This window comes from Capricornis sumatraensis, chromosome 23, assembly GCF_032405125.1.
Source record: "Capricornis sumatraensis isolate serow.1 chromosome 23, serow.2, whole genome shotgun sequence".
NCBI lineage: Eukaryota > Metazoa > Chordata > Mammalia > Artiodactyla > Bovidae > Capricornis > Capricornis sumatraensis.
Window position 1 is genome coordinate 751,925 of NC_091091.1, and position 72,089 is coordinate 824,013.

Sequence of the window (72,089 nt, forward strand, 5' to 3'; positions counted from 1 at the left end):
GACTGCCGTTCACCGCCTGTTCATCACGCATCTGCGGGCACTTACCTCTTTCTGCGCTTCCACTGCAACCACAACAATGCGGCTCTGCACAAGCTAGGTCCACTTTTTTTTCCCCCATTGGCCCAGGAGAAGCCAAGAACGCCTAGAGTCTTCGGAAAACGCAAAACCAGTGTTGCGACTGCGCCCTCTTCTAGGATATGCAGAAGCTTCTCAAGAGAGTGGGGTAAAACCCAGGACGCTGTGAAGCCACCACTGTCATGGAGAAAAACCTGAACTGGGCCCTTCTGGATCTGTCTGCCCTGGTTCTCGCGAGCAGACTTGCACCTCCGTGATTTCCTGGGGAGACCCGTCCTGGAGGAGCAGGTGAAACTCATATCAAGGCCTGTCTCCTCAGGCTCGCGGCCCCCCAGGCTGGGCTAGGTGAGTCTCTCTCTCAAAGGCTCACCCTCAAGCTCTACCAGGAGCCTCCAAAGCCCAGAGGCCTTTGAGGAGCCCCTCTGGCGTCAGGGCTTCTCCCTGAAGCCCCTTTTCGGAGCCACAAGGCAGCTGTTTAACCACTCTGGAGCCCTCTTTTCACGCCTTGAACCAAATGGAAACAGAAAAGCTTTTTGCAGTGGGGGGTGGGGCGGGGGGAAGCATGTTTGAAACTCAAACAGTATAATGAGATATAAAGAATAGATATATGAATTAATGTCCTTTTTACATATTTATTGCTCTCACTGTATCTGCATGAAATAAGTTTGTCCCCCTATTGGACTGGTTCTCAAACTTTGCTGCTTTTGTTTGAATTACCTAAAGAGCTTAAAAACAAAACAAAACAAAACTAGTGTCTGCGTCCCAGCCCCAGAGATTTTGATTTAATAGGTCTAGGAGGAGCCTGGGCACAGAGAGCTAAGTAGAGTTCCCCAGGTGATTCTAATGTGCAGCAAATTTGTGAACTGCCTCTTGGCTTCAGTCCAGCTAGTGATCAGCTATTAAATCTAAGACACATGGGCTATTGCGTGAGCTCTGTTGCTCTGTGTATTCCATTTTCTTCCTCCTGGAATATCTGTACCAGGGAAAAGGATGGACAGTTGTGTAACTTTGATGAAATGGACTGACATTTTCAATTAGCTTGAAGGCAGGGCGGGGGTAAATGCAATAATGCATATAGCCCTAGGTGAGTGGCTAGAAGCTTTTTCAATTGAGTCCACTCTACTGTTCATGCTAATGGTAATACTTCTCTTAATGCAGCTGTAAACTTTATAAGCCCACAGGTAGAGCGCATCACAAAATATTCACCCCTCCCCATTGGCCCACTCTCAAGCTCCATTCCCTTCCCCAATACACCAAGGTACATCAGTGTGCTTGAGAGCAAAATAAACATATTGATCTTCAATTCCTCTCCTTTGCAGCTTCTCTCTTATCAGGAGATGTCAGCATTTAGTGCAAGGACAAATGCTTGCCTCTTGGGAAGTAATGCAGACCAAGCCTCCAAGAGACAAATGGCCTTTAGGGAGTGGGGGGAAATAGTCTTTCAAAAAGGTTGATGGCCTTTTCCAGTCATCTCATCTTAGAGATCAAATATCCAAGATAAAAATGGTTAAAAAGAAAAAGAAGAAGAAAGGAAAGAAAGAAAATATAACTTTCTTATTACATTATAAGAAGGCAATTTTCCTTTAAATAAAACACCTTAAATTCTCTTTCCGAAATAAAATTTGCTATCCCATCTTTAGACTATCCCTCTTACTTCCTATATTATTCATGATGCTTAATTCCCCAAATAGCACATGGCTGAAAACAGAAGCTAACCTCTTGTTAAGCATGAACTAAATCTTTTCCTAGAGCCCACATTCAAGGTACAAATTGGGGTTGGCCAATACAAATATTTTATCTGAAATAAGTTGCAGTATTATGCCTCTTCAATATATTGTTAACACAATATAATTAATATAGTTACTATAATCAATATAGTTAATATAAGTGCAAGACATGGTATGATGCCACTTTGGTGATTTCCTTCATCCATGTAATTTTGAAATTTGACTGTATATATTTTTTTGTATTCTAATGAGCTTAATAATACCTTTCCAGGGATACAAAAATAAAATAAATCTGTAATATTCATGTGTGGTTTGCCCCTGGGGTGGATTATCATAATGGCGGGTGAGATATTTGAGCCTTTTCCCAAGTCATTAAGAAACCTCTGGCAAGCAGCCCCTGGTCCTCTCCAGGGGGTGGGAGGAAAGGATCTTTAATCATAATAATCCTGGGGGGGAAAATCTCGGAAATAAGACATCTGCTTCTGTGCCTGTTGTTTTGTAGAATAGCAACGATTGCTTTAGCACCTTCCATTGCCATATGTGTACAATAAGTAAATGAACATAAAATTGAACGAACACATAGAAGAAGGATAAACCCACCCAGCTTAACAAATCCAGTCTCTCACCTGATGTGCCCTGAAACATGAAAAAAAGAATCCCTGGATCATAAGGATTAATAAAATAACAGTCTCTGTTAACAATACTGACAGGCGGTACAGGATCATTTGTCTGATGTGGGGACTGACAGCTTAGCTGCTTAATTCTTAAGCCTGCCCTCTTTTATCACTTTTCTCCTAATTAGGCAATAAACATCACCTATACATTTGCCTTAGAAAAAATTAAAAGTTTGTAGTCCAGACATTCCATTTTGTTTTCTGTCCAGCTGGAAATGGAATACATGACTGAGTTTTCTCCATCATTCAGACAGTCAGTGTGGAAAACATCAGGGCTGTGAATCTCAGCGCAGTAAGACCAGAAACTTTTATATTGGTCTTTCCAAACCACTAACAATTAACCAGTACTTTGTATAATGCTAAAATCTTAGACTTTATCTGATATTTTACAAGTTCTGAAAACATTAGCAATTTTTCATAATCACATTTCTCATGCCTCAAACCTAGGTATTATTGAAAGTCCTTAATAATTCTTGATGAATAAATGTTTGTGAATTCTCACTGCTGCAGCAAAGTCATACTACTGATAAAAGAAATTTTATTTTAGATTTAGTAGCACAGGACAGAAGTAGGAGATTTTTGTGTGCTAACAATGGTAATAATTAAATGTGTAAAAGAAGTTTCACATATTGTTGTTGGTCATTCTAAAATGTAATTAATACCCTCAGTTTCACAAGCATTTATCACAAAGAAAGCATATCATGTGTTTCCATTCAAAGTGCTACAAGCTCAGGCAATAAATTCAAGAAGACCCAGGTTCAAGTTAATGGTTACCACTTACTGTCTATGTGACCTTGGGCAAGTTATTTAACCAAGCTAGGCCTTTATTTCCTCCTTTATAAGATAATGCTCGCTTCCCTGGTGGTGCAGAGGTTAAAGCGTCTGCCTGCAATGTGGGAGACCTGGGTTCGATCCCTGGGTTGGGAAGATCCCCTGGAGGAGGAAATGGCAACCCATTCCAGTATTCTTGCCTGGAGAATCCCATAGATAGAGGAGCCTGGCAGGCTACAGTCCATGGGGCCGCAAGAGTCGGACACGATTCAGCGACTAAACCACCACCACCACCACAGTTGCTGAGGAGAAGCTTCAGGGTTCTTGAGCCACCAGGAAGATAGTTGCGGTAAAGTGAAGTGAAGTCGCTCAGTCGTGTCCGACTCTTTGCGACCCCATGGACCGTAGCCTACCAGGCTCCTCAGTCCACAGAATTTCCCAAGCAAGAGTACTGGAGTGGGTTGTCATTTCTCCAGGGGATCTTCCCAACCCAGGGATCAAACCCAGGTCTCCTGCATTGCCAGCAGGCGCTTTACCGTCTGAGCCACCAGGGAAGCCTCAGTTGCGGTACAAGGGAGTCTAAAATGATGTTGTACCTGGAGGGCTATTTGCAAGATGAAAGGTTACCAGGGCAGTTCTTACAGTAAAGGGGATGATCCAGCAGAGGGAGAAACTCAGGATCGGGAAACCCTCAGCCTAAACTGGAGTAGGGAGAGGGCTGTGATGAAGACTGCATGTGGAGACACTGCCATCGGCAGGAGCAAGGCCCTTCATCCCAGTGATAACGGGGAAGGAAGGGAGGGTGAGCCCACGGAAAGACATGAGCTCTGTTATGGTGGCCAAGAGGGGAGGGTTTTATATGAGTTGCTTCTGTTCTGTCAGTGTAATGTGAGGCTGGGTGGTCTACCACGGGCAGAGTGTGGAAGGCCAGTGGTTGGCGTGTGCGCCAGGACTTTGAAATGAGAGAAGAAGTAAATAGTAACAGTCATTTTGAGGAATTGGGACACCAACACAGGATTTCAGAGAAGTGACTAAGATGACCAGGCTGATTAGAGGGCCCATTTGAGATTTGTGTTTATGAATTTAGTGTGCGGGAAATTCCCTGGAGGTCCAGTGGTTAGGGCTCCAAGCTTTCACTGTGGAGGATGCAGGTTCAATCCCTGGTCAGAGCACTAAGATCCCACAAACCTAGTAGCACCGCTAAAAAAATTTAAAAATAGAGATCTGTCAGCATGCTTATGTATTTTTCTTCAGCAATATTTAGCTATTTTTGGGTTTTGTAAGAACTTTCTTTTTAAGATGATATATACCCTATCTCTTTATGATTAAATCCATTGAGGAAAAAAAATGTTACTTAATGTGAATGTGCATTCTATGATTCAAAAGAATATACACACAGAAAAAAATCTAGCTGTTTCGGTACAGGTGAGGATGTAGGAAATACTAAGTGTCAGATAATCTTTTTCTCAAATATATATGTATGTATTTTTTCAGAGACACTAAATGACTTAACAAAGAAAGACGAAGTATAAATTGCAAAGCTTTTACTGAAAATGTACTTTTTATAGCATTCATGATTTCACACCTGTGATTAACTAGCAATGATTTCAATACTTACAAACTCTTCTGCCTCTGAATTTGTCATAATGCATGAAACTAAGCTTATAACATTAAGAAAAAACAACAGCTCATCTAATCCATCTTTATATCCTTCATGACAGCAAGATGCACAATTGAGTTCTTTAAAAGGGCTAAAAGTGATTGACATAAATTCTGAGCTTATTTTTAAAGCTGTGTAAATGCAACATTTTTAAGACAACATTTAAAACAAAGGTCACACTTTATGAAAACAAAATTCTTAAGTCAGGCTTTCTTCATTCTTAGTCATTTGGCATTCTGCTCCATTTAACATTTTATATTGCCCAACAAAGAGTGATTATCTTTCACTGTTTTTGGAGATGACTGAACAGATGACGGTGTTACGTGCCTACTACACAGGTGGGATCTTGCCTAAGATCAGTTTGCTTAAAGATATTATTTTGCTATATTTTTGTTGAATATTGGGGAGTACTTGTATGATTCAAGATGAAGTCTGTGCTATTTCTTTAAGAACTGAATGCTCTGGATATATATTTGATAATTAAGATTTTAGACAAATATTCACCAGCATTAGGTCTATTAAACTGAAATACACTGTGGGCCTAATATCAAATAATAAATACATGAAGTAAACATTAAGTATCTTAAAAGAAAGACCACATGATCCTTCTTCTGTAAAAAAAACATTATTTGTTTGAAAGTATGACCTTTCCCTCAACTATTACTTCCTGAATATGAAAAAGAGACAAAATGGGTTGAAGTAAAAACTCCAGCGTTACACTCCACAACCCTGAATGTAACTGGTGAGATCTTGGTTTTGACAATGACTTCTCCATGCCACCCTGTAGAGAAAGATGAAACAAATGGTAATAAGGTTGAAACATAGCTTCACTGTATTACATATATTTCAAGTCCTTTGGGAAAACAACATAGTTTATCAATACATGAAATAAAAGCTACAGACAGATCCAAGTATTGCTATTTATTACCTGGAGATATGTATACCAAGGACTTCACATCTCCCCCAAACCTTCGCTGGGGCACAGAACATCTGAGTACAAATGTTGAGTCCTGTGTAGTTCACAGCACAAATGCAAAGTGCATTCCATATTTACTTAATGACAAAAATAATGTCAAGATATGACAAGGAATTAGTATAAGGTGGAGAATCTTAAAACCTCTAGAAATTCCCAAAAATAAATTGAGGAGTAAAAGAATAAGATTTTGAATCCGTTAAAGTAGATTGTTTCTATGTTATACACCATTTAGCATGAATCCAAAGCTGCAATTTTCAGTTCTCAGTACCATACTTTGCTCTTTGGAAATATTCTCTCACCTCTTTCATAACAATAGGATAAAACAGCTCTCTCCTTTAATACTTAACACATACCACACTCTGTAATGGGAACTAACATAGTGTTGTACATCCATTATATTTCAAACACAAACAAACAAAGCAATAAAGTCCTAGAAAAAGAGGTCAAATTTGTGGTTAGGTAGAGTGAGGGAAGGGGAATTGGATGAAGGCAGTCAAAGGTACTACAAACTTCCAGTTATAAGATAAATAAATACTAGGGATATAATGTGCAGCATGGGGCTTCCCTGGTGGCTCAGCAGTAAAGAATTTGCCTGCAATGCAGGAGATACAAATTCAGTCCCTGGGTTAGGAAGATCTCCTGGAGGAGGGAAGGGCAACCTGCCTCAGTATTCTTGCCTGGAATCATCCCATGGACAGAGGAACCTGGCAGGTAACAGTTTATTGATCACAAAAGTCAGACAGGACTTAGTGACTAAAGAGCAAAAACAAATATAAAGCATGATAAATATAATTAACACTGCTATATTTTATATATGAAAAGTGTTAAAAAGAGAGTAAATCCTAAGAATTTTCACCACACACAAAATTTTTTTTATTTCTTTAATTTTGTATCCATGTGAGATAATGGATGTTCACTAAATTTATTGTGATACTGTTTCCTGATGTAAGTCAAATCATTATGCTATACACCTTGAACTTACATAGTGCTTTATGTCAATTACATCTCAATAAACTGAAAGGGGAAAAAAAACCACATACCATGCTCTAATGCCTTGTGGATCACTGACAACCCTCTTGGCACATGCTACAGCTTGAGTGATGTCATCTTGCAGCAAAGCTGAAAAAGAGGTGGTGAGAAGTGAAAATAACATTCATAGAAATGTTAAGTTTAGGCTCAGTCAGCTTTATTCTGTTAGGCTGAGGAAAGAACAACTAAAATAATTTTTAAGGGTCTGTTTATCTGTTGATGTTGGGGGAAACTCTTCATTCCATCCCATTTGGCATCTGTTTCTCATTTACCAAAGTCATTGGAAGCGCTGGAATTATTAATTAGCATGATAGAAGGTTTTCTTTTTACTAGGAACTATTGGAAAAAAAAGAAAAAGACAAACAAGCAGAAACTGGTCTAGCAGGTTTTTGCTCAGCAATTCAACGCTGGAAATTGATTCTAAAGAAATAATAAGAGATGTACTGAAAGACATGTATACAAACTGTTTCATAGCAATTAATAGAGGGCATAAATGGAACTAGCCTAAATGTTTAACAGTAAGAGTTAGGTTGATACATTATAGAGCATTTATATTGTGAAAATCTATTCATTTTTAAAAAACAATAAGGATTGGTATTTGTTGACAAAAATAATTTTGTGTAATAAAGACAAAATTGTAAAGCAGTGACTATAGTACAATTTCACTTTTGTTATGTGGGTACAAATGTGTATAATATAGCTTTACATTCATGTCCGGGATTGTTGTGTATTCCAAAAGAACATGTGGATACCAAAATTTCTCTATGGTCATACATGTCTGGGTAGTAAGAATTTTTATTCAATGACAACAGGTTATTCCATAATACAAAATTTTTTAAATAAATTAACTGGATACAAAAGTATATTCTTAGACTCATCTTCACTATTAGGATTTGTAATATTTAAAAATTTAGCAGTATCAATTTTGCTATATTTCTCCAATATTTCAGGCACTAAAGATTCTACATGCTTTGGGAGGTTCAAAAAAAATGTAGGGGATATATGTGTACCAATGGCTGATTCACACTGAGGTTTGACAAAAAAGAACAAAATTCTGTAAAGCAATTATCCTTCAATTAAAAAATAAATAAATTAAAAAAATTTTTTTTAAAGATTCCACATGCTTTCTCTATTTTAAAAGGAAATCAATAGAATACTTGTTTCACCTCAATTAAGCAAATTTAGAAATTAACTTGTTAGAATGACAATTTTTATATAGGAGCTGTGTTTTTGGAGATTCGTTCTAAAGAATTTATAAATGAAATGTCATAATGTTTCTAATTCACCTTAAAATCACTCAACAAAAAGAAGTTTATATACATATATATATATATATACACATAAGTAAATATGCCAAAATGTTAACAACTGTTAAAGTACGTGATGAGCATATTGATGCTTATTATACTAATGTTTCTAATTGTCCATATATTTAAAATATTTTATCATAAAAAGTAAAAACAATTTTTTAAAAATACCACGTATATTCCTCCACTTTGATTAACTAGTAATTCTTTTGTTTTCCAATAAAGGAGGGTAGATTTTTAAAAACAGACCACCCAACAAAATTATCGCTAATCCTCCCCAAACAAGGAAAGTAGAAGGAATGGCATTGTTTTCCAAAGTATCAATATGTCCAGTTATGATAAAGTGATAGGTCATTCCAGCAACTCCTGTATGTTAGCAAACAGCAAACTTTTATGATTAGAAACTGAAGAAATTAGGAGGAGGAGAATAGAGTTTCTAGATATTAAAATGGAGTTTTTATAGGTCCCTGATGAACCCTTCAAGATTTTTTTATTTCTATTGAATCTTGACCTATAGGATTGTTCCAATTTCCCCATAAGATGTTTATGGAAAAACCTGAACGAACTTTTTGGATAACTCAATAGGCATAACCAGGTGAGTCCTGTGCCATCACTCCACATTATCTTGTCTTACCGCTGCAGGGTATATGACAGGCATTAACTGCTCCTGGGGTTTTGCCATCATTACACCACCAGTGGCTATTGATTTGAAATATCCCATAATCAGTGCTTCTGTCTCCTCTATTGTAGTTTGTAGCTTGTGTGTTATAACTGCTTTCCCATCTGGCCAAACACATCCCTGAAAAAAACATATTTTGAGTAATAAAGAGTGAATCATGTGACTTACAGTTCATAGCATAATCAGTTCTACTTAACTAGTTCTATTTTACTAACGACTTACTTTACAAGTATAAAGATGCATTTTACTTGTAAAGTGTTTTAACACTTTGGTGTTAAAGGTCCCTTCAGAAAATTCTTTTATTAGCAAATGATTTGGTAATACAAATGAAAAAGATAACATATTTTTAAAAATATCTTCCATTGCTATTACACTTTCCTTACTACTAACACCCAGGTAGGATTAAGCCTAGAACAGAAAAATCAACAGAGTTGTTGACTGGGTTTGGTCATTAGCAGCAGATGCATATGTTAATGGAAAAATGCTTTTTATCAGAAAAAAATAAGGATTTTCTGGGAGAAAGAAAATTTATGATACCAAAGGCGAATTTGGGTATCAAATTATAATGCAGGCAAGAATCATAGAATAGGAAAGGCTGGGTCATCCATCCATCCATCTAGCAATTGGCTAACTCATTCAAAAATATTTATGGAGGAGAAATGTCTGAATTCAGTACGAAAACTACAGTGATGACATTGACAAATATGGACTAAAATACAAAGGAAATTTTCCTTATGGCACATCTTAAATTCTGTGGAAGAAAATGAAAAATAATTAATGAACTAGAGTCAGAATAATAAAATGTCATTTCATGCTGCATTTCAGGGATCCTTATATAGATATTGATTGAGGGGAGATAGTTCTACTGTCCCTGTTTTAAGAGTTCAATGGAATTTTTAAAAAACCTTGATGTTAAAAGTGCAACATCATGTTAGGGGGATTAAAAATGAGAAAAATACTGCCTTATTCAGAACCCAAGATCCAAATTAGAAATGGCTAGAGTCAAACAACAAGGGCTTGACAGACATGTTCCAGGTGCTAAAATGTATCTTATAGTCAGTCTACATGCGCCAGTTGTCAAATTTAGTAGCACTAGAGGAGTACATGGGAACCTTGCATGCTTAGAATGATGTAGAATTTGACCCACCATGCCTCATTCCTTCACCTGGCACATCTGATTCTAAAAGAACAAGTGGATACTTTTAACCATTGTAAGTGTATAAGCTTTTGAACTGTGGTGTTGGAGAAGACTCTTGAGAGTCCCTTGGAGTGCAAGGAGATCCAACCAGTCCATCCTAAAAGAGATCAGTCCTGGGTGTTCTTTGGAAGGACTGATGCTGAAGCTGAAACTCCAATCTTTTGGCCACCTGATGTGAAGAGTTGGCTCATTGGAAAAGACCCTGATGCTGGGAAAGATTGAAGGCAGGAGGAGAAGGGGACGACAGAGGATGAGATGCTTGGATGGCATCACCAACTCAGTGGACATGGGTTTGGGTGGACTCCGGAAGTTGGTGATGGACAGGGAGGCCTGGTGTGCTGTGGTTCATGAGGTCGCAGAGTCGGACACGACTGAGCGACTGAACTGAACTGAACTGAAGTGTGTAAACCCTCCAAGAAAGAAAAAAACATTCACTCAAAGACCCTTTCTTTTGGTTCATCCTCTATTAGTATCTGTTCTACACCTAGCTAACTATTTGAAAGGATGAAAGAGTTAACTTACAGTTTGCCAGGCTGATTCCCCTAAAGCCATCCATTCCAAATCTTTTCAGAGTTCTGGCAAGCTCACATCTCTCAAAGACCTTGCCTTGGACAGCGACCGAAAGGAGGAGAAGCCCCAGAATAAGGAGAGCCTTCATGTTGACTGAGAAGCCAGACCTCCAGGCTGACCAGGGGAGCTGGCCCTGCTTTTTAACATCTTTTCACTTCCTTCTTATGCGACTGGTTTGGGAGCTCCACCCTCTGAGACGTGGAAAACAGGAAATGTTGATTGGTTCACTAACTTTAAATTTTTCTTTCTTATGTTTGAAGAGGGACATTCTGACGTCCTAAGAATTAATCTGCAAGAAAATAGTGAAATGACATTACTTAAAGACATTGCTCAGGACTAATTGGGATTAGCACTATTGCCAAAAGCAGAACTTTTTCCTATTTTATTATGAATTTGAGCAAGTATAAAAAAAACCTGAATGAACATTTGACTCAACTGAAAATGAATTCCAATCTTTCATTACATTTTTCTTCATTAAGTTGCTTTATGTGCCTTCTGTATGTTGCCTTCATCTTTTTCCTTTAAGATTATTTTATATACACTTTCCACAAAAGAACATTGCCTGTTGTTCAGATAGGTATATAGTACAACACTATGTTGTTCGGCCAAATTCCATTCCTAACTTCTTGGTTACTCTTGTAAATTCTTAATTTATAAATCAATGTTTCGCTATTAGAAGTAAGCCTCGTGCAAATAACATTCTTAACTCCATGAACTGTGAACTTCCAGATGTTCAAGCTGGTTTTAGAAAAGGCAGAGGAACCAGAGATCAAATTGCCAACATCCACTGGATCATGGAAAAAGCAAGAGAGTTCCAGAAAAACATCTAGTTCTGCTTTATTGACTATGCCAAAGCCTTTGACTGTGTGGATCACAACAAACTGTGGAGAATTCTTCAAGAGATGGGCATACCAGACCACCTAACCTGCCTCTTGAGAAACCTGTGTGCAGGTCAGGAAGCAACAGTTAGAACTGGACAGGGAACAACAGACTGGCTCCAAATAGGAAAAGGAGTATGTCAAGGCTGTATATTGTCACCCTGCTTATTTAATTTATATGCAGAGCACATCATGAGAAACGCTGGGCTGGAGGAAGCACAAGCTGGAATCAAGATTGCCGGGAGAAATATCAATAACCTCAGATATGCAGATAACACCACCCTTATGGCAGAAAGTGAAGAGGAACGAAAAAGCCTCTTGATGTAAGTAAAAGAGGAGAGTGAAAAAGTTGGCTTAAAGTTCAACATTCAGAAAATGAAGATCATGGCATCCAGTCCCATCACTTCATGGCAAATGGATGGGGAAACAGTGGAAACAGTGTCAGAATTTATTTTTGGGGCCCCAAAATCACTGCAGATGGTGACTGCAGCCATGATATTAAAAGATGCTTACTCCTTGGAAGAAAAGTTATGACCAACCAACATAGCATATTCAAAAGCAGAGACATTACTTTGCCAACAAAAGTCCATCTAGTCAAGGCTATGGTTTTTCCAGTGGTCATGTATGGATGTGAGAGTTGGACTGTGAAGAAAGCTGAGCACTGAAGAATTGATGCTTTTGAACTGTGGTGTTGGAGAAGACTTTTGAGAGTCCCTTGGACTTCAAGGAGATCCAACCAGTTCACTCTAAAGGAGATCAGCCCTGGGTGTTCTTTGGAAGGAATGATGCTAAAGCTGAAACTCCAGTACTTTGGCCACCTCATGAGAAGAGTTGACTCATTGGAAAAGACTCTGATGCTGGGAGGGATTGGGAGCAGGAGGAGAAGGGGACGACAGAGGATGAGATGGCTGGATGGCATCACTGACTCGATGGACATGAGTTTGAGTGAACTCTGGGAGTTGGTGATGGACAAGGAGCCCTGGAGTGCGATTCATGGTGTCGCGAAGAGTCGGACATGACTGAGCAACTGAATTGAACTGAACTGAATTCCTTTCTGACAAAGCCTTACTTCACGTTTTCATGTTAGAGCATAAAGAGTCATTGTAAAGCAAGGGAATTTTACAGCAAAAAAAACCCAAAAAAACAGAATATGCCACCCCAAGAATCTTCCCCTTTGACACAAGAAAAATTTTGAGCTGAAGGCAATGCAGAAGAAGAAGATCCAAGAAAAGTTCTCTGTTCTCCCCCTATTTTCCTGAAAGCAGCACATAAATGTGTGCAAGAATTAATCATCAACATCCCTAGACACATATTAGGCCCAAGTCAGGACTAGAGGACTCTGGAAAACAACCTATACTGACTAGCTATTATTTTCCATTAGTTTCTGATGTATTTATTGTACCACTATTTGCTGCCCTTGGAAGCCCAGTACTCTTTGCCTCTGTCTTTAGTTCCCCTAAAAATATATTGTTCTTTGGTTAAGATGATCTGTAAGTCCAAGTCCTAGACACCTCTTTGAGTTACTCACCACTTTCATTTCTCATAAGTATATATGAGATGTACATGTTAATATACTCATTTCCTTTTCTCTTGTTAAGCTGTCTTTTTGTTACAGAGTCCCAGCCAAAAACCTAAAATAGTGAAAGGAAACAAACATTTCCCCCTGTACAGTTTCTGGTGAGGAGGATGGGACCGTGAAAGGCTAGAACACTCCATTCTCCCTGGCGACTGCAATTGAAATATGGGATAACAGACAGCAGACCAGCAGAAGGTACAGATTCTTACCATGTCAGTCTCCCAGCTCTTTCTCTGTAGTGCACAGACAAGAGAGGAGGATAAAACTTTCTCCTTTTCCCTTCCTTTCCAAATTCACAGTGGCAGAAGAAAAACACTTGTGAAAACAGACCTTGAATTGTGATTCTCGTGAATCTGTTTTTGTTAATCAGCCCCTATGGTTACTGACTCTTAGCCTCGCAGGAAGAGTTACGTTTTCCTTTGTCGTCTGTCATAAGGACGAAAAACCATAAGATGAGAATCTCCATTTGTTTTGTTTTCTCTTCTGAGAACTTGGCTTTGTCACCAGTGAGAATACTCCCTTTGTGGGGTTGGCGGGGTGCAGGTTGTCAGGCTTGCATCAGCAGTTAGCCAGCCAGCCAGGTAGCAGCCGAAGACATGAAGGGACAGGCAATATTCTCTTTGTCCAACCATGCTGGCTGTCAGGGAAATTTGTCTTAATGAAGTGTCTCAGGTCATAAGAGGCCTTTAGGGCCTCTACCTTTGCTGCCTGGTTTGTGAAGGAAAAATTCTCCTCTCAGTATCACCTTTCTGGTAGCATAGGTTAGGAGGTCAGTTATGTAAGGTGTCCCACTTTGCAGGACATAGAGCTTTCTTTGTCACCTGAGACAAGGAAGGTCTTTGTTTCTTAGGCTTTCTCTGGAGTGGCTCTGCATCTTGAGAGGCCTACGTTTCTTAAGGGACAGCTCTTGCGTCCTAATAGTATAAGCTCTAATATTGGTTTTAAGCTCTTGTAAGCCCTAATATTGGTTTTAAGCCATGAAAAAGGCTCACTGGCTCAGACTCACAGTTGGAATAGATCTATTGAAGACTTGAACTTTTACACCTAAAAGGACTTTTAAGATAGCTCTCATCTTAAACAAGTGTCCTACAGGTACCAATGGGAAGATCAAATTGAGAAAAAAAAAAAAAAAAAGGAAAGAAAGAGAGAAAAGATAGAAATAGATACAGAAGGTACAGGGTTTTCCTGATGGCTCAATGGTAAAAAATCTGCCTGCCAATGAGGGGGACCCTGGGTCAGGAAGATCCCTTAGAGAAGGAAATGGCTACTCACTCCAGTATTTATGCCTGGAAAATCCCATGGACACAAGAGGAGCCTCGTGGGTTACAGTCCACAGGATTGCAAAGTCAGACATGACTGAGCGACTGTGTGAAAGAAAAACAAAACACTTCCTTAACTTTCTCAACAAGGTTAGGAGGGGAACATCAGAGGACTGTCAAGAGCTACAGCTGGCACTCAAGCAGGTATAAAACTTACAGAAATATTGATAGCCAGGAAATAGCTTTGACAAAGGTCCAGAAAAGGCACATGAAGGTTTGATTTATTGTCCTTTACTTTGTAAAGCCAACCCCACCAGGTCCAGACATCCCATATTTTGGGCCTGCACTACCAAAAAAATGTCAACATTGTTGAGTTATCCTATCCTCCTGTTAAACAAAGGAAAAATGTAATAATGATGATCTTAGGTTTCTGAAAAGGGCAAATATACCCTTGAGTTCCATCTCATATAAGACCTACAGTCCCTTCTCTGACCCTTGGAAATATTGATCTTACTGTATCTTTGAAATGTAAGCACCCAAAGAGATCCTTGTTGCTAAAGCAATTCAGTTCAATTCAGTTACTCAGTTGTGTCTGACTCTGCCGCCCCATGAACCACAGCACTCCAGGCCTCCCTGTCCATCACCAACTCCCGGAGTCCACCCAAACCCATGTCCATTGAGTTGGTGATGCCATCCAACCATCTCATCCTCTGTTGTCCCCTTCTCCTCCTGCCCCCAATCCCTCCCAGCATCAGGGTCTTTTCAAATGAGTCAGCTCTTCGCATCAGGTGGCCAAAGTATTGGAGTTTCAGCCTCAACATCAGTCTTTCCAATGAACACTCAGGACTGACCTCCTTTAGGATGGACTGCTTGGATCTCCTTGCAGTCCAAGGGACTCTCAAGAGTCTTCTCCAGCACCACAGTTCAAAAGCATCAATTCTTCAGCACTCAGCCTTCTTCACAGTCCAACAATCACATCCATACATGACCACTGAAAAACCATAGCCTTGACTAGACAGATCTTTGTTGGCAAAGTAATGTCTCTGCTTTTGAATATGCTGTCTAGGTTGGTCATAACTTTCTTTCCAAGGAGTAAGCATCTTTTAATTTCATGGCTGCAGTCACCATCTGCAGTGATTTTGGAGCCCAGAAAAATAAAATCAGCCACGGTTTCCACTGTTTCCCCGTCTATTTGCCATGAAGCGATGGGACCAGATGCCATGATCTTCGTTTTCTGAATGTTGAGCTTTAAGAAAACTTTTTCACTCTCCTCTTTCACTTTCCTCAAGAGACTCTTTAGTTCTTCACTTTCTGCCATAAGGGTGGTTTCTTCTGCATATCTGATGTTATTGATATTTCTCCCGGCAATCTTGATTCCAGCTTGTGCTTCCTCCAGCCCAGCGTTTCTCATGATGTGCTCTGCATATAAGTTAAATAAGCAGGGTGACAATATACAGCCTTGATGTACTTCTTTTTCCTATTTAGAACCAGTCTGTTGTTCCCTGTCCAGTTCTAACTGTTGCTTCCTGACCTGCACACAGGTTTCTCAAGAGGCAGGTTAGGTGGTCTGGTATGCCCATCTCTTGAAGAATTCTCCACAGTTTATTGTGATCCACACAGTCAAAGGCTTTGGCATAGTCAATAAAGCACAAATAGATGTTTTTCTGGAACTCTCTTGCTTTTTCCATGATCCAGCAGATGTTGGCAATTTGATCTCTGGTTCCTCTGCCTTTTCTAAAACCAGCTTGAACATCTGGAAGTTCATGGTTCACATATTGCTGAAGCAATTACAGGACCGGAAACAAACAAATATGAGAGATAGTTTTTTAAGAAAACAAACCGTTTGATATTTTCATAAGCTCCCTTGCCCCAAATTTTGTCCATAGCCTCCACAAGATTATTCATTCAAGACAAGTAAAATTCTTAATAGTCTTTTCCACAAATATTGGCAAAAGGCTTTAGCCACCTGAGTGGGTAAATTTAACTTGTTCTATCTGCCAAAAATCCCATTTAGGTCTTCTATAAGCTAGAAAGTTTTTGTACTACTGTACTGGATATGTGGCTAAAATTTTTAAATGAAAGCTATGAGATCACAGTTTGCATCAGTCTCTATCTATATATCCATGTATATCTATGTATGTATGTTATGTATGTGTGATATTTTTATTCCTCTGGATAGTATTTGTAAAAACTTGTGAAAGACCTCTATTTAACTGGCTTAAAGACAATACAAGCACTTATTTAAACTAAGACTAGTCAAATAAGTTTATGTTGTCTCTACTTTATGCTTGAAATTATAAAATTATAAATTCTACTCAAGAACTAAATTTACAATAGAAATTATTTCCTTAATGTATGTCAATATGGTAGAGAAAAAAGTCATCTTTAAATTATTAGATTCTTTACTTCTGTAAGTTTTGCTACTTGCCTAGTTTGTCAACAAGAAAAATAACATAAAATGATGGTTAATTTTTAATATCATTAAATTTTCATGGCGACTCAAGCATAATTGTTAAGTACACATGAATTAAATAGATATAAGTGGTAGAAATGTTCGTAAATGAATTTTGCAGGTATCATTCATAAAATGTGTCTGCTTAAAAATAGTTTTCAAAATCTTTTTGTAACATTAACTTTAAATGATATTCATTGATATCTAGTTCATTTCCAAATAAAATAGTGAAATATTAATTGCCAAACACATGTTTAAGTTTATATGCTTTTCACCTCTTATTACAGACAAACTAAAGGTATTTGGGTTTGTTAATAACATGTTGTTTTTACCACTTAAAAAAAAATTCTACTATGAAAAGGCATATGTCTTTAAAAATCACGAAGTGATATATTCCTTGAAATTCCCTGGTAGTCCTATGGATAGGACTTGGCGCTTTCACTGTTGTGGTCTGGGTTCAATTCCTGGTTGGAGAACTAAGATCCTGTGGCGTCCACACAGCACAGCCAATAAATAAAGATATAAAATTTTAAAAGAGCAAATAAGATAAAAGATAAGGGTTCTAGTAAACAGGATTTTAATACAGGAGAAAGGAGAAGGGAAGTTATTGAGATGAAGGGAACAGTAACCCTAAGGACTCCCTGGGGGAAAGCCAAGTTAAAGAAGTCCTGGAAGGCTTCCCTAGGGGTGCAGGGGATAACAATCCTCCTGTCAACAGCGGGCATGCGGGTTCGATCTCCAACTGGGAAGATTCCACATGCCGGAGCAACTCAGCCCGGGCGCCACTACTCCTGAGCCTGCCAGCGGCAACTACCGAAGCCCAGGTACCTAGAGCCTGTACTCTGCAACAGAAGCCAGCACAGTGAGAAGCCCAGGCACCACAATAAAGAGTAGCTCCCCACCCACTGCAACTAGAGGAAGTCCACGTGCAGCAGCAAAGACCCAGCACAACAAAAAATAAACGTTGACTAATTTTTAAAAACCCTACTACAAATGTGTGTAATAGACAAGCTTAAAAAAAAAATGTCCTGGAATGTTTGAAACTATTGAAAGGAGTTTGACAACTCTGACTGAGATCTAGGGCGATGAATTAATACATGAATAAGTAAATGGAAGACTATGCAAACAAAGAGTAAGGCAATTGTCAATTCCAAGAAAACTAAAACACAAGAAAAGAAGATATACAACCAAATTATACGATCATAGTATACTCATCTGTGAGAGTTTGTACATGCTTGTAAAGGGGAACAAGACATGGGGAGTCCAGAGAGCTAAATCTTCATCTTCCTTGGCGGAAATCAGTAGAAAATACCCATGATTGAAAATAAAAAATGAATAGAATAATCATACTCTTGACATATATGGCCATAATAATAAAATAGAACTAAAGAAGCTAAAAATACCTAAGAAGTTGAAAGACATTGCCTCTAGTGTTGGGAATTGGATAAGAACGTTTAGGGCTATCTTTCAGCATTTAACTTATAACACCTCATTTGACTTTAAAAAATGTGCGTATGTATTTTATGATTAAAAAAACTTTAAAACGTCTTATGTAAGAAAAAGGACTAAAAGATACACACCAGAATGTTTATACTGACACTCTTCAGAATTTTATTCAACTTGTATATTTTGGCATTTTCCAAGTTTTGTTCTTTCAGCATATATTACTTTTATAATTAGCAAAATAATAAATAATTACACATACAGAGAGGAGTGTGCAGAATCACTAAAAAAAGAATGATTTTTTTGAAGTCCTCAACATTCCTCTGTGTATATGAATTCACCCATATTGGTAGAAATAGTCTGCCAATTAACTTTAAATTTATCCTTCTTTCATGCAGCTCATCTGTACCCAGATCAGTGGTCTCTTAAGCTTCAATAGAAAGGAGTTAAATATTAATTTTCAATGAACTTCATGAGATGCATTAAAATGGCATATAAGCTATAGAAAAAGAAACATGAGAGAATATGTCAGAACAATCCTGTTTTGTTTAGGATCATTTTTATTGTATCATTAACTTCCTTAAAAGACTGAAAAATACTCTTATAAGAATAGAATTTATATTTCTTGGAATAAGAGATAAGTTGCCAAGCTCCTGGAACACTGTCCCATCCAGGCCTTCATTTGGGAGATTATATTATTGAAGGAGGATAAAGCAGGAAGAAACATTTCCTGAGGCCTGGGTACTTGAGGAGGCAAATTTGGCCAGATCTGAGATGATAGTGGTAACAGGCTTGAGAAGTGGCAGGGCCCTGCATCCCACTCCGTGGGGGTCCCAGAGCAGTGGTAAGAGGTCTCTTGGATGGCATGCAGCTGCTGGGAAAGTGAACATGAATTGCTCTCCCTTGGGAATCAATAAAGCTTTTTTAAAAAATATTTATTTATTTGGTTGTGCTGGGTCTCAGCTGCAGCAATGTGAACTCTTAGTTGCAGCATGTAGGATCTAGTTCATTGACCAGGGATTGAACCCAGGCCCCCTGCATTGGGAGCACAGAGTCTTAGCCACTGGACCACCAGACAAGTCCCTCAACGAAGCTTCGAGAAAGAGCTTCTGCCTTGGAGTGAACCATGTCAGCCTGGGTAATTACCATCATATGAACATCTCAGTGATGGACTGAAACTCTAAGGTCTTCCTCAAGTTTTCTGGGCTTTGTCCTTTCTTGAGATGCTTGTAAGCTCCTGGGCAGGGGATAAGCTAAAGAAGTTTTACAACACCATCTTTTGGGGAAATGGGGCTTAGAGACAAATTTTGTTAGATTTAGAAAAATAAAGCAAAGTGATGGTTCTTGCACCCATTTATAGTATAGCAAATTTAGACCCTCTGCACTATTTGACCTAGACTTACCTTCTCTGAATGTGACTGCAGAGTGGGAAGTGAGATGGTTCTTGAGAGCCCTAGAGATGAAACTACTTTCCTGAAAATGGCTCTTCGATTTAATGATTTTGGTCACCACTGACCCTGGAGGTAAGCCACGGTGTTTTTAATTTTCAGTGACTCAGACCTCTCTGTCTTGATAATCTTGTTTCACTATAATCTATCCCATCACTTTTTTGCTGTTGTTGTTCCTGCAATCTGGTTTTTATTTTCTTGTCATTCAGTCACTCAGTGGTGTCTGACTCTTTGCAACCCCATGGACTGCAGCATGCCAGGCTTCCCTGTCCTTCATTATCTCCTGGAGCTTGCTCAAACTCATGTCCATTGAGTTGATGATGCCATTCAACCATCTCATCCTCTATTGGCCCCTTCTCCTCCTACCCTCAATCTTTCCCAGCATCAGGGTCTTTTTCAATGAATCAGCTTTTCGCATCAGGTGGCCAAAGTATTGGAGCGTCAGCTTCAGCATCAGTCCTTCCAATGAATATTCAGCACTGATTTCCTTGAGGACTGACTGGTTTGATCTCCTTGCAGTCCAAGGGACTCTCAAGAGTCTTCTTCAATACCACTATTCGAAAGCATCAGTTCTTAGGCACTCAGCTTTCTTTATGGTCCAGCTCTCACATCCATACATAACTACTGGAAAAACCACAGCTTTGACTACATAAAACTTTGTTGGCAAAATGATGTCTCTCCCTTTTCTAAATTAAAATCTATTTGTGTCAATATATGAAGGACATGAAAAACTATATGAAAATAGCATAACCTCAGGAAGTATTCATAACTGACACTGGTAAAAAAAAAAAAAAAAAAGACCGTATTAATGAAAAGAGGCATTGGAATGAGTTTTGTCAAAGATTGTAAATAGTCACTTGCTATGAAGCAGTGCCATTCCGTGGTCAGGGCAGCTCCTCTCATTAGCCAGCTGACACTGTCCTTGTGTAGTTTGGCTCAGGGGTGCAGAGGACCTAGTCTCATCTCTGCTGTGGCAGCATGGCTGCTAGGAGAATTTGGAAGAGGCAGGGGAGATGGGAGGGCTGGCATGTGGGGTAAGGGACACAGCTGGACTCTCCCAGGGAGCCCAGATGCTGAAAGCTGAAGATGGAGTAATTTCTAATGGAGCTGTGTAATAGCCCTGTGAAACAGGACCAGCATCCAGCTGCTCCCAGCAAGTCCAGCATCCTAGCCACAGGTCAGAGTGGCTCTCTGTGGGGACATTCCCTGACTCAGGGCAGTGCTTCACCCTAATCCAAAGCTGGCATTTTGTTGGCCAGGTTCTTGGGTCATTGAAAAATGGTAAATGATTTGGGTTTGCCTAATCCAAACCAGTGTGTCTTTTTCGAGGATTAGTGATCACTTTCTGTTCTTTTAGCTCTCAATGTCTCTGTAATTTCAGTTCCCGCTCTTTGCAAAATAGATCGAACAAGCAAGATGCTTTCCTGCATCTCATAACACCACCCAAACTCCAGAAATCATCTAACTTTTGTACTTAATTTACTATGTAGTCTTGGTGTTTTTGTGTTTTGAGTCAGATACTCAGTTCATGGGCTTTCCAGGTGGCTCAGAGATAAAGAATCTGCCTGCCAAGCAGGAGACGTGAGTTTGATCCCTGGGTCAGGAAAATCTCCTGGAGAAGGAAATTGCAACCTACTCCAGTATTCTGGCTTGGGAAATCCCATGGACAGAGATGCCTTGCAGGCTACAGTCCTTAGGGTCGCAAAGGAATCAGACACAACATAGCGACTAAAAAACAACAATCTGTTCATACTGAGAAAAAATACTACTACTTAATATACACAAGAGAAATTATTTCTACTGTGGTGTCAATACTGTGCTATAAAAGTTATTGTGGTCTCGCACAGAGCCACAACTTACTGACCCATGAATTGATCTTTAAGCCTAAAACAGTACCAGCCTAGTCATCTGCCAGGTACTTTACTGCTGATCACAGAGGAGACTCTACCATTCTTCACCCTTGCCATGCATCACTCTCTTTCATCTTTGTTCCTGCTGTCTCCTCAATGTGCTGTGCAGACAATGGAAGAAATAATAGGTGCTGGTGTCAAAGACAACGCCGGGGGGTGAGCAGAACCAGACCTAAAAGCTTAATCCCCGAAACAGTAAAGTTCAGCAATTAATCCCAAAGACAATGGAAAGTATTCATGAGTATTAAACTGGAAGGTAACTGGATCAAAATCTTAAAACAAAGTAAATTAACACTCTCGATTGCATTCAGGGACTGCTGCTAGAAAACTATACGAGTAATTCAGATGGCAGATGAAGTGGGAAGTGGATAATAGAACTAGGAGAATTCAAGAGATATTTAGGAGGTTTGAATAGTCAAGATTGGAGACTATTTTGAGACACAGGGATAAAAGGAAAGGTATATAATGCTAGCTTTTTTTTTACTCAAATGCTTGCAATGTGTTAGCCACTTAATAAACATTATTTATAATTCTTTCAGGGGTCTTAAAGATAGGTATTATGTCCATTTTACAAATGAAAAACTATGTCTCCCAGAGGAGAAAAGTCCTGCCCCAAGACATACAGATAGTGAGTGGGGGAGCTGGGAGTTAGATTCAGGTCAGGTCCATGGTCTTTTCAGTTTACCTCGTTACCTTGAAGTTCAAGTGAAAGGGAAGAAATTCTCTCACAACACACTATAACTTCTTTGTCTACCTCTTGCTGATTTTAGTTCCCAATATAATTATACAAATCCATTTTATGTGTTTTAAGTGTGATTTTCATCTAAGAGGTTAATCTAACTCCAGGCAATGCCGTTAAACAATCAGAGACTATTTCAAAATCAGTATTCTTTTTTTGTTAAACAGAGATGTTACTTATTTATTTTTGGCTGCATGGGTCTTAATTGCCACAGGTGGGCTTTCTCTAGCTGCGACGAGTGGGGGCTGCTCTCTAGTGCTTGGGCCTCTCATTCCCGTGGCTTCCCTTGTTGCACAGCACTGCTCTAGGCACTCTGGCTCCAACAGCTGCGGCTCCCAGGCTCTAGAACACGATCTCAGCGGTGTGGCACTGGGGTTATCTGCCAGGTGGCACATGGGATCTTCCTGGACCAGGGATCAAACCCATGTGCCCTGCATTGGCAGGTAGATTTTTAACCACTGGACCACCAGAGAAGCCCCTAAAAATCAATTTTCTTAATGTGAGTACAACTGATAATTGTGGAAAGTTTTTTATTTCTTTGTGCATACTTTCTTTGTACTATTTACAAAGTACATTTAAACTTTCAGATTCAATGAAATTATAACTTTAGAGTTCACTTCCCTTTTTCACATTATGAACAGATATTTCCCTTCCCACATGGGTCAGGTTACAAAAATCCTTCCTCAATTTACACAAAAATTGGGCATTCATCATTGAGAAATTGTAATGAAATAAGTAACTGATTTTTCAAACATGTGATAAAACATAATCTTGTTGACAAAGAGATGGGAATGTTCCTATTTTCGTTTGCTCTTTCTAGAAGAGTATTCTGATTTCATTTCTCTGTTCAGTATGACTTTTGAGTTTAAGGTTTGATCTTTTTATTTGTGCCAAATCAACTGCATATCATTAAAGTTCTTTCACTGAACTAAAACGCAGTGATTTCAATCTGTAAATTAGCTCTGGTAACATTACAAAATGCTGAGAAGAGAAGAAATAGTTGGAAATATGGGAATAAGGTAATGTACCTGGATCGTATTTTTTTTCCCTTTCTTGACAAACAAATATTTTATTTCTCCTCTTAAGAAGCAAATAAGATAATATGCTCAACTTCATATTAACAACAATTTATCTGTACACACTGAATTGAAGATGCTTCTGTTCTCTCTTTGACATCACTCTAAATGAAGATGCAGCCACAAATTATTTCACCCCAACACCTCACCTCAAGTCAATATCATACCTCTGTAAGGTGGCTGGTTGCTGGCATGTGAGTGGTCTATTTCCAACTCTGTTAAATAGGAAGTGAACTCACAAACACAGCATCATTTTTCACACTGTCTCACATGAGCTGAACCAGAGATTATGAGGGCTAGTATCAGTGCTTTATACATTTATTTTGGAAAATAATTTCCTTGACTGCTGATTCAAAAGGATTTTCAATTAAAGAGTCACTTATTAATAGTAAATGAGAAATACTGTAAGAATATGGAATGATAAACTCTGCATACAGAATCTATGTGTTATCTTAGTAATTTTTATGTAAATCTCAAACTATTCTAAAATTAAAAGTTTCAGTTCAGTTCAGTTTAGTTCAGTCGCTCAGTCATGTCCGACTCTTTGCGACCCCATGAATTGCAGCACGCCAGGCCTCCCTGTCCATCACCAACTCCCGGAGTTCACTCAAACTCACATCCATCAAATCGGTGATGCCATCCAGCCATCTCATCCTCTGTCATCCCCTTCTCCTCCTGTCCCCAATCCCTCCCAGCATCAGAGTCTTTTACAATGAGTCAACTCTTCGCATGAGGTGGCTAAAGTACTGGCATTTCAGCTTCAGCATCATTCCTTCCAAAGAACACCCAGGACTGATCTCCTTTAGAATGGACTGGTTGGATCTCCTTGCAGTCCAAGGGACTCTCAAGAGTCTTCTCCAACACCACAGTTCAAAAGCATCAATTCTTCGGCGCTCAGCTTTCTTCACAGTCCAACTCTCACATCCATACATGACCACAGGAAAAACCATAGATTTTTTTTAAAAAAAGTATAAGAGAGAACATAGTATGTTCTGGAAATCTCCTTTGAAGTGGGGAGTGGAAGTGAAGAATTTGGCTAGGTAGGCAAAAGACCTTTTATGCTATTCAAAGGAGATTCAATACATAAATTGTATAGGCTGGATGAGGATTCCTAGATCTGTGGATGGGCTTCAGGGGTGTTGCAAAACCTCCTGAGTTGTATAAGATTATATTGTCTGAATGTGTATAGTATGTTTTTCTCTGAAGAAAGTTAAAAACTTTAATTATTATTCAATTATTCTTAAAGGGAAAAGCACATAAAATTGTTAATAATCACTGCTGAAGGTAATGTTGAAATTGAAATATTTCGAGCAAGAGATATGAAACAGTTCTATTTTTGTGTGCAAAAAAGATCCCTTCTTGGTAGTCCAGACTATAGTGATAATGTGTATGTATTTGGAGAAGGAAGGCAGGAGTTAAAGCCAAGATGGTGATAAAGACCATGATCTTCAGACTTTTTTGAATTGTGGTCTACTTTGCAGGGGAAAGGAATGACCCCATAAGATACCCTACCCTACTGTTGCCACTTTCCTGAGAAAAAAATTACTCAGTCTTTGGGATGAAATGTCATTTTTGTAAACCAAAGTTTGATGGGATTATATATACATCAACTTTATCATTGTAGATAAATGCACTGAACAAAAAAGGTCTCAATGACCCATATAACCACAATGGTGTGATCACTCACCCAGAGCCAGACATGCTGGAGTGTGAAGTCAAGTGGGTCTTAGGAAGCATTACTACAAATAAAGCTAGTGGCAGTGATGGAATTCCATCTGAGCTATCTAAAGTCCTAAAAGATGATGCTTTAAAGTTCTGCTCTCAATATGGCAGCAAATTTGGAAAACACAGCAGTGGCCACAGGACTGGAAAAGGTCAGTTTTCATCCCAATTTCAAAGAAGGGCAGTGCTAAAGAATGTTCAAACTACAGTACAACTGTACTCATTTCACATGCTGGCAAGGTAATGCTCAAAATCATTTAAGCTAGGCTTCGACAAGATGTGAGTCGAGCGATTTCAGATGTACAAACTAGATGTAGAAAAAGCAGAGGAACCAGAGATCAAGTTGGTAACATCCGTAGGATCATAGAAAAAGCAAGGAAATTCCAGAACATCTACTTCTGCTTCATTGAGCACGCTAAAGCCTTTGATTGTGTGGATCACAACAAACTGTGGAAAATTCTTAAAGAGATGGGTATACTAGACCACCTTACCTATCTCCTGAGAAACCCGTATACAGGTCGAGAAGCAACAGTCAGAACTGGACATGGAACAATGGACTGGTTCAAAAATGGGAAAGGAGTATGTCAAGGCTGTATATTGTCATCCTGCTTATTTAACTTATATGCGGAGTACATCATGTGAAATGCTGGGCTGGATGCAGCTCAAGCTGGAATCAAGATTGCCAGAAGAAATATTAATAACCTCAGATATGCAGATGACACCACCCTAATGCCAGAAAGCAAAGAGGAACTAAAGAGCCTCTTAATGAAGTTGAAAAAGGAGAGAGAAAAAGTTGCTTAAAAGTCAACATTCAAACAACTAAGATCATAGCATCCAGTCCCATCATTTCATGGCAAATAGATGGGGACGGGGGCGGGGGGGGGGGGCGGAGCATGGAAACACTGACAGATTTTATTTTCTTGGGCTCCAAAATCACTGCAGATGGTGACTGCAGCCATGAAATTAAAAGATGTTTGTTTCTTGGAAGAAAAGTTATGACAAACCTAGGCAGTGTTTTAAAAAGCAGAGACATCACTTTGCCAACAAAGGTCTGTCTAATCAAAGCTAAGGTATTTTCCAGCAGTCATGTATGGAAGTGAGAGTTGGACCATAAAGAAGGCTGAGCAATGAAGAATTGATGCATTTGAACTGTTATGCTGGAGAAGACTCTTCAGAGTCCTTCGGTCTGCAAGGAGATCAAATCAGTCCATCCTAAAGGAAATCAGTCCTGAATAGTCACTGGAAGGACTGATGCTGAAGCTGACGCTCCAATATTTTGGCCATGTAATGCAAAGAACTGACTTATTGAAAAAGACCCTGATGTTGGAAAACACTGAGGGCAGGCGGAGAAGGGAATGACAGAGGATGCGATGGTTGGATGACATGAGTTTGAACAAACTCCGGGAGATAGTGAAGGACAGAGAAGTCTGGCATGCTGCAGTCCAGGGGGTCACAAAGGGTCAGACATGACTGAGAGTCTGAACAACAACATGGGCCACTATGCACCAGCATCCTGGCAACAGAGAAGAAAAACTCTTCCCCCGGAACAGGGATTCCCACATGCTGCAGCAGCAACTATCTCCAGGCTGGTGAAAGGTAAAGCCCACTAACTTCTTCTGGAGAAGGACTGAGGCTTAGCAATAGTAACAGCAGCTTTACGATCAACAGGTCATTTTCTTGAGCTGTCTGGGATGTCCAGTTTCAGGATGAAGTTAGAGTAACTATAGATACCGTGGACTGAGTAAGTATCCTTGGATTCTTTGAACTTCAAAGGAAGAATTGTTTAATAAAGAAGATAGAACACAATTTCCTGTTAATGTGGCCAAGTGGGATCTTAATTAGGAAAACATCTCAGAATGGTGAAGCCCAACACTAAGGCAGGCCACCTTTCAGGATATAGAAGTAGCTATAATTCTATTGAGTTATCTACCTGTAACTCAGGTACTGGATAAATATCCTTTCTTTTCAACCTCACCTTACCATGAAGAGGTTATCTACGGTTGAATTAGCACTATCAGAGCCCACATTTCCTATAAGTGATATAAACTTGGCTCCAAGTGCTTTATACATATTTGCCCAAGTAACCTATCTTAAAAAAAAAAAGGAGGAAAGATTACAAAGCTGCACTAATCTCTATGATCCTGCCAAGATCATTCTCATGAAGTTATACTTTATAAAGTATGTGCTTATGCTCATAATTTGTACTCTATGAAGCTCAATCTTTTCTTCTATAAAATGAGAGTACTAATGTTCATCCTGTAGCTTTGTTGAAATCACACCATGAAGATTACAGCAAAATTTAAACAACCAAATGACAGCTCCTTTTCTACCCTCTTAGTTCTTTCTCCTCTCTAAACAAGAAAAACAAATTATTATTTTAATATATCACATGCCATAGCATTTACATAGACCACTCTTGACGATCTCAACAAACCACAAACCCAGAGGTAAGAAGATTTTATCATAGTTGATGAATCTTATACTACAATAAGAGTGAGAGAAAACAGAAAATTTGTTACCTTCGTGGCATCTATTTATTAGTTGATTTTAGAAGTGTTTGAGGAAAAATAAATAATAAGAAATACCACCTGGAAAGACCACTATTAAAAACTTAGCACAGTAATCAAGATAGCATAATACTGAAGGGAAAATAAGACACGTAGGTCAATGGAACAGAATAGAAAGCCCAGAAACAGACTCTTACAAATATGCCCAGTTAATTTTTGACTAAAGAGCAAAAGTGACTAAATGGAGGATGGGCAGCCTTTTCAATAAATGGAACTAGAGAAATTGAAATTCATCAGCAAAAAAAGAAAAAAAAAAAAACTTGACCTAAAAACTCACACTTTATGCAAAATTGTACTGAAAACAAAATTTTAATTTAAACTATAAAACTTATAGAAAATAACATAGGAGAAAATCTTTCAGACCTAGAATTAGGTAAAGAATTCTTAGGCTTGACACCAAAAGCATAATTCATAAAAGGAAAAAACAGATAAATTGGCCCTCATCAAAATAAACTTTTGCTCTGCAAAAAGACCCTATACAAGGATAAAAAGACAAATTAGAGACCAGGGGAAGATTCTGAAAATCACTTATCAAAATTCTTTTGTCTAAAACACATAAAGATCCTTCAAATCTCAACATTTAAAAAATAATAATCTAATTAGAAAACTGGGCATGGACAAAAATTCACAGACATTCCTCCAAAAAGGACAGGTATACAGCTGGCAAATAAACAACTGAAAAGACTTTAACATTATCATCCATTAGACGGATGCTAATTAAAACTACAGTATCCTGTCAAAATTAACAATGGACTTATTATACAACCTAGCAATCTACTTTTGGGTATTTATCCTAGAGAAATGTCTTCTTTCCACATAAGAACTTGTATATGAATATTCATAGCAACTTTATTCTTAAATAGCCAATAACTGTAAACTATCCAAATTTCCTTGAGGTTCCTTAAGATGTTGTTTGTATCAATAGTTTGCATCTTTTTCTAAATCACTGAGTAGTATTCCATGGTGTGGACACACCAGTTTGTTTAATCATTCACCCACTCAATGAAATCTTACTAGTTTATGGTTTTTGGCTATTAAGAATAAAGTTGCTATGAATATTCATATACTTCTAAATATCACTTGGGTCAAAGAAGAAATCTCAAGAGAAATGAAAGAATTGTTTAAACTAAATGAAAATAGAAATACAGCTTATGAAAATGTATGAAATACACTGAAAATAGTGCTTACAGAGAAATTTACAGCATTAAATACATATATTAGTAGAGAAGAAGACGTAAAATTAAAAAAAGAAAAACACTAAAAAAAAAACCCCTAATATTCTACCTTAGGAAACTCGAAAAAGAAGAACAATTCAAGCCAAACCAAATGCACAAGAAAAGAAATAATACAAATTAGAGCAGCAATGAAATTGAAAATAGGAAAACAATAGAGAAAATCAACAAAACCAAAATCTGGCTCTTTGAAAAGATCAATAAAATTGATAAACTTCTAGTAGGCTAAGAGTACAAGAGAAGACACAAATTACTAAATTCTGATACAGGTCCTGATCAGTCCAAGAAGAACTTTGAAAAATTATGCTAAGTGAAAGAAGCCAGTCACCAAGGACTACCTATGATTCCATGCACATAAAATGCTCATCCCAGGGAAGTACACAGAGACAGAAAGCAGATTGGTGACTGCCAAGTGCTGGGGTTAGGGGTCAGTAGGTGATAGCTGAAGGACACTTCCTTTCTTTTTGAGGTGATGAAAATGTTCTGAAATCAACTTTGGTGACAGGTATATGTATCTGTGAATACATTAAAAACCACTAAAGTGTACACTTTAAATGAGTGAATTGATGGTATGTGAACCATTTCAATAAAGGCATCTAAGAGAAACAACAGAGTGCAAAAAATTGTATACAACAGGCTAAATTTTCTAAGAAAAGAATGAGGGGGGGGGTGACAAAATGTTTCAGAACAAAAAGCTTATCTATGCATAATATTTCAGGGAGGACCCAGGAAACAGAATATATCTATTGCCTCCAAGGAAGAGAACTGGTGACGGAAGGACATGCTTGGAGGAAACTTTACATTGTATTATCTTTTTGCATTTTCATGTGCCATATTATTAGGCAGATTTACCATGAAACTAATGAAGCTTAAACTTTGGGCCCCTCACTTGCACAGGCTCTTCATAAGGCCCCAAGAGGGCCCTAAAACATACTTACCTGTTTGTAAAATTGATGCTCATGTTTGTAAAATTTCCAAAAATGAGATGTGTTAACTTCCAACAACTCACCTTGCTATTTCTTTCCACTCCAAATTCCCCTTCTTTTACTTCTCCTTTTGTGATGTGTGAGGAAAGGAGAAGAAAGAATCTGGCTGCAAGCATTTTTGGGAGCCCATGCTCTGCAACAAGAGAAGCCACCTTAGTGAGAAGCCTGAGCTCGGCAACTACGGAGTAGCCGGTGCTCGCTACAACCAGAGACAGCCCAAGCGTAGCAAGACCCGGTTCAGCCAATAAACAAATAAATGACATTTTTAAAAAAGAAATGTTTGACCAGTTTTATTGAGGTATACATAACATACAAAAACCGCACTTTAAAGTATACAATTTGATATGTTTTTATATATGCATACACCCATGAGGCCATCACCACAGTCAAAAAAGATCATATTCTTCACCTTCAAAAGATTCCTCTCGTTCCTTCATCAGATATGTGCTTTGCAAAGATTTTATTCCAATATTTTCATTATCTTAGCAGCATCTTTTTAAAAGCAAAAGTTTTATAAATTACACTGAAGTTCAATTTATTTATTTGTCCTTTTCTTGAGTATGCTTTTGCTGTTGTATCTAACAAACAAGTCACAAGATTTTTGCTTATTTTTCTTGGAGGAGTTCTATTGTTTTAGGTGTTTCATTTAGGTCTACAATCCATCTTGAGTTATTTTCCGTATGTAGTGTGCAGTGTGGATTCAAGTTCATTCTTTTGCATACCGACATCTAGTTGTCCCAGCACCACTTGTTAAAAGGCCCATCCCTTCTCCACTACATTGCCTTTGTGCCTTTAAAGCATTTTTCTATATTTACAGAAACGTTGCAAAGGTAGTACTGACAATTCTGTCACTGAGTTTTCCCAATGTCAGTGTTCTAGTTTTGGCAAATGTAGTTTTCTCTTAGTTTTGTCTACGTAAGATGTAGACATTAGTAGATTACTATTAACTAAGTTCTAGGCTTTATTTGATCCCACTAGTTTTCCCACTAACATTCTTTTTCTGTTCCAGGATCCAACAGGGAATACCACATTATATTTGTTTTCATGTCTTCTTAGGTTTTTTGGTTTACACATAAATAAAAATGCGCTTAGACCAAAGTTTTCAACAGGAACAAGAAAGAACATTAAATATTACTCTGAAGTGCTAATCGTTGTGGCTATTAAGATTTTAAAGCAAAAGTGACTTCCCTGGTGGTGCAGTGGTTAAGACTCCATGCTCCAATGCAGGAGGCCCAGGTCTGACCCCTAGTCAAGGAACTAGAGCCTGCATGTTGCAGCTAACAGCATGCGTGCCACAATTAAAGATCCTGGATGCAGCAACTAAGACACATCACAGCCAAATAAATTTTAAAAGGAAGTTCAACTGGATTAAAAAAAACGATTTTAAAGCAAAAGAATTTTCTTTCAGAGTTCATAATGAACAGCAGCATTATTAAATAGCAAATATTTCATAGGAATCATCAAAATAGCTGCTGTTTTCATCCAGGAACATTCGGAAAAATACTAAAATGAGAAAAGCTAATTAATATTTATCCAAAACACTTTATTAAAACTTAAAATGGAAAAATATGTATAAAATTAACTGGTAAAGAAACAAATCAGATAGCAAGTAATAGTCCATTACTGGAGATTTTATTTCAGATTTAACAGCCCTGATCAATTGTTGATTGTTGTGTAATATGGTTAATACAGAAAACCTTATGAGTGATTTTTAACTTTCTTATCAACTGAAAACTAGCTATGGCTTTATTCAACAAAGTGGAGCAACTTCTGGATGACTTGAACCTGTTGTTGAATGGTATTTGTAGTCAGCTGTATGATAAGAAAGCTATAATGAAAGATGTGAATAAAGCATTTTTTAAAAACATGAACAAGTACAGAATATGTGCTCTGTCTAGTTTCTTTAAATTCACTGGAGAAAATGTCACATCTTTGATATTAGGATTTGTTGAGTTGGATTCAACATTTTGCAACGATTATTTGTGTTCTTTTCAGGTATAATTCTCCACTTTTACAAAAGAATTCTGTTACTAGAATTGCCTACATGATTTTCCAAAAAGATTCTAATTCCATATGCTAACTCACAAATTATCCTAAATAAATATATAAGGAGTATACATGCACGCATGCTCAGTCCCTCAGTTGTGTCCAACTCTGAGACCCCCTGGACTGTAGCCCACCACACTCCTCTGTCCACGGATTTTTCAGTCAAGAATACTGGAGTAGGTTGCCATTTCCTAGTCCAGGGGATCTTCCCAACCCATGTACCTGGAGGCAAATGAACTTCTCCAGTGTGACGGCAATATGTGAGGCTAGCTAGAGTTATGGTGAGAGTTCGTGTCCTTGCCAAGTGCTTGGATTGTTAGAAACAGAGGCTCTTTTTAAGTAGATATACACCAAATTCTGGTAAAAGTTCATTATGCCCTCCAAGTCCCCTATGAGGACGCTGGCTTACTATATGAGAACAAAATGAAGGTCCATCATTAGGACTGTGGACCCTTAATGAGGTCACTATTCCAGAACTTAATAAACACACTCACTACTCTCTGACCAGCTCACTGGGAGGTGGCTATCTTGTAAAAATGTGGGCTCCTTGGGAGCTTCAGCTTTATACAAGGCAACACATGGAAGATGGCCTCTCAAATGTGGCTTGGCCATTCCTGAACACAACATGACACTCAGATTGTGAAAGACCCCAGACATCCACTGATTAACAACATTCCCTTCCAGTTACTTTCCCATACAATGTTTTCTCCCATCATCCCCTCCTGAATTCAGTTCAATCATCCTTTTATCCTTACCACTCCATTAATATCATTCCACTCAAAGTCACCATGAGTTCCAGATGTCACAGCCAAAGGTCAACTCAGTCTTCATTTTATCAAAACCGTCAATAGTATGTGACACACCTCACTCCGTTTTGAGAAACTAGGCTTCCAAGACACCCTCCTTTTCTTTCCCTCTCTCCCTCCTTTCCTCTCCTTTCCTTCCCTCTCTATCCCACACTCCCTCCTTGTCTCCCCACACTTCCATCTCTCTTCTTTCTCTCCTCTCTTCCTTTCTTCCTTGGTTCTCTTACCTCACGAGCTGCTGCCTATCTTTTTGGTTGCATCATTCTATCTTCCCTATTTCTAGGTATAAGAGCCCCCTTTTTCAGACTGTTGACCTTTCCTCTTTATCCATCATTGTTCTCCTGGTGATCTCACCTGGTCCCACTGCTTCAAATATTATTAGATACTGATACCTCACACAGTTGTACCTCTAGTCATGAAATTGTCCCAAATTCCAGATATGTACATCCAAATGAGTACCTAGCTCCCCCTTGGTAGCCTAATCGTTGTCTCAAACTCAACATGCCCAATATGAAACTTTTTATTTCTGCTCCCACCAAAAAATTAAAAAAAAAAAAATCCCACCCAACCCTCCAGTTTTATCTCAGTAGAAAACAATTCTATTTTTTTATTTCTTAGGTCAAAGACTATAGAGATATCCTTGATTTCTTTCTCTCTCATTCAGCTTTTGTCCATCAACAAATGAAGTCAGCTCTACCTTTAAAATATACTGTCTTACTGCTTCTTCACAACTATTGCCTCAATCAAACCACTTCCATTTCTCACCACACTAATGCAAAATTGCCAGTTGGTCTGCCTGCTCCCACAACTGTTCCCTAACCATTTCTTCTCCAGATAGTGACCAGTGATAAAAGGGGGATTGCGACACTCCTCTACTCATACCCTTCCATGCTTCCTGTCACACTGTGAGTAAAAACTAAAATCTTCACCATTCCCTATAAAGCCCTACCCAGCCATGCCCCCAAACATCTTCCTAAATCCATTTCCAACCATTCTCCTCTTCCCTCATTCTACTAGCCTTTGCTGCTTCACTTATACATAAAGTTCCTGTACACACACAGCTCTGCAGCTGAATTATCTGTTTTAATTCACCTAGTTGTTCCTTTGCTAGTCCATACTCTTGTTATAATATTTTCATCGGATCCTTTAATATCTGGTGTAGTCATCCCCCCTTTAATTTTCTTCATCGACACAGATTTGGCAACTCTGAACTCCATTCTTTTATCTGAATTGTAGAATTTGTTATTTTGGATACCCTAAGTATCTTAACAGTAATTTGATTTGCAAAGCATTGAGTTTGCAATTTGGTTGATCTTTAACTTTGAACGTGAAGTCTTCCCATCTTTAAATATGGTATATTTGCCCAATTATTAAAACCTGTTTTATCTGCTTTGTTAGAGATTAAAATATTTCCCCATAAAATCTTGAATATTCTTAATTAGTTTGATTCCTTTTCTCTTTTGGCCTCATCCTTCTCCAGCCTTTCCCCACCTTAAGCCCCATACATATATACGTGATTCAACATTACTCTCTCAGTGGCCTCTCATGAGTTTTGCATTAGTTCTTCAGGTCTTCCTAGATTTTCTTTTTTATCCTGCGGCATCTCTGGAGCTAGGACGGCAAAGGCAACATGCAGCCTATGCTGTTTGCCCCCATGGTCCCACTGATTGTCTATGATGGTTTGAGCTGAATTATTTTACTATTGGCAAGTGAATCTCCTAATTAAAACATGTCAGTAAGTGGCACATATAACAAAATGACAAATAGGGTTGTTTATGGGCATTATAGGAGAAAGCAATGGCACCCCACTCCAGTACTCTTGCCTGGAAAATTCCATGGACAGAGAGGCTTGGTGGGCTGCAGTCCATGGGGTCGCTAAGAGTCGGGCACATGACTGAGCGACTTCATTTTCATTTTTTACTTGCATGCATCGGAGAAGGAAATGGCAACCCACTCAGTGTTCTTGCTTGGAGAATCCCAGGGATGGGGGGAGCCTGGTGGGCTGCCGTCTGTGGGGCTGCACAGAGTCGGACACGACTGAAGTGACTTAGCAGCAGCAGCAGCATGGGCATTATTTTATATTTGTCATATGCTCTGTATCTCACACCATTCAGTCCTTAATCTTCCAGGCTCCCTCTGAGTCCTCCAGCAGCCCAGGTCATCACATGGCTGCTAAGTCCTACTCCTCTTTCTGTTCCTTCCACCTGCTCTGCACAACAAAGCTCTTCAGCATCCAGAAAGGCTGGATCTTCCCTCTACCATCAGATCGGGATTTCTTCTTTTTGAAAAGTGATCTAACTTTAAAATTTAGAAGCAATCATTTGTTTGTACCAAGAGATTTCCCATCCTAACAGAGATAGTTTCAATCCAAATTAATTTATAATTGGTGCAAAATTCCACAGTATAACCAATGAAAGCAATTCAATAAGTATGGTAGAGAATGGTCCTGGGTTGTAGCATTATCAGGTAAGTAAACAAGTTCTAAGAGACTTCCACAGATGGTTTATTCTTTACAGTATTTTCTCCATTTTTATAACTTCTTCCTTTGTTTTCACTTTGCTTAGCACCTAGGTTTTATAATGTAAAAGTGAAAGTCACTCAGTTGTGTCCAGTTCTTTGAGACCCCATGAACTATATAGTCCATGAACTTTTCCAGGCCAGAATACTTGAGTGGGTAGCCATTTCCTTCTCCAGGAGATCTTCCCAACCCAGGTCTCCCACATTGGAGGTGGATTTTTTACCAGCTGAGGTTTTATAAAAATTCTACAGTTTTTTCTTTCTTTTTTCCTTATGCAACACTGTGACATTGTAATGTGGGCCTGTAGTTCTCTGACGGAGACAGGGTTTTATTCATCATGCTGTTTAAGTGCAGGTCAGTCTTAAGGCTAAGACACACGATATGAAAAAATTATGAAATCTGAGTCTCTTAAGCCTAGACATTAACCCAGCAAACCTCTAAATTCTGATTAGCTTTCTCTTTACCCTCATTTTACTTTCTCTTCCCATCTTCACTGTGTGAAATTTTAAGTTCGTAATAGGGTAAAATTGCTTCTACCTTTGTTTGTAAGATATGTCATTTCAAAATTTAATATCTGAAAAATATCCAGAGGGGAATTTCATCAGATACACTCCACTCATTAGTACAAAGGCTACTGAGGTTCTCTATAGAGTCTATGTAGAATATAAGGATCACTCTTTTGTGTGTCTTGCTTGTTTTATTTTTTCTTATTCTTGTCTCCTAAACTATCTGTAGTTACAAATATCTAAACAGGTATATTTGGTACATGCAGAAGTCTGTCAGCATAATAAGCAAATGTTTTAAGTTAAAGTCTCTGGTAAATTACACTTGTGTTCTTGTACTGTTTAGTATGATTTTAGTAAATCATAAGAAAATTGATGGCTGCACTAATTAACTTTTTTCAGTAATTTTTAAACTTTCAGATTTATAAAATGTAATCATTGTTGCAATTCTTAGTGTTTTATATTTCTAAAATATGGTTGTTTCATGATAATCAAATATAAGTTATATTGGAAATATACTCGTTAAAAAATACTCCCTATTTTTTATATTTTCACTAGCTATACCTAGACAACATAAAGGCAGCTATTATTTTTTAATCAACAGTGGTTGTAAATATTCTATTTTACTTTCTTAGTACTAGACTATAGCACCAAGTGATACACTTACTGTTCTATTTCTGATATTACGATTTCAAGGCAGTTGTAGAAAATGCTTTAGTAGATGTAATAGTCAAAGAAGAGTCGCTAGAATTTGGAAAGTCATTTTGTAGTTTAAGGGGAAAATTAATTTTGTTTTGTTGTTTTAACTTTTGTTTGCTTTTCTCAAAAGTCCCTTCTTAACTAGTGAGCCCAAAATGTCAGGCCTGTAATCCCAGCTAGAGCTTTACCAGGTGTGTGTACTTCCCGGATCACACAGTTCAATGAGCTGTATTATCTGTCTCTGCACAATCTCTTCTGAAGTCAGTTGCTGATGCTGTAATCATAACCCTTGAAATGTATGGGTAAATAAAAGCTCCTTTATCAGAAATGTATGACTACTCACTTTCTCAAGAGACTCTTAATGGCAAAATTGTGGCAAAATGAGAAATGTCTTCCCTCCTATTTATTTGAAAACAACAAATTATAGTCATGATTTCAAGATTTCCTTCCAGGGCCTCATTAAATTGCCTCCCATGTCATAAAAAACCTCTTGTGAAAGATGCTTCCGGAGGAAACTTGTCACATTAAACTGTCAGTCAAGTCCTCTTCTCAAGTTTTGCTACTGTCTTTTGATCCAAGAGGAGCCACGGAGATGAACCATCTCTTCCTTAAGATTATTTAATAAATAATTTTCCATCCATTACTCTTATGCATAATAATCAGCAGCACTCTACACTATACAGTCTTGTATGTAGAGCCTACTTTAGATTGGGATGTGGAATAGACATTTTAGAATACTAAAATCATTTCCATACAAAAAGCCAAATTATTAACCTAGCAGGAGATTTTGTTGTGTTTGGTTTGTTTTCTAAAGACTGAGACACACTAGATAAAGCGTTGTTCATCTCTTCCATGAACCATAAAATTAAAGGAGATAACTGGGTTTTCCACACTTGATTCTTTGTCTCTGCAATAGAATAGGTTTTTAGCATTTGAGCAGCTTAAAGCCATTTGGTTAGTTTTTCCATATACTTTCTTTAAAAATCACTCTTCAAAAGTGCCAAGTTCCTGATTTTAAAACTCTAATCATTTGGTTTTGACCAATTGTGTGGGAAGAAATATAAAATAGTTTTTCTTCTCTTCAGCCATATTTTCTTTGGTCAATGCCATTTCTGTTTTCTTGGTTTATTCTTTCTGGATTTTTCTAAATCATTACCCTTCATACTGAATATTATGGGGGAAATATGAGCTTAATATTTTTTTTTTCCAAAACCAGTCTTTTGATAAAGGGCAAAGTTGAAGGCCGAAATAGACAGATAGCTCAATCAACAGATTGATTTGTACCTCCACTAGTTTGTTCCTCCACCAACATAGGCTACATTATATTTTCAGTAAAAACAGAATTTAAGACATTAGTAATAGAAGTGAACAATTCATTAAGTGTTTGATAGGTTCTCATTCTAGTTTATATATTAATCTTTAAAAATATTAACTACTGAGTAGCTCACACAAAATGGAACTTTTTAGAGGGAATTTAAGCTGATTTTTCTGTTCAGAAATTTTATAGTTAGTTTTCAGATCAGATTCATGATTTTCTCTCCTATGTTCTTTGTCTTACTTACACTGTTTTATCTCAGGGTACAACAAAGAACAAAATTAACAGTGCCTTAAATGTGAGAAAATACAGTGGGTCCTCATCATTTAATTCTTACAAGAATATTTTGAACTGAGTGTTTTTACTTTCATTTGCAGATAAGAAGGTTGCAACTTGAATGGCCTATGTAACTTGCTCAAAGTCATAGTGCAGAGCCCTGAGGTTCAAACTCAAACTTCTTTTATTCCAGAACCTAAATTCATAACTAAAATACTAACTCCTAAAAGCTATGTGGACATCCTAGTGGGCATTAGAAAGGTGTCAAAGAATGTTAGAATCAGACGAAATATTAGTGAGCATGTCATTTTAATATGGATAAACAGAAGTTTATAAAGGCAATGACCTTAATGTCATATTTTTGTTTAACGGCAGAAGTCAAATATCTTCCTATTTAAGTGCTCACTGAAAATAATCTCAAAATCATTATTTATAATTTTATTTAAAATCCTTTTTGACAGTATTACTTCTATAACGTAGAAAAATCTTATGGTTGCTATGTATGTATTTTCTTTTTGCTGCTCTAGTCTTGCATGTATGCTAAGTTGCTTCAGTCATGTCTGACTCTTGGTGACCCTATGGACCAGAGGCTCCTCTGTCCAAGGGATATATCTCCTGCATCGGTAGGCAGGTTCTTTACCACTGGTGTACCTTGGGAAGCCTACTGGGTTAATCAACTTAAAAATAAGTCTTTTGTCACAGAAGAAATTTCTAATTCCCAAAAAAGTTGATTTCCAACATGACAATTTGGAACCTCATGGGAAAGACTTGAAAGCCTGGCTTGTGATAATTGATTTGATTCACAAAAATTACTTATCATCTTTTTTTCAATAATTGTTGCTTAAACATTAGGTAAAACAGACAAATTTGCTTAAGTAAATGTTATATCTCAAAATTTTCAGCACTATACTGATTTACAATAATTTTTCTGAGTTTAACCTCTGTTAAAAGGCAGCCATTCATTAAAAATCATTGCTCCCTCCATAACAATAAAGCAAATAATGAGTGTGTGTGTACACCCACCTGTTTGTGTGTATATGTTTATATACACATATATATTTGAAGATATTCAATAGTTGCAGATGTAAAGAATTCTAAAAGTAAGATATAGAGAGGAATGAGATCTTGAGTAAATAAAGGAAGATTGTTGGCAATTCCCTGGTGACACTTGCTGAATACAAGCATAGAGGAGAAAGATCAGACCTAGCATAGTGAGAGGTAATCTGTTGGAGTAAATAGAATCCAGTAGAGTTTTCCACAGCTGTGTAGGTGACATGAATGACTGGAATCTGGCGGAGCTAGTTTTTTCTTCCTATAAGACTTCACTCACCCAGTAAACATTTACTAAGAGTGTGGCATTATAGAATGCTGGGGGACAGACTGAGGAAGAAGAGGAATCTTCATAAGTCTTGCACTTTAGTTCCAAAGTCCTGCTAGAAGGATGTGCCTATAATAATATCTTATGGATATCAATCTTTAGACATTTGAAAGCTGACATGAATTAAACAAAAGTGGCGAGACTGGGCACATTCAGGGCGGTGAGGAAATGTAGATCAATGGAACAGAAGAGAAAGCCCAGAAATAAACCCATGCATCCAGGGTCAATTAATCTACAACAAAGGAAGCAAGACTCTACAACAGAGAACAGAGAGTCTCTTCAATAAATGGTGCTAGGACAACTAGACTGTAAAAGAATTACATTAGAACATTCTCTAATATCACACACAAAAATAAACTAAAAATGGATTCAATAGCTAAATGTAAATGTAAGACCAGACACTATAAGACTCCTTAGGAAAACATAGGCAGAACACTCTGACATAAATGGCAGCATAACTTTTTGGATCTGTCTCCCAGAGTAATGGAAATAGAGGAAAAACAAACATATGGGACTTAATTAAACTTAAAAGCTTTTGCATAGCAAAGGAACCCATTAACAAAACAAAAAGACAACCCATAAAATGGAGAAAATATTAGCAAGCAATGTGATCTACAAGAGATTAATCTCTAAACTATACAAACAGCTTATATAGCTCAGTATATTTTTAAAAAGCCAAGCAAAATATGAGGTCCAAATAGACATTTCTCCAAAGAAGCCACACAGATGGCCAAAAGGCACATGGAAACATGTTTACCATTGAGAACTATTAAAGAAATGCAAATTAAAAGTATAATCAGGTATTATATCATCTCAAGTCAGAATGGCCATCATCAAAACATCTACAAACCTATTTATGAAACAGAAATAGTCACAGATGTAGAAAACAAACTTTCAGTCACCAAGCAGTGAAGGGGAGAGAGGGATAAATTGGAAGATGGGGACTGACATGTGTACAACACTATATATAAAACAGGTGAGTAATTAGAATTTACTGTATAGCATGGGAGCTCTACTCAGTACTCTGTAATGACCTCGAAGGGAAGATAATCTACAAAAAGAGTGTTTATATGTATATGTATAACTGAATAACTTTGCTATACAGCAGAAACTAATACAATATTGTCAATCAACAATACTCTAATAAAATTAATTTTTAAAAACACACAAATAAGAAATGCTGGAGAGGCTGCTGAGCAAAGGGAGCCCTGCCACACTGTAGGTGGAAATGTAAATTGGTGCTGTCATTATGGAGAATAGCATGCTATGTGCTAAGTTGCTTCAGTCAAGTCTGACTTTTTGAGACCCCATGGACTGTAGTCCCCCAGGTGCCTCTGTCCACAGATTCTACAGGCAAGAATACTGGAGTTGCTGCCCTCCTTCAGGGGACCTTCCTGACTCAGGGACGGAACCCATGCTTCTTATGTCTCCTGCACTGGCTGCTGCTGCTGCTAAGTCGTGTCAGTCGTGTCCGAATCTGGGCAACCCCATAGATGGCAGTCCACCAGGCTTCTCTGTCCCTGGGATTCTCCAGGCAAGAACACTGGAGTGGGTTGCCATTTCCTTCTCCAATGTATGCAAGGGAAAAGTCAAAGTGAAGTTGCTCAGTCATGTCCGACTCCTAGCGACCCCATGGACTGCAGCCTACCAGGCTCCTCCATCCATGGGATTGTCCAGGCAAGAGTACTGGAGTGGGGTGCCATTGCCTGCATTGCCAGCCCGGTTCTTTACCACTAGCACCACCTGGGAAACCTGGAAAACAATACTGATGTTCCTGAAAAAACTAAAAGTAGCATTACGGTGTGAAGCTACAATCGCAGCCTGGGTGCATATCCAGAGAAAACCATAATTTGAAATGCACCCTCAGTGTTAACTACAGCACTGTCTACAAAAGCTAACATATGAAAGCAATCTAAATGTCCACTGACAGATTAATGGATTAAAAAGATGTGATATATTTATACAATGGATTGTTGTGTGTGTGTGTGAAGTCACTCAGTCGTGTCTGACTCTTTGCGACTCCATGGACTGTAGCTTACCAGGCTCCTCTGTCCATGGGATTTTCCAGGCAATGGTACTGGAGTGGATTGCCATTTCCTTCTCCAGGGGATATTCCCAACCCAGGGATCGAACCCAGGTCTCCTGCATTGTAGACAGATGCTTTACCCCCTGAGCCACCGGCTGACATAATGCAATTTAAAGCAACATGGAAGCACCTAGAGATTACCACACTGAGTGAAATAAGTCAAAGAATAACAAATATTGCATAATATTGCTTATAAGTGGAATTAAAAATAAACCATGGTACAAATAAATGAACTTATATACAAAACAGAAACAGACCCATAGACAAAAATACAAACAAACAAACAAACTTACAGTTACCAAAGCGGAAAGGAGGGGAAGATAAATTAGGAGTTTGGGATTAACATAGGCAATGGCACCCCACTCCAGTACTCTTGCCTGGAAAATCCCATGGATGGAGGAGCCTGGTAGGCTGCAATCCATGGGGTCGCTAAGAGTCGGACATGACTGAGCGACTTCACTTTCACTTTTCACTTTCATCCATTGGAGAAGGAAATGGCAACCCACTCCAGTATTCTTGCCTAGAGAATCCCAGGGACAGGAGAGCCTGGTGGGCTGCCATCTATGGGGTTGCACAGAGCTGGACACGACTGAAGCGATTTAGCAGCAGCATGTATAAAATAGATAGCCAGGAAGGACCTACTGCACAGCACAGGGAACTATATTAAATATCTTGTAATAACTTATAACGGAAAAGAACCTGAAATTCTTTTTCAGAGTCACATATATAAATATTTACATGCATATATATGACAATTCAATCATTTTGCTGTATACCTGAAACTAACAAAACACAGTAAATCAACTGTATTTCAATTAAAAAGGAACACAATATTCACAGAAGAATTAAAAAGTTCTAGCGAACTGAAGAAAAAAAAAAAAGGAAGTTAAATTGCAACCCACTGCTGACATGGCTCATCTCCTGAATCAATCGATACATAATCAGTTTCTTATCCTAACTGCCAGAGAGAATGCTCTCTTGCTGGGATGGGGGACAGATATTTCTTTGTCTGTTTGTTTGTTTGTTTTTTAATGTATAATACCTGACATACAACCACAAATTTCAAAACACGTAAAGAAACAGAAAAATGTCAACCAAAATTAAGAGCAAAAATAAAAAAATAGAAGCAGACACATAGCATCGCAGATTAGAACTTCTGAAAAGGAATTTTAAATGTCATTATACATATGTTAAAGAAATATAGGCAATAAAGACAATAACTGAAAAAATAATCATTTAACAAAGAAATGGAGACACAGAAGAGAAAATAAATTGAATACTGTACAACTGAAAAATAAGGTGTTTGGAATTAAAAATTTTTGAACAGATTTAACAGAAGATGGGCAGCAGACTGAAGCATCAGTGAATTTGAATTAGGTCAAGATAACTTATAAAGACAAAAGCACAGAGATAAAAAGAATGGGAAATAAAGAACATAGCATCAAATAACTTCTTCCACCAACATATAAGTTGTAATATCAGTAGAACCCATACTTTTCCTTTCAAAACTGATGCATACAATAATATGTCAGGGGAGAATAGTCTTTAACAGTCTTTTTCTTCTCTCTCGTCCTCAAGGAGAGGGATGTGACATCATTTTTTTTTTTCTCTCAAATATAAATTTCTTGAGTATATTCATTAAACTAACATTTAGGAAATTTCTACTGTGGCATCGGTTCTGGAGATATATAAGTCAGTAACTACTATATGGTAGAATGGTGGAGTATGTAGATAAAGCAGCGAGCAAAATAAAGATACTCTTCACGTGCATGCACTTTACTTTTAAGCAAAATGAGACAGAAAATGAAACTGTGTGTATGTGTGTGTGATCATAAGGGTTTAAAAACAGTCAAGTAGTAAAAGGAGATATCATATGCACAGGGGATGGAGGAGTGTGTAATATTTGAGATAGTTCATCTGGATATGCCTCCCTGGTGACTTCACATGTGAGTAGACACTTCAAAAAAGTTAGCTGACATTCAGGCCATGAAGATACGTTGGAAGTGTTTTCAACAGAAGGGATGATGAGTGTCAAGACAGTGAACCAGAGGCATTTACGCTGTGTTGGAAGGACAGAGTGTACAGCCTGGTTAGTGGAGAGATCAGGGTGCAGCACAGTAGGAAAAAAAAGGAAAAAAAAAGGTTAGCTGGAGATAGATCATCAAAGGAAGCTGAACCAGATAAGACCTTGACCTGTACTCTAAAGGATGTGTGGGGGGTAATCTATCTGGCATATTTGAAAACAAAACTTTCTCCCCTTTTGTAGAAAGACAAAATGAAACAGGTAGAAATAAGAACAAAGAGTAATAGTCCGGTTAAAACATGTTCATGGCTGGGCTAGGATGGTGATAATGGAAGTGGAGAGATGCAATCAGAATTTAAATATAATTTTTAGATAGTATTAAAAGCATTTAAGTATGGATTCAATGTGAGATAAGAGCAAAAAAAGGAATACATGAGTTACCCAATGGCTGTTTAAAATGTTAGTGGGTACAAAATTTTCATCTTGTTTGTGAATTGCCAATAGTTTCATAGAAATGCTTTTGAAAGGAAAATTTTGAGTCAGTGTAAAAAGAAAAAAAAAAACGGTTGACATAATTACTGATGTTGATCATGTGTCAAGTTGAAGAAAATACTGGGATATACACCATGTATTTGTAATCCTTCAATTCAGTTCAGTCGCTCAGTCATGTATGACTCTTTGCGACCCCATGAACTGCAGCACGCTAGGCCTCCCTGTCCATTTCAACTCCCAGAGTCCACCCAAACCCATGTCCATCGTGTCGGTGATGCCATCCAACCGTCTCATGCTCTGTCGTCCCTTTCTCCTCCTTCCCTCAATCCCTCCCAGCATCAGGGTCTCTTCAAATGAGTCACCTCTTCACATCAGGTGGCCAAAGTATTGGACTTTCAGCTTCAACATCAGTTCTTCCAGTGAACACCCAGGACTGATCTCCTTTAGGATGGACTGCTTGGATCTCCTTGCAGTCCAAAGGACTCTCAAGAGTCTTTGCCAACACCACAGTTCAAAAGCATCAGTACTTCAGTGCTCAGCTTTCTTTATAGTCCAACTCTCACATCCATACATGACCACTGGAAAAACCATAGCCTTGACTAGACGGACCTTTGTTGGCAAAGTAATGTCTCTGCTTTTGAATATACTGTCTAGGTTGGTCATAACTTTCCTTCCAAGGAGTAAGCATCTTTTAATTTCATGGCTGCAGTCACCATCTGCAGTGATTTTGGAGCCCAGAAAAATAAAGTCAGCCACTGTTTCCCCTGTTTCCCCAACTATTTGCCATGAAGTGATGGGACTGGATGCCATTTTAGTTTTCTGAATGTTGAGCTTTAAGCCAACATGTTCACTCTCCTCTTTCACTTTCATCAAGAGGCTCTTTAGTTCTTCTTCACTTTCTGCCATAAAGGTGGTGTCATCTGCATATCTGAGGTTATTGATATTTCTCCCAGAAGTCTTGATTCCAGCTTGTGCTTCCTCCAGCCCAGCATTTCTCTTGATGTACTCTGCATATAAGTTAAATAAGCAGGGTGACAACGTACAGCCTTGACGCACTTCTTTTCCTATTTGGAACCAGTCTGTTGTTCCATGTCCAGTTCTAACTATTGCTTCCTGACCTGCATACACGTTTCTCAAGAAGCAGGTCAGGTGGTCTGGTATTCCCATCTCTTTCAGAATTCTCTTGAAGAATTTTCCACAGTTTCTTGTGATCCACACAGTCAAAGGCTTTGGCATAGTCAATAAAGCAGAACTAGATGTTTTTCTGGAACTCTCTTGCTTTTTCCATGATCCAGTGGATGTTGGAAATTTGCTCTGATTCCTCTGCCTTCCCTAAATCCAGCTTGAACAGCTGGAAGTTCATGGTTCACGTATTGCTGAAGCCTGACTTGGAGAATTTTGAGCATTACTTTACTAGTGTGTGAGATGAGTGCAATTGTGTGGTTTTTTGAGCATTCTTTGGCATTGCCTTTGTTTGGGATTGGAAAGAAAACTGTCTTTTTCCAGTTCTGTGGCCACTGCTGAGTTTTCCAAATTTGTTGGCATATTGAGTGCAGCACTTTCACAGCATCAATTTCCAGGATTTGAAATAGCTCCACTGGAATGCCATCACCTCTACTAGGTTTGTTTGTAGTGATGCTTCCTAAGGCCCACTTGAATTCACATTCCAGGATATCTGGCTCTAGCTGAGTGATCACACCATCATGATTATCTGGGTCTTAAAGATCTTTTTTGTACAGTTCTTCTGTATATTCTTGCCACCTCTTCTTAATGTCTTCTGCTTCTGTTAAGTCCGTACCATCTGCCCTTTATTGAGCCCATCTTTGCATGAAAAGTTCCCTTGGTATCTCTAATTTTCTTGAAGATTCTCTAGGGCATCAGTGACCCTACTTTGCTTTCATTTATCTACAAAACTGTCAAATATTTAGTTTATTTCTTCCACATATTCTTCATTGGTTTATTGAGATAAAATCTACATAAACTGAAATATGCAGACTTTAACTTGGTGATTTTTCTCAAATACACCCACACACACACATACACACACACACACATACAACCGCACTAAAAGATACAAGAAAATTTTTAAGAAAGATATTGTTTCTTCTATCTCTGGCTAGTCTTAACTTCCCCTTTGTATTTACTATTTAGATTTTTACTATTCTAGATTAACTTGGCCTGGATTCAGTTGATTGGTCTGATTTTTTTCACTCTACGTTTTGAGGTTTATCAATTTTGTTTTGAGGATCAGTTAGCTTAAGTTTTTAAATTAATGTTAAGTAGTGTTCTCTCTCAAAAAAAAAAAAAAAAACAAAAACCCCAGTATGTTTACCTGTTCTCTTGTGGATTGGTATTTGAGTTGTTCCAGTTTGGGGATATTTAAAATAAAACTGCAATATATATTTCTGTACAAATAAGATTCTTCATTTTAATTTATGATGTTTTCTTAGCAGGATATAAAAATTAGGTCTCATAAAAAATAAATTCATAATTGTACTGTGCTCAGCTGTGTCCAACTCTTTGTGAGCCTTTGGAGTGTAGCCAACCAGGATCCTCTTGTCCATGAGATTCTCTAGACAAGAATACTGGAGTAAGTTGCTGTTTCCTCCTCTAGGGGATCTTTCTGACCCAGGAATCAAACTCACTTCTCCGGTATCCCCTCCACTGAAGGATGATTCTTTACCTGGTGAGCCATCAGGGAACCCCAGATAAAGCCAGAATCTTTAAAAGGAGACCCCTCTTTCTACACTAAAATAAAAATTATCTTAAAAAGGAGAAACATGGAAGAAAAAAATAACTCTCAGGTGGCTTCCTAGAAACAATCTTTTTTAAAGAAATGAAAAAATCGTCTCTGAGTGTTTGCAGCCATATTTAGCTCTTGCACAGGTTTCACGTTACAACTGATGCCATTGGGGCATTCTGAATATATTCAAACTGGTTTTTAATTTTAAAGTTTTGGATTGCTTGTTTATTCAGGCACACAACTGAAGCAACACCAAATCTTTTCTGGAAATGGATTAATGTTTAAAATCACCCCCCATAGTTTACCATACATGCTAAAGAAAATATCGCCCACCTTCTACTACACACACATACACAAAGAACATACTCGGGGAAAAAAGGTACCATGAGTGAGAGTTGATAGAAGCAATAAACTGAAGAATTAGACTCACAAAGTTTGAAGATACTGTAATTATCAGATAGAGATCATGAAAATTTTGTTTATTGTTGTTGAGGAAATAAAAGAAGGAACTGAATCAATGACTGAAAAAACAAAAGACAGAAAAAATGACCAGACAAATTGAAAATATAATATCTAAAAGAGAAAATAGAACAGGTAAAAGAGAAAAACTATAATTGTTAAAAGGTAAATCTCAGTACATAGACTAGCAAGAAAAAAGACATACTTACAAAGTAAAATTTGTAAGCTGGAAATTCGTTTTTCTAAGGCTACCTAGAATGCAGCAGAGAAGGATAAAGAAAAGGAAAATGTGAAAGAAATGTTAAGAGACCTGGATAATACCATGACACTTTCTAATATACAGTTTCAGAGGGATAGAATAGAGAGCACATAAAAAGGAAATAGATGTATATCATCTCTCAAAATTACAGGCTGGCTTGCTTTCCCTTACTCACAATTTTTGAAATTGAGACATCATTCACATCACTTAAAATTTACCCTTTATGAGTATCTAACTCAGTGGTCTTTATTTATAAAGTTGAACAGTTAGCACCATCTAGTTCCAGCACATTTTCATCGTCTCCCAACAAATGGGGCTTTCTTGGGTGACTCAGTAGCAAATAACATGTCTGCCAATGTAAGAGTCATGGTTGGGAAGATCCCCTAGAGAAGGAAATGGAAACCCACACCAGTATTTTTACCTGGGAAATCCCATGTACAGAGGACCCTGAGGGCTACATACAGTCCATGGGATCATGAAAGAGTCGACACAACTTAGGGACTAAAAAAGAGATACTATTCCCATCGAGAGTCACTCTTCATTCCATTTTCTGTCTATGTGGAATTATCTATTTTGCACATCTCAAATATATGAAATCTTCACATATGTGATCTTTTATGTCCTGTTTCTTTCACTTAGCTCAGGTCACGAGCTCCTTATTGCAAAAATCATGCTTAAATTGAAGAAAGTACAAGAAACCACTAGGTCACTCATGTATGACCTAATCTAATCATTTATGATTATACAGTGAAGGTGATGAATAGATTCAAGGGATTATATCTGGTAGACAGAGTGCCTGAAGAACTATGGACGGAGGTTCATAACACTGTACAGGAGGTGGTGAGCAAAACCATCCCAAAGAAAAAGAATTACAAGAAGGTAAAGTGGTTGTCTGAGGAGCCTTTACAAATGGCTGAGAAAAGAAGAGAAGTGAAAGGCAAAGGAGAAAGGGAAAAAATATATCCAACTGAATACAGTTCCAGAGAAAAGCAAGGAGAAATAAAAAGCCCTTCTTAAATGAACAATGCAAAGAAGTAGAAGAAAACAAAAATAACAGAATGGGAAAGACTAGAGATCTTTTCAAGAAAACTGGAGCTATCAAGGGAACATTTCATGCAAGGACGGGCACAGTAAAGAACAGGAACAATAAGGACCTAAGAGAAGCAGAAGAGAATATTAAGAGGTTGCAAGAAAGCTGAGCCCCAAAGAACTTATGCTTTTGAACTATGTTGCTGGAGAAGACTCTTGAGAGTCCCTTGGACTGCAAGGAGATCCAACCAGTTCTTCCTAAAGGAAATCAGTCCTGAACATTCATTGAAAAGACTGATGCTGAAGCTGAAACTCCCGTACTTTGGCCACCTGATGGGAAGAACTGACTCATTGGAGAAGACTCTGATGCTGGGAAAGATTGAGGACAAGGGGACGATAGAAGATGAGATGGCTGGGAGGACAAGGGGACGATAGAAGATGAGATGGCTGGATGGTATCACCGACTCAATGGACCTGAGTTTGAGTAAGCTCTGGGACTTGGTGATGGACAGGGAGGCCTGGTGTTCTGCAGTCTATGGGTTCGCAAAGAGTCAGACACAACTGAGCAACTGAACTGAAGAATACATAGAAGAAGTATACAAAAAGGTCTTAATGACCCAGATAACCACAATGGTGTGATCACTCACCTAGAGTCAGAAATTTTGGAGTGTGAATTCAAGTGGGCCCCAGGAGGCATTACTATGAACACAGAGGAGGTGATGGAATTTCAGCCGAACTATTTAAATTCTAAAGGATGATTCTGTTAAAGTGCTATACTCCATATGTCAGCAAATTTGGAAAACTCATCAGTGGCCACAAGACTAGACAAGGTCAGTTTTCATTCCAATTTCAAAGAAGGGTAGTGCCAAACAATGTTCAAACTACTGTACAATTGCACTCATTTCACCTGCTAACAAGGTTATGCTCAAAATCCTTCAAGCTAGGCGTCAGCAGTATGTGAACCTAGAAGTTTCAGATGTACAAACTGGGTTTATAACAGGCAGAGGAAGCAGAGATCAAATTGCCAACTTTCACTAATCTTAGAAAAAGCAAGAGAATTCCAGAAAAACATCTACTTCTGTTTCACCAACTATGCTAAATCTTTTGACTGTGTGGATCACAAAAAACTGTGGAAAACTCTTACAGAGATGTGAATACCAGACCATCTTACCTGTCCCTTGAGAAACCTGTATATAGGTCAAGCAGCAACAGTTAGAACTGTACACGGAACAACAGACTGGGTTGTTGCCACCCTGGTTATTTAACTTCTACGCAGAGTACATCATGTAAAATGCTGGGCTGGGTGAATCACAAGCTGGAATCAAGACTGCTGGAAGAAATATGAACAACATCAGATATGCAGATAATACCACTCTAATGGCAGGAGGTGAAGATAAACTAGAGAACCTTTTCTTGAGGGTGAAAGAGGTGAGTGATAAAACTTGCTTAAAAGTCAACATTCAAAAAACTAAGATCATGGCTTCCAGTCCTATCAATTCATGGCAAATAGAAGAGGGAAAAGTGGAAACAGTGACAGATTTTATTTTCTTGGGCTTGAAAACCACTGCAGATGGTGACTGTGGCCATGAAATTAAGACAATTGATCCTTTGAAGGAAAACTACGACAAATCTAGACAGCATATTAAAAAGCAGAGATATCACATGGCCGACATTGTTTGCATAGTCAGAAAAATGGTTTTTCAAGTAGTGATGTTCAGATGTGAGAGTCAGACCATAAAGAAGGCTGAGCAAGGAAGAACTGATGCTTTTGGATAGTGGTGCCAGAGAAGACTCCCGAGAGTCCCTTGGACAGCAAGCAAGGCTTCCCTGGTGGTTCAGTAGGTAAAGAATCCACCTGCAATGTGGGAGATCTCAGTTCGATCCCAGGGTTGGGAAGATCCCTTGGAGAAGGGAATGGCTACCCACTCCAGTATTCTGTGACCAGAGAATCCCATGGACTATAAAGTCAGATACAACGGAATGACTTTCACTTTTACTTCGGACAGCAAGGAGATCAAACCAGTTAATCCTAAAGGAAATCACCCTTGAATACATACTCACTAGAAGGACTGATGCTGAAGCTGAAGCTCCAATACCTTGGCCACCTGATGCCAAGCGTTGACTCATTGGAAAAAACCCTGATTCTCCAAAAGACGGAAGGAAAAAATAGGGGACAGCAGAGAATGAGAGGGTTAGATAGTATCACCAACTCAATGGACATGAGTTTGAGCAAACTCTGAAAGATAGTGAAAGACAGGGAAGCCTGGCATTCTGCAGTTTGTTAGGTAGGACATAGCGACTGAACAACAACAACAACAATTTGTAAAATTCATCCACACTGTAGCAAGTATCACTTCATTCCCTTTAGTGGCTGAATACTTTCCCTTTGTATGGATATACCACTGTTTACTTCTCCATTAATCAGTGAGGTTCATCATTTGGGTCATTTCCACTTTTTGGTTACTGTCAATAAGGCTATTGTTTTGTTTGGTCTGATGGACATTCTACTCCAAAGCTTTAACTAACACTCTCTCAATACTAGTTTTTAACAACTATGCCTGGCCCTAAACCTTAAACGTATGTTATGATACTGGGAGCCACGCCCTAGGCAGTATGTGTTTAGATGTAATGAAATACATACATTCCATTATGTATGTATTTGTGGAATAATGTATGTAATAGTGGAAGAAATGTATGTAAAAGTGGAAGAAAGTATTTAAAAGTGGAAGAATACGTACTTCCACTTTTATAAATTCATGGGGTCACAAAGAGTCGGACACGACTGAGTGACTGAACTGAACTGAACTAAAGGGGCATCTCTGTGTTGGCATTTAGGCTGGATGTAAATATACTTAAAATATCCCATGCTTTCACTAACCTCATGGTCTTTCAAAGCAAAAAATTTAAAAACCTAAATAATTTTAACTCCTACTGAAATGTGTCCTGAAATAGATTTCTTACTGCTCTCTAAGGAAATCACAATACATTATCAATATTTTATTGTTTTTATTTTCTTCCTTGGAAGTCTGTGAAGAAGTCTGTACAAAAAATCAAACAGTTTTTTAAATCTTTATCAAACAAAACTATTTTAATGAATCTTTATTCTTTGTTAGAGATACTCTATCTGCTCTATGCAGCATCTGATTGAGAGAGATTTTTAATTATGCTAAGACTCATTGGAAAAGACTCTGATGCTGGGAGGGATTGGAGGCAGGAGGAGAAGGGGACGGCAGAGGATGATGAGATGGCTGGATGGCACCACTGACTTGATGGACGTGAGTCTGAGTGAACTCCGGGAGTTGGTGATGGACAGGGAGGCCTGGCATGCTGCGATTCATGGGGTCGCAAAGAGATGGACACGACTGAGCGACTGAACTGAACTGAAGGTACAACTGAGAGTCCCTTGGATTGCAAGGAGAACCAACCAGTCCATCCTAAAGGAGATCAGCCCTGGGTGTTCATTGGAAGGACTGATGCTAAAGCTGAAACTCCAATACTTTGGCCACCTCATGCGAAGAACTGACTCTGATACTGGGAGGGATTGGAGGCAGGAGGAGAAGGGGACAACAGTGGATAAGATGGCTGGATGGCATCACCGACTGGATGGACAAGAGTTTGGGTGAACTCTGGGAGATGGTGATGGACAGGGAGGCCTGGCGTGCTGCAATTCACGGGGTTGCAAAGAGTCAGACACGACTGAGCGACTGAACTGAACTGAACTGAAGGTACAACTGAACCTAACATGAAGCATGAAAGACATGCTTCGCTTTCAACTGCAGTCTTATTTCTGTCCTAGCTCACAAACTTTCAAGCCTAAGTCAGAATATGCTGTCTTTTCTCCTTCACTTAACATCTGATGTGTACAACTGAAGCATGAACAGCTGGTACTGATCACAACAGGCCAAGCACTCAAAAACTTACATCAGTGGAGCAATGCCGGGGGTCAGACGTCCTTGGCAAAACTCACTAAACATTTTTGTAAAATTACTTACAGATTCATCAAGTTACCAGTAATATTTCTACATGGATGAGATCCAAAACACATTTATGTGCCTGTTGATGTGCTTTTCAAACTCAAGCAAAAAGTAAATAGTTGCCCAATCAGCATTACTGAAAATATGGGACCTGAGAGAAAGGTGCATAAGAGGCAAATTAAGTGAGAGGGGGAAAATAAAAAGGTATTCCCAGAGAGAGCTATTCTAGATGTTACTAGGATAACTTTTAAAAAGAAAATGACCTTGAAGGTTGGAAGTTCATTTGAGAGGGGGTAAAAGAAACAGTCAGGTCTGTGATCCAGAATAAAAAGGAAATGGAAGTGCTTTTATTTTGCCCCTAGAGCAATGGAAATTTATTGTGTGTATTTGGATATAGATTTTATTTTATTTTTTACTACCCTGGTGGGTGAGCTGAGCAAAAAAAAAAAAAAACAAAAAAAAAATCCATTTTATGACATTATGGACCTTTTAGACAGAGATTTAGGCCACTGGCAAGAAACATTAGTTTATTTGGGCAAAAGGTTAGTCCAAAGATAAGGCATCTTTCTCACTGGGCTGGCTTACCAAAGGGACTCTTCTTTTCCATACACCTTGAAACAAAGGGAAGGGTAAAAATTCTTAGGAAAATAAAATCTATGTTAGTTCTGTGAGACAGTGTGTTGTCACTGAGTACACAAATCTTGTTGGCTTACTTATAAAATAAGCAAATCAGATAGGGAAAGCTGTGAAATTAAAGCTTAAACTCAGGATGCGTTTTGTTTGTATTTCTTCAACAGGCTTCTGGGAAAGTAAACTCGTCTTTGATTTTCTCTTTGCTCCTCTCTTTGCTTGCTTTTCCTGTTGTTGTTCAGTTGCTTGGTTGTCTCTGTCTCTTTGAGATCCCGTGGACTGCAGCACGCCTGGCTGGCTTTGCCCTCAAATTATGGCAATTGTTTACTGTTTGAACGCATTTCTCTTTGAGAGACAGGATTATGTCTTTTTTAAAAATTATTCCCAGTGTCTGGCATATAGTAGCTGCTCAATAAATATACAGACTAAATCATTCATTTGCAGCAATCGAGATTATGAAAAGGCTGTCCTACAAACCATACTAGTTGAGATTCAGATCATTATTCCTTATTTAGAATCTTTTCTCTGAGAGCATGTAAATCCCTTGGGTTTGGGAGAAAAGAAAAAAAAAAAAAAAACTGGAAGAGTTCAGTGGATTGGCTTTCCTTGAAAGACAGCAACACTTTTTTCTCCTGATCCATAATTAGAATAAAGTAAGGACAGCCATTTAGATGTTCTTTCAGCAGTTCCTAAATTAACCCAGACTCACAAGAGAAGTGGGAGGAAGAGACTGGGAGGGAAAAGAAGGAGAAGATAGAAGCAAAAAGAAAGGGAAGCAGAGGAGGACAGAGGAGGATTGGCTAAGAAATCTACTGCTGTGTTTGTCTGAAGACATTAGCACTTTTTATTTAATTGTACTTTTGGTCCCAAAATTTATTTTTACCACATGTGCCTTGTTTTAAACTAACTCCCAGAACTGTGCCACAAAATATTCCTGCTTCAACATCACACCTGGGTCCAGTTCAAGAACCTAACTACTTCTAGTCCACATGCTAAAGCCTTGCTCTCATATGCCAGGAAAAATAGCCAGTGCCATTTAACATCTGGACCCAATGTACTCTCTTTACTAATTTATATTTGTGTAATATTTTATTTACCAAAAGATAAAATCAGTAAAAGTAGATAGTGAAAATCATTTAGAAATTTTAATGAAAATCTGAATATAGTAAACGCAGATTTATAATTTATACTTTCATGATTTTAATGTTATATATGCCTAAAATGGAAAATATCTTTTAAATGCAACTAACTGCCCATCAGCAGTCAGGCATGAACCTGGGATGTATCCATTCTGTAGTACATATTCTGTATTTCAAATACATATTGAATAGGTTCTAGCTGATCATTAATCCTGGTTCTTACTGAATTTGCATCATCAAAATGCAACACTTAAAAGCAATTTTTCAGTCTCTTGGATGATATAATTTTGGTTGTATCTTCTTTGCTCTATACTTAAGACCATTTTCAGTTTTACATCTATAAACACAATTTAGAATGATCAATGAGTTTTTAAATTTCCTCATGACTTTCTCCCCCAATCACCTTTTCTTACACATCTGTCTTCAGCATTTGCTGATTACAAACTGTATCAGGTAAGTTTGGTGCAGAGATATCATAACAGGTGAAAGAAGGGTGTCACACATCTTTTAAATAAAATGGAATGGTCTTGTTTTTCTCACAAATATAGATGGTAATGTGCTTTCTGTGTTAACAGTTAACTATGAGGAAACCAAATATCTTTTTCATCCTTAAAATTTTATTTTGGATCATTATTGATTTTTGAATTTGAGAAAATTTATCCAGGACATCATAATCTGAATGTCTGAAATTTTTGCTTATGAAATGAATTTCACTGTCAGATTATAGAATGTTCCTAATCTGTCTGCATTAGGATTCTGAATCATCTCGCAGTTGTGAAATATCTTCCTCTTACAGTTTTCTTCAATTTGCCATTATGGACAGAGTATGAGAAATTATGAGTTCAAAGTTACATTCCACAAAAGAGTGGAGTACAAAGATGATGTCTCCAGTCCCCTTTTATATCTTCTCAAAAAGAGAACCTGAAGCATGAAACAGTAGTGATAGTTTATTTTAATAATTTACTATCCTTCTAGGTTCCTTAATTACTCTTGTGTTTGTTTATAATTTTTTTAAAGTATATCTGGGAATAATTGATAAGTAAGTTGACTCATTGGAAAAGACTCTGATGCTGGGAGAGACTGGGGGCAGGAGAAGAAGGGGACGACTGAGGACGAGATGGCTGGATGGCATCACGGACTCGATGGACGTGAGTCTGAGTGAACTCCGGGAGTTGGTGATGGACAGGGAGGCCTGGCGTGCTGCGATTCATGGGGTCGCAAAGAGTCGGACACGACTGAGCGACTGAACTGAACTGAACTGAATGAGAAAATAATTCCTAGGATGATTAAATAGCAAATGTTTCAAGAAACAGAGAAAGATGAAATCACTAAGAACTCGTATCTCAAATATGTTAAAGGTTCCAATGGATTCAAATGATTATTACAAAACAGAGTTTTATTCTAGTTTCATAAAAATAGGTGTATCTTTCTCTTTATTTTTTGGAATAAAGAGAAAGAAAGAATAAAAGTCAAGAAATATTAATACTTGCAAATAGAGTTATTCCAAAATAATTAATAAACTAAAACTGGGTCATATGAACCTTAATGGTATATTGAGTTAATCAGATATTATAGCAAATACTTTAGAACAACAGAAATCAGCAGTATATATTTGTGAGTATGTTGAAACATACCACCCATTCTTACAATTCTGTACAGTATTGGGACTAATACTCTGGTGTTCCATTTCCATTTTATTCACTGCAACATTCCTCATAAATCCAATTCAGCATCAGTTTTACTCTGGATCAGTCCTGAGGACTTTGATCTAGCTCACTGCCCCCACAGGTGGAAGAGTGTGAAAATCTTGATTTGGTAAACAACTTGAGCTTTTGATCTGAAAATAAATAGCTTCCACGGAAATAGGACCAAAATATATTTTATTTCTCTGGCTGTCTCTCTCGTTTTCACTCAGAAACTCCAACTGCATACAGATGACCTCTCTCCACATTTTATCTAGGAGCACCTAGTGGGTATCTCACACGTGCTGAAGAAAATATCAAGTCTCTTTCAGGCATAGTGCTTCTTGGTACTTCTCTATTAGGAATAGCCATGGTCCTGGCAGGAATTGCTGGTCCAAGTGCACAGTTCTCTCATTGATAAAAGCAGCCCACAATTTCTTTATCAGTAGATGGTACAAGTCTAGAGGAATGAATGATGTCTATTTATTCTCTTTAATAATTGACTGGAAGGGTCCCGAAGGATTACTGCTTGGGCCCTAATGTGTTACAGAGTTCAGGGAAGCAATGTGTCCAGATTTTTCCTACAACTCTCTCTTGATTTCCTTTTGCCTGAGATAGGATTCCACAACATTTGGCAGGGCTGGCTTTGAGTAGAGGCCACCTGCAAATACTTTTTTTTTCCTGAGGATGACTAAAAACATCTAATTACTGCGTCTTCACTTACTTTTGTTATGTCCTGGTAGGTTTTCTGCAATCTCCTTGAAAATGGATGCCCATTAAATTCCCTTAACTAACTGGTTAGATATGCAAATTTCATTACAACATTCTCTTTCCTTTTGGATAATTCAGACAATGTACAAAGCTAACGCATGTGGTGCGCTCATCCAAACATTTGCCAAAAAGGGCCCACATTTTATAAAGGCAGTGGTGCAAAAGAAAAGGCAATGTCTTAAACTGCAGTCCCTCTGTAGTTAAATCTAAAGGAAACATATGATTTTTTTGTCAATAAATGTTATATATTCTTATGTCAGAATTTGGAGGAAAACAAAACATGAACGAAAATATGGCCTGTGTCATACTATGCTCATGATTATTAACCCGAGCTGAAGACAGATATAGAGAAAAGAGATGGAATGGTATTTTAAATTTGAAATTCATTTGTCTTAACTGTTTATGCTGTGACAATATTTTGGTTGATTCCTTTTAAGTTGAATAAAAATAATTATGTTAAATATTCAATTTTACAAAATTGGCATCACATTGTAAATTTAGCTTTATATTCTCCTTTTTCACTTAAATTTATATTTGAGCATTTTCTATGTCATCAAACATTACTTGAAAATACATTTTAATGGCTTCATAATAGATTATTTTAAAGAAAAAATACCACATATTTAACTAATCTCCTATTGTTAGACACTTAAATTGCATCCAATTTTTCATTATTATTAAAAAAAATTATAAACAGTATTATATGTAAGTTTTTGACTGAGTATCTCTGATTGTTGGTTTCTCTGGGATGGATTTCTTGGAATAGACTTACTACTCAAAGTTTATGGTATTTCTAAGGCTTCTGAAGATACGACCAGCTTGCCCTCCCAAAAGGGGTTTATGTATTTACAGTTGGTTAAGTGCCTTTCAAAGCATTGATTCTAAGTCCAAAAAACTTTTTAAACTCTCTTCTGCCCCATTTCAGAGCTGAAGTGTCAGATCAGATGGTTCATTTATTTATCTGACTTACTTTCCCAGAAGCATGCAAAAATGTGTTTGTTCCGACAAATTCTAGTCTTTTAACATTTCCCATAGGTTATTAAGATAACATGACCTAATAAGAAAATTCATTTAAAGGTGACAAATTTTGCCTCTGGTTGGGTGACCCAACTTACTTAGAAATATTTTCTTTCATTTTTGAGTGCCTATTTTGAGCAAACTTGCCAAGGTCCACACAATTTTGGAAGGGAAGGATTATTGATCCTGTTGTTTGTATGGACGTTGAAGATGACACTGAGAAAGCTTTGTCCCATATGACATATATAATACATGGCAGAGTCATGATTCAAAACTCAGGTCTAATCCTATAGACTGGTAGAAAACATTTGCAAATGATACAACCAACAAGGGCTTAGCTTCCAAAATAAACAGATTGCTTCTACAATTCAGTAACAAATAAACAACCAATCCAATTGAAAAGTGGGCAGAAGACCTTAATAGACATTTTCCCAGAGAAGACAAACATATGGCTAACAGACACATGAAAAGATGCTCATCAGCGCTAATTATTACAGAGATGCAAATCAAAACCAAAACAAGGTATCACCTCATACTAGTCAGAATGACCATCATACAAAAGTCCACAAACAATAAATGCTGGAGAGCATGTGAAAAAAAGGGAACTCGCTTACATTGTTGGTGGAAATATACATTTGTGCAGTCACTATGGAAAACAGTATAGAAGTTCCACAAAAAACTAAAAATAGAGTTACCGTATGATCCAGCAATCCCACTCCTGGGCATAAACCCAGACACAACTATAATTCAAGAAGATGCCTGCACCTCTGTGTTCACAGCATCTTTATTCACAACAGCAAAGACATGGAGACAGCCTGAACATCCACGGATAGCTCTGTTTACAGGAGCCAAACATGGACACTACCTAAAGGTCCATTGACAGATAAATGGATAAAGATGTGGTGTGTATACAACGGAAGACTACTCAGCCATAAAAAAGAATGCAATAATGCCATCTGCAGCAACATGGATGGACCCAGATTATAAGTGAAGTCAGAAAGAGAAAGACAAATATCATATACTCTCACTTATACGTGGAATCTAAAATATGACACAAATTCACATAGCTAATAACCAAAATCAACTTAGATACAGAGTACAGACTTGTGGTTGTCAACGGAGAGGAGAGGTAGGGGAGGGAAGGACTGGGACTTTGGGTTAACAGATGAAAAGTATATATAAATAAATGGATAAACAATACGGTCCTATAGGATAGCACAGGGAACTATTCTCAGTATCTGAGATAAATCAAATGGGAAAGAATATTAAGATGAACATATATATATATGCATATATATATATATATATCTGAGTCAGTTTGCTATATAACAGAAATTAAACACAACATTTTAAATAAACTGCACTTCCTTAACTTTCTCGACAAGGTTAGGAGGGGAACATCAGAGGACTGTCAAGAGCTACAGCTGGGGCCGGCCCTAGGCTGCGTGTACTTCCCCGGTCCAAGCCGCTCAGGTTCGGCGCTCAGGCAGCCCTCAGAGGCACAGATTCGGCTGGGACTGCGCTTTGTGCCCTTCCCAGGTCCGAGTAGCTCAGGAGTTTGGCGAGCGCGATCGCCGCGGTTTGTCACCTTTTCTGCCGCTGCTGCTCAGCTTTCTGGGTGGACCGCTGGCGGCCCCCGTGAGGCAGATGGTGACTGTCCAGCACCCCCAGAAGTCTTAGCAAAGAAGCCTGCTTGCAGTTAGGTAGGTAAAGTCTCTCCGGGTCTGCAATTGCCCCTTTCCAGTCCTTACGGCTCTGGCTGCCTATCCCCGGCGGGGGATGGTCTGCAGCCGGCTTTTCCGTTCCGTCCTTCGTTCTGTGCTCGGTCCTGGCGGTGTCTTATGTTCGAGCTTTTCGTGCGGTAGCTATCCCACAGGCTGGTTTGCTAGCCCAAGTTAGATCGTTCTGGTTGCGCATGGGGCGTTCCTGCCCGATTCTTACAAAGCACTGCAGCCCGTGCCTCCCGCGCGTCCCTGCCCTGCCCCCACTTCCCAATGGCGGATGCAGGCGTCTGTGCTGCTTTTCCGCTGGGGGAGTTACTGTTGGGCTTGTAATCTCTTGGTTTTAATTATTTCTTTATTTTTCCTTCCTGTTATGTTGCCCTCTGTGTTTCCAAGACTCGCCACAGACTCGGCAGGGAGAGTGTTTCCTGGTGTTTGGAAACCTCTCTTCTTAAAATTCCCTTCCCGGGACGGAGCTCCCTCCCCACCTCCTTTGTCTCCTTTTTCGTCTTTTATATTTTTTCCTACCTGTTTTTGAAGACAATGGTCTGCTTTTCTGGTTGCCTGATGTCCTCTGCCAGCCTACAGAAGTTGTTTTGTGGAGTTTGCTCAGCGTTGAAATGTTCTCTTGAGGAATTTGTGAGGGAGAAAGTGGTCTTCCCGTCCTATTCCTCCGCCATCTTTATACCACTTCACACCAGTCAGAATGGCTGCGATCCAAAAATCTGCAAGCAATAAATGCTGGAGAGGGTGTGGAGAAAAGGGAACCCTCCTACACTGTTGGTGGGAATGCAAACTAGTACAGCCACTATGGAGAACAGTGTGGAGATTCCTTAAAAAATTGCAAATAGAACTACCTTATGACCCAGCAATCCCACTGCTGGGCATACACACCGAGGAAACCAGAATTGAAAGAGACACATGTACCCCAATGTTCATCGCAGCACTGTTTATAATAGCCAGGACATGGAAACAACCTAGATGTCCATCAGCAGATGAATGGATAAGAAAGCAGTGGTACATATACACAATGCAGTATTACTCAGCCATTAAAAAGAATTCATTTGAATCAGTTCTGATGAGATGGATGAAACTGGAGCCGATTATACAGAGTGAAGTAAGCCAGAAAGAAAAACACCAATACAGTATACTAACACATATATCATATGGAATTTAGAAAGATGGCAATGACGACCCTGTATGCAAGACAGGAAAAAAGACACAGCTGTGTATAACGGACTTTTGGACTCAGAGGGAGAGGGAGAGGGTGGGATGATTTTGGAGAATGGCATTCTACCATGTATACTATCATGTAAAAATTGAATCGCCAGTCTATGTCTGACGCAGGATACAGCATGCTTGGGGTTGGTGCATGGGGATGACCCACTGAGATGTTATGGGGAGGGAGGTGGGAGGGGGGTTCATGTTTGGGAACACATGTAAGAATTAAAGATTTTAAAATTTAAAAAAAATAAAAAAACGTTTTTGAGACACAGTCTGAAGAAGCAACTTTTTGTTTCAAAAGTGGTTGAGAATGAACAGGCCTCCACTTCCTTACACTACCTGTAAGGTTTCCCTGGTGGCTCAGACAGTAAAGCATCTGCCTGCAATGCAGAAGACCCAGGTTCAATTCCTAGGTTGGGAAGATCCCCTGGAGAAGGAAATGGCAATCCACTCCAGCACTCTCGCCTGGAAAATCCCATGGACAGAGGAGCCCGATAGGCTACAGTCCTTGGGGTCACAAAGAGTCAGACACGACTGAGCAACTTCACTTTCACTTTCCTTACACTCCTAGTCAGCAGTATATACTGAGCTTACCCATAGCCCACTCAGGTTCTGGTCCCGTTCTGTTCTGGTTCTATGGGCCATTATATATAGTTGTGAGCAGCTAAAGTAAATAATAAAAAGATTAACAAGGTGTTTTATGACAGTGAAAAGTATACTTCTTTTTCTAATATTTACTTTATCTCCACCTTTTATACCTGGGTAAAATTAATAATCTCTAACTAGAAACTCCCTCCAAAAAGCATTAATTAAACTCTGTCTTATAGAGAATACAGTAAATGATGCTTCTTTGAAAAGTCATCTTCTCCAAACAACAGATGCGAAGCTTAGCTTCAAAAGTATGATCGGTGGGACTTTTTGGTTACCATCTGCATGTGTGTATGAACAGTGGGGGCTTCCCTTGTGGCTCAGATGGTAAAGAAACTGCCTGCAATGTGGCAGACTCAGGGTCAGTTCTTGGGTTGGGAAGATCCCCTGGAGAAGGAAATGGCAATTCACTCCAGTACTCTTGCCTAGAGAATTCCATGGACAGAGGGGCCTGGCAGGCTACAGTCCATGGGGTGGCAAAGAGTCAGATAAGACTGAGCGACTACATTTGATCCTTGGTTCTATGAACAGTGGGACTCCATTGTTCAGCTCGTAGAAGCTGCCATTGAAAGTAGGCCTTGTGAAGTGGGAGGAAAGAGCACTGCAATGAGAGGTAGATTCAAGCCTTAGATCTTCCACCAGGACAAGCTGAGCTTTGAGTCAAGGCCCCTAATGCAACTCAATATGCTCTCCTTTAAGAATTACCTATGTTAAGAATTCTTCATGAAATTCTTGAGATGAAATAATGCAATGTGTGAGAGAGAGAACATGCTATACTACACATGTGGAGGAGTAATGAATACTATCCTGGTTCTGTGCCAAAGAACCCAGATGAACCCACCTGTTCCAGAGGGTGTGAATTCTGGATTGGTTTCTCAGTCTCCCCAAACTTGAGTTTCTGATTCCAGAAAACAGAAATAAGAATTATTTTCTTATTACACAAAGAATTACTCAAAGGGCTGTTGTGAGGTTGGAGATAACATACGCCAAGCATCTGGTCTAGTTGTTGACACACAAAAGGGGCTGAACAAATGATAAGTGGGATAAAAACAAGTTGATAAGAAGGGTTAGAGATAGTTCATGACAAGTATCTAGTCTAGGCCTGGTCATGCAGCAGGTGCATACTAAACACTAAGTGGGATTATAACCACAGTGATAACAGTCACAATAAAACGGTTGCTACTGATGGTGATGAAGACAATGACAATGACAAGGATTATGATGATGAAAGAAAAGAAATGCTATACAAGATAACTGGAAAATTTTATCTGGAAGCAACATGGTGTAGTCAAAAAGTGAAATGAATTTTGAGTTTGGAAACTGATTTGACCTCTTAGTCATATTTTGAACTTGTAAAAGTTATTAACTTCTCTGAGCCTAGATTTTCTCATCTGTATGAAGTCTGGTATTTCTTAGAAAGGAGATGTAATTAAAGCATGTAATCCAACTGCTGCCATCTAATATATTCTGGATACACATTAGCCCCTTTCCCTCCTTCTGCCATCGACATACATATAGAGACCAGCTTTTTTTTTTTTTTTTTTTCATTTTCTTTCAAGTTTTGGACACTGGTATACTCTCCACACTAAAGAGTTTGTTTTTTTTCCATTCTTTTATAACACAAGTCTATATCTCATAAATGAGAACAAAACTTTATACAATAAAAGACTCCCGCTTTTTCTGCCCCTTCAAAAAAAGGAAAGTGGGTATCTCAATATCTAACACTATCAGACACAAACTGAGATGATCATATATTAATATTATCATACATAAATTAAGATGATCTATATAAAGGTAAATATGCCTACTGTAATAAGTAAACTTCCACATTACACTAATTTATCATAAAACATGTTGATTCTTCAAAGGCATAAAGTCTAACTGTAATAGGTTGCCATGGAGGACTCTGTTTCTTACAGGTTAAAACTATCTTCAACAAGAGGCTTGCAAGGGCATGTCAGGCACTGGTATCCAGCTGGCAAACGAGGGGAGAGAGAAGATCATGTGGGGGAGGATTTGCACAGGCCAAGCCTGGAAGAACACAATTCACTCATATTCCACTGTCGAGTGCCAGTCACATGGCACCAGTTATATGCAGAGAGAGTAGTGAGAGCAAGACTATCTAGCTGAGAAGTCACTTTCCAGCAACAAACTTTATGGAAGAGGAGTCTTATGGTGGAGAGTTTGTCATATTTGCCAGTTAGCTTTTCTTGCCCTCAACTATCCATATCCTTCCTGCCAAACACTGTACACACTCTCCATTTGCCCAAGGCAGGCAACCCAATATCCACTTCATACTCTCCATTCAACTCAAAGCCCCGGATCTCCAGAAGATTCACAGTCCTCTTATTCATGTCCATTCCTGGCTTCTCGGGTCCAGTGGCCTAAGGCCTGAAAGAACAATCTATCTGCAGTTTTCTACAGATTAACCGCTAAATAAGAGTGAAGCAGCTGCCCACACGGATACTCACCATGGAAACCAGTTTCAAATGGAAGATGTCAGCACAGCAACTGTGGAGACCTCCTACTTTGAGGGCAAGAAAGTTTCTTAAATAGCCCAAGATTCATGGATATACCCCCTCTTTCCTTGTTCTCCATGATCCGAGGCTCAGAACTATCTGAGGTTCTTCCTTGTCCATATTTAAAAAGGAAATTGGGACAAATGGACAACTTGGAGACTGAATAACTTCTGTGGACTACTTCTTATGCAAATGTGGTGTATCATGAATTGTTTTCAAGCTTGACAAATTAAAGGGGATTTTTAAAAGGTTAGTCACATCGTCTCTTGGCAAGATCATTTCTTCCACATATTATTAGAACACTGATCCATTTCCTTATAGATTATTTCAAATTCCAGTAACTTTGACAAAGTTGAACTTCACCTGAGACATGAGCTCATGAAAAAGAGTGACAATAAAGAAATCCCTCACCATTTTGTGTTCTGGGAAACAGCTTACTACCAAGGATCACTCTTCCCCATATGCCGTAGATAAGGGTGGTCCTTGCTAAAGAAAGCAAGTATATTCCTAAACCCACTGTGAACCAGTATGACACATTAAAGCATTTTATATTTAAGTGCATTTTATTTATTTATGAAAGATTATGTAACCAAAATGGTTTTATTTAAAGGAAATGTTCTAATCTTACCCATAAATGATAAAATTCACACAATCATAAAATACACAAATAAGTAGCCTTTCAAAATTATTTCTATTGATAAAAATACATGAAATCAACAACAAAAAGATTCATAAGGCAAATGAGAGCTGAAAAAAATAATACAATGGATTTTCTGGTAAAAAACAAAAACCTAAAGTCAATAAGGAGATGAAGAATGGCTTCATAAACTTTGACCATAGCCCTAAACTGAAGAAGATGTTTATGTATAAACCATTCAGAAAGATTTCATTTGGTCGTCTTCATCATAGCTCATGAAGCCCTGCTTCAGAAAGGCAATAGTGCACACTATTTGAAACATGTAAAATTAATGATTATGAGGCCTGTGATTTCTGCAGTTCCAAGTTAGCATCATTATTCCAGTTTTTAACTCACATTCTTTATAACGAGCTTTGCATTTTCTTTGGGTGGATATATTGCAATTCCACATAGCTTAATGGGGAAATTGTGTTAGGATAATACAGGAATAAAAGGTGCCCCTTAATTTTCCTTTTTTTTTTTTTTTGTTAAGACTCGAGAGTCCCTTGGACTGCAAGGAGATCCAACCAGTCCATTCTAAAGGAGATCAGCCCTGGGTGTCCTTTGGAAAGAATTATGCTAAAGCTGAAACTCCAGTACTTTGGCCACCTCATGTGAAGAGTTGACTCATTGGACAAGACTCTGATGCTGGGAGGGATTGGGGGCAGGAGGAGAAGGGGACGACAGAGGATGAGATGGCTGGATAGCATCACTGACTTGATGGACGTGAGTCTGAGTGAACTCCGGGAGTTGGCGATGGACAGGGAGGCCTGGTGCGCTGCGATTCATGGGGTCGCAAAGAGTCGGACATGACTGAGCGACTGAACTGAACTGAACTGAAGGGAAAAATAAAGTATTGTATAATGTGAAAGTGAAAGTCGCTCAATTGTGTCCGACTCTTTGTGACCTCATCGACTGTATAGTCCATGAAATTCTCCAGGCCAGAATACTGGAGTGGGTAGCCTTTCCCTTCTCCAGGGGATCTTCCCTGCCCAGGGATCGAACCCAGGTCTCCTGCACAGCAGGCAGATTCTTCACCAGCTGAGCCACAAGGGAAACCCAAGAATACTGGAGTGGGTAGCCTATCCCTTCTCCAGGGGATCTTCCCGGCCCAGGAATTGAACTAGACTCTCCTGCATTGCAGGAGGATTCTTTACCAACTGAGCTATTGTATAATAGTCAAATAAAACTTCACCAAAAAGTATAGTGCAGTTTTTATGTTGCTATTGGTGTGTGCATGCTAAGTCACTTCAGCCATGTCCGACTCTCTGCAATCCCATGGACTCTAGCCCACCAGGGTCCTCTGTCCATGGGATTATCCAGGCAAGAATACTGGAGTGGGTTGCCATGGACAGGCCAAAATCAACCATATAGATAGAGTTCTCTCTGTCACTCAAAAATGCTGGAATTTTAGGGAGCACACTACAAAGTTTCCTTTATTCTCCCAAGGTTTTTTGCCTTAATTACCATATCAGTTATCAGATATGTGGGAGCTCAGGGATGACAGATGAACTTACTTTAAGGATGGACACTATATACGGTCTTTCCAGGTAGTGCTAGTGCTAAAGAATCCGCCTGCCAATGTAGGATTTACAAGAGACTCAGGTTCAAACCCTGGGTTGGGAAGATCCCTGGAGTAAGGAATGGCAACCCACTCCAGTTATTTTTGCCTGGAAAATTCCATGGAAAGAGGAACCTGGCAGGCTACAGTCCATGGGGCTACAAAGAGTCAGACACAACTGAGTGAATAAGCACACACATACAGACACTATATATACACATACACAATATAATCTCAAACACTCTTGTTCCACAAACCAAGAAAATATTAAAAATATTTGCACATTTCATGTTTCTAACCTTATTAGCCAGTTCTAGACTGTCTTTTAACCTTGAAATTGACACAAACATCCATTAATGGGCCATGTGCTCCTGCTATGTGCTTCTGAAAATATAATTATATTTTCAGTATTTGGCAGCTACAAAAAAAAAATTGTGCCTCTGCTCACACTTATCATAACCCAGAAGTAAGGAAATAAAAACATCCTTTAGGCAATGAAACAGTAAAATCAAAAAAGTTCCATTCAGATTGCATGAAAATGCACAGCCACTTTCATGCAGCAGCCTATTCAGTGCACAAGAGCACAGGCAGCAGTACCAGGCAGCCTAAGTGTGACTTCAGGCCCCACCTCTTCTCTCTATATGCACTGACCAACTTATTTAATCAGTCTGTGCCTCTGTTCTTACCTGTAAACTGGAGATGAAAATGGTGGTGGCTTAGTCACTAAGTCATGCCCAACTCTTGCTGTGCCCTCCAGGCTCCTCTGTCCATGGGATTCTCCAGGCAGGAATACTGGAGTGGGTTGTCATTTCCTTCTCCAGAGGATCTTCCCGACCCAGGAATCAAACCCGATTTCCTGCATCGCAGGCAGATGATTTACCAACTAAGCTATGAAGGAAGCCTGGAGATGAACATAATGGTACCTATATCTAGTATATCTAGCCTATCCCTTCTCCCTGGGTTGGGAAGATCTGCTGGAGAAGGGATAGGCTACCCACCCCAATGTTCTTGAGCTTCCCTTGTGGTTCAGCTGGTAAAGAATCCACCTTTAATGTGGGAGACCTGGGTTCGACCCCTGGCTTGGGAATATCCCCTGGAGAAGGGAAAGGCTACCCAACCCATTCCAGTATTCTGGCCTAGGGAATTATTCCATGGACTGTATAGTTCATGGGGTCGCAAAGAGTCAGACACGACTAAGTGACTTTCACTCACATATCATGGCATTTTTTGAGGCCACAATGGTTAATACATTCAAAGTGCTTCAGGAGTGCCTGGCACAAAGGAAGTGCATTTTAAAATGTCTAAGATTTTAAAATTAAAAAAAATAAAAAACTAATAAAAAAATAAAAATAAATAAATAAAAGTAGCTTAAACCAGTGGGGAAAAAAAATAAATAAAATAAAATAAAATGTCTTTTCTCCTCAATGTGTTGTTATTATCATCATCACTATCACCATCACCATCATCATTCCTGCAGAAAGACTAGCTTATAACTAGAGTAGATGAAGCAATATAATTAAAGATATAGATGAAAGTAGTTGATTACAGTAAGTCCCCAGGAGAAGGATGTATTCTAACAATAAGAAAAAAAATCTAGAAAAACTACAAAGAAGGCTGGAGGATGACAAGTACACTAATTTATAGCCACTCCACGAGGTATCTTAGAAACAAACCTGTAGACATTCCCCTGTGACCCAACATCCCAAAATCCATTGAATATTTTTCACATCTTGGGACTCCTTTCAGAATGGACAACCAAGAAAAACAGGTTGATCCATTTATTATTATTCCTAGTTTATTTTTATAAATGGAAACATATTTGATCTTAAAAAACAAAAAAAAATACAAATTTTATTTTCTTATGAAACAGTGCAGGGTTTAAAGAAACAAAATTCTTACAGTTGTATAAAGCGTCTGCCTGCAATGCAGGAGACTCAGGTTCGATTCCTGGGTCAGGAAGATCCCCTGGAGAAGGAAATGGCAATCCACTCCAGCACTCTTGCCTGGAAAATCCCATGGACGGAGGAGCCTGATAGGCTACAGTCCATGGGGTCGCAAGGAGTCAGACACGACTGAGCGACTTCACTTCACTTCTTTTAAAGACAGAGTCATTGTTGTCCCACTTAGTACTGCTACCAGACCTTTGTTATTGGTTTTAATAATCCCAGTCTGGTTTGGCTTATTCCAGGTGTTAAGGCAGAGGTGCTAAATATATTATCAATACCTTCTTATTACATTAGAAAAACTTAGCATAGAAAGAAGGGTGGATGGAGATGCTGGGCAGATTTGAAGTGGAAATCTGCTCTTCTGTTTCTGATAGACTTTGAACAAGGTATTTAACATCTTTCATCATTTGTTTTCTTGACTATAAATTGGGAGAATGATATAATTTATAAAATTAAAAGAGAATAAATAAAATACTGTAAGTAAAATCATTGGCACATTGCCAAATCTCAATCAATATTAGCTCCAATCTACCGCCCCCGCTGGCTTTTCTGAAAATCAACCACCATCAAAGATACTTGTACATTTCCCTAGTAGGACCAGGTTAATTACATTTCTCTTCATTCTCCTGATTCTATGCCTTTTTAGCTATTACTTTTAATTATGAATAAACCCTTAAACAAAAATGCAATTCAAATCAAGGAAATCAAACCAATATTTATGGAGCAATTCCCTCATGTTAAGTATGGTGTTTAATTATCTAGTCAATTTTATGAGATTTGTATTATTATCCCAAAGAACTGATAAGATCAAGGCTTAAAGTAATTCATCGAACATAGTTAATAAGTCTTAGAATAGAGTTTTACACTCCTAACCAACTTCAAAGTTGTCTAGGCTTTTCTAGCTTTCTCCAGGAGTTCTGAACCCTTAAAAGTAAAGGGCATTTTTTCTATTTAACTTAAATTGAGTGATGTCTTGCTTGCAATGAGATAGATGTTCATCTAACTTTCTGGAATACAGTAGTAAACCAAAGAGAGAGGCCTTGCTGAAATGGGGCTTACAAACATTGGGAGGAAAGGGAGATCAGACAGTTTATAACATCTATTTTCTATTATATAAAGTATACAAAGACTCTCCATTGAGGTGCCTTTCTAGCAGAGATGCAAATAACATAAGGAGCAGACATGACAATATCCAGTAGAGGAGCCTTCCATGCAGAGCATGAGCTAAAGGTTGAGTGGTGCAAGTCGGGCCGTCATGTTTGTGGAACTGAGATGAGGCCAGTGGAGTGAAGCAGATGGTCAAAAGTGGTGAGTGGTAGGTCATGAAGTAAGCAAGAGTGCTGCCTGAAATTTTTATTAGACTATACAGGTCATGTGAAGGACTTCTGCTTTATTTCAATAAGATGAGAAATATCCCAGTAATGGAGAATTGATGAGAGGAGTTCTATGATAGGAAGAGAACAGACTGTGAAGGGAACAAGAACAAAAACATAGAGACTAGGAAATTGTTGCCATACTAGGAAATGCTATTGGGAGGAATTATTACAATACAAGCAAATCTCCAGGTCAGATTATTTTCTTCCATTTATCTCCAAATCATTATTCTTTCTTCTTTTACCACTTAATTTAACCAAACTTCACACTTCTCATTTCCTGTGATACTTTCAACCTCTACACATCAAAATGCCTCACAAGATACCACGATTTACTATAATGTCTAGAAATTAAGAGAGTGAAGTATGATGTAAAGTTTTCTTTTTGTGCAAGGCCAATTGCTCCAGCCACACTGGTCTCCTTGCTGATTCAGAGGAACATCCACATAAAATCAATATGTCACAGAAGAAGCATCACAAATGAGTGGGAGAATGACAGTAAGTAATTCCAGGACAACTGTTTATATGTGTGGGGGAAAATTTTTGATCCCTACTGAACATCATTTACAAAAATTAATACCAAGAATTTGAACAACATAAATGAGTGAAAAATTTCCAACAAATATGGAATCTTATTTTAAAAATATGAGAGTGGGAGGCTAGTGTTAAGATTTCAAGGTAGGAAAACTCTGACTAAATAAGATGCTCAAATATATAAACCATGAATAAAAAAAATCGACTCCCCTCCTATCAACTTTATTCTTTCTGACCTTATATTGCAGGTTGGCAAAAACAGGTTCCTGTCCTGCTGGACCATGACAGATTTATTCGCTGTGCAGAGAAATTATAACAGTGAAATATCTAGTTATAGGGCTTTATGCTCGTTGGCAATACATACAACAGTTTAGACTGTTTTTTGTTAAATGAAAGGAAATTTTTCTCAATGATCCATTAATCATAAATACAGTTTCTATACGTGACATCTAAACACTTTCAATTTATCTATAAAATACATAGACAATAATACATTTTCTTACTTTATAAAAATTAAAGTCTGGTAAGATTGTATAAGTTTAAATGCTTTGGGATGTTTTAAGCATGCTAAAAATAACAACTATTATTAAAACTAAGTCAAATATAGGTTAAAAGTAGAGATCTAAGGCATGCATTATGAAAACTGTTAAATTTTGAAAGTCACTTCTCTTTAGGTTTTCTGGTTAGCTGAGACAAAACTGGGAAGTCCTGATTTATCAAATAAATTGTTTTTTCCCTCTGTTTCATTCTACTAGAGTAGATTTGGCCAGTTACTATTTTGACAGATATGTAATCTCTCTGGATCAAATGTAACCACAGTGATTATTCACATTAAGCCCTCGATTTTGCCAAAAAACGGAAAACATGAGAGATTTCTAAAACGTTAGACACATGGGAGCCTCAATTTTTCTCAATTGAACTTTCTTTTTTTTTTTTTTTCTAAAGTATTCAAACTGCTTTGGATGGGATATTGTTTTGTGTGTTTGAATGAGATAAATCACTCATATAAGGAGATGATCCCAGAATGTAGTTTGATGAGCAACCACAAAGCACCAGGGAAAATTCACACACACACACACACACACTGTGGCTATTATCTCAATAAACAAGCCAAAACAACAAAGAATTGAGATATTAGGTAGCAAAACACAGTCCACTTTTGTTGATATAACTGATACAGGTTAGACAGAATTGTTATGTGTACTTAGATGACAATGTGGAGATGTGAGACAGCCAGAAAAAGAAGACAAGGTAGGGGCTATTGAACTACTATGGGAAGCAATAAACCTAGGTATAATATTAATAGATCAAGGGCATATGAATTGCAGGTTTCCTCCTAGCTTACACTGCCATCTAGATAGGCCCATGGTAGCTAGCAGCAGAAATATAGTGTCACATGACATCAAGTTGTATATCCTATAATCCTTGGTAGTAACTGAAAGAAATCTCTCTCAAGAGCAAGATGTATTAAGGATGATAATTTATGATTCCAAGGATGAAAGCTTGGTATGGTTGGTATCAGGCATTGCTTGATTCCCTTCTCCTTTTTTGCTTTTGTCCAGACAGCAAATGCCCAGGAAAAACACTTAACTGCCCAGAATTCCTTGCAGGTAAGAGGAGGCATGTGATTCATTCTGACCAATGAGATAGAAATGGAAGTCTGTCTGCCTGAAGAATAAACTCCGTATTTTTTTTCATGATAAAAATGAAAACTTGGCTGGCCACCCTTTGCCTTTTGCCTGTTATTCTTCTTTCTCTGTGGAGTCTGGATTCAAGGTTAAGACTGGTGGGGCAGAGGGTTGGAAGGAGGCAAACCCCTCTCTGCCTCCAGATTTTGATTAATGTAAGAGCAAATAAAAACCTCTATTTGATTCAGCCACAAGAGTTGGATTTTGGTTACATGCCACTGAACAAAATCCTATGTGACACAGCAACCAGAGGTTCACTACGAATGAGTGTTTCTCATTATCTTATAGTGTGATATTCTTAGCAATGGAGACAATTTGGAATAATATTAAATTACATGGTTAGAAGAGTAGCTTTCAGTTATCAATCAGTCTTGATTACTTCAAGGAGGAAAGTCTCAGT

General features: G+C 38.4%; 1 protein-coding gene across 5 annotated transcripts; it reads right to left on the reverse strand.

Annotated features, from left to right (window-relative positions):
- Nucleotides 1-4,820: 4,820 nt before the first annotated feature.
- On the reverse strand, nt 4,821-60,204 carry LOC138070199 (lysozyme C, kidney isozyme-like). 5 transcript variants are annotated; one of them, XM_068961344.1, is made up of 6 exons: nt 60,049-60,204; nt 29,978-30,087; nt 10,619-10,955; nt 8,854-9,018; nt 6,924-7,002; nt 4,821-5,688 (listed from the first exon to the last, which is right to left on the reverse strand). In XM_068961344.1, the coding sequence occupies exons 3-6, from the start codon at nt 10,752-10,754 to the stop codon at nt 5,622-5,624; spliced, it is 447 nt and encodes a 148-aa protein (XP_068817445.1). In that variant the 5' UTR covers nt 10,755-10,955; nt 29,978-30,087; nt 60,049-60,204; the 3' UTR covers nt 4,821-5,621. The 5 variants fall into 5 exon arrangements, with proteins under 5 accessions (XP_068817445.1, XP_068817446.1, XP_068817447.1 ...); XM_068961345.1 differs by lacking the exon at nt 29,978-30,087; XM_068961346.1 differs by lacking the exons at nt 29,978-30,087; nt 60,049-60,204 and adding an exon at nt 18,616-18,738.
- Nucleotides 60,205-72,089: the final 11,885 nt, after the last annotated feature.

Coding starts and splice junctions, on each gene's coding strand:
- LOC138070199 (XM_068961345.1), bottom strand. CDS start 10,754: ATGAAGGCTCTCCTTATTCTGGGGCTTCTCCTCCTTTCGGTCGCTGTC. Junction 9,019..10,618: donor GGGAATCAGCCTGGCAAACT/GTAAGTTAACTC, acceptor TGTTTTTTTCAG/GGATGTGTTTGGCCAGATGG. Junction 7,003..8,853: donor CTGTCATATACCCTGCAGCG/GTAAGACAAGAT, acceptor CCTCTTTTTCAG/CTTTGCTGCAAGATGACATC.